General features: G+C 37.8%; 6 protein-coding genes across 9 annotated transcripts; 3 read left to right on the top strand and 3 right to left on the bottom strand.

Moving 5' to 3' along the window:
• The first annotated feature begins 15,259 nt into the window (after window positions 1-15,259).
• On the top strand, window positions 15,260-15,625 carry LOC122044247 (non-specific lipid-transfer protein 1-like). The gene has a single exon (XM_042604768.1). It carries the CDS (start codon window positions 15,260-15,262, stop codon window positions 15,623-15,625), a length of 366 nt encoding a protein of 121 aa, XP_042460702.1.
• A 1,130-nt stretch (window positions 15,626-16,755) lies between these two features.
• LOC121988566 ((S)-2-hydroxy-acid oxidase GLO1-like) lies at window positions 16,756-19,526 on the top strand. 2 transcript variants are annotated; one of them, XM_042542055.1, is made up of 12 exons: window positions 16,756-16,915; window positions 17,003-17,156; window positions 17,587-17,711; window positions 17,816-17,862; window positions 17,943-18,020; window positions 18,109-18,233; window positions 18,307-18,373; window positions 18,453-18,515; window positions 18,592-18,661; window positions 18,748-18,848; window positions 18,921-19,025; window positions 19,113-19,526. In XM_042542055.1, exons 2-12 carry the CDS (start codon window positions 17,014-17,016, stop codon window positions 19,296-19,298), a joined length of 1,110 nt encoding a protein of 369 aa, XP_042397989.1. In that variant the 5' UTR covers window positions 16,756-16,915; window positions 17,003-17,013; the 3' UTR covers window positions 19,299-19,526. The 2 variants fall into 2 exon arrangements, with proteins under 2 accessions (XP_042397989.1, XP_042397998.1); XM_042542064.1 differs by lacking the exon at window positions 16,756-16,915 and having other exon boundaries at window positions 17,066-17,160.
• Window positions 19,527-20,179: 653 nt separating this feature from the next.
• On the bottom strand, window positions 20,180-24,766 carry LOC121988561. Its single transcript, XM_042542040.1, has 3 exons — window positions 24,257-24,766; window positions 20,824-20,931; window positions 20,180-20,732 (listed from the first exon to the last, which is right to left on the bottom strand). Exons 1-3 carry the CDS (start codon window positions 24,551-24,553, stop codon window positions 20,421-20,423), a joined length of 717 nt encoding a protein of 238 aa, XP_042397974.1. The 5' UTR covers window positions 24,554-24,766; the 3' UTR covers window positions 20,180-20,420.
• Window positions 24,767-25,125: 359 nt separating this feature from the next.
• On the top strand, window positions 25,126-25,978 carry LOC122016965 (RING-H2 finger protein ATL70-like). The gene has a single exon (XM_042574443.1). The coding sequence runs from the start codon at window positions 25,226-25,228 to the stop codon at window positions 25,700-25,702; it is 477 nt and encodes a 158-aa protein (XP_042430377.1). The 5' UTR covers window positions 25,126-25,225; the 3' UTR covers window positions 25,703-25,978.
• A 2,838-nt stretch (window positions 25,979-28,816) lies between these two features.
• On the bottom strand, window positions 28,817-31,450 carry LOC122016877 (protein YABBY 2-like). Its single transcript, XM_042574339.1, has 6 exons — window positions 31,113-31,450; window positions 30,054-30,161; window positions 29,827-29,941; window positions 29,554-29,602; window positions 29,231-29,306; window positions 28,817-29,075 (listed from the first exon to the last, which is right to left on the bottom strand). The coding sequence occupies exons 1-6, from the start codon at window positions 31,179-31,181 to the stop codon at window positions 28,959-28,961; spliced, it is 534 nt and encodes a 177-aa protein (XP_042430273.1). The 5' UTR covers window positions 31,182-31,450; the 3' UTR covers window positions 28,817-28,958.
• Window positions 31,451-47,746: 16,296 nt separating this feature from the next.
• LOC121988540 (protein FAR1-RELATED SEQUENCE 5-like) lies at window positions 47,747-59,272 on the bottom strand. Of its 3 annotated transcripts, XM_042542028.1 has the most exons (5): window positions 58,846-59,272; window positions 58,660-58,757; window positions 49,243-51,072; window positions 48,977-49,164; window positions 47,747-48,176 (listed from the first exon to the last, which is right to left on the bottom strand). In XM_042542028.1, exons 3-5 carry the CDS (start codon window positions 51,056-51,058, stop codon window positions 48,129-48,131), a joined length of 2,052 nt encoding a protein of 683 aa, XP_042397962.1. In that variant the 5' UTR covers window positions 51,059-51,072; window positions 58,660-58,757; window positions 58,846-59,272; the 3' UTR covers window positions 47,747-48,128. The 3 variants fall into 3 exon arrangements, with proteins under 3 accessions (XP_042397962.1, XP_042397956.1, XP_042397947.1); XM_042542022.1 differs by having other exon boundaries at window positions 48,977-51,072; window positions 58,840-59,272; XM_042542013.1 differs by having other exon boundaries at window positions 48,977-51,072.
• Between the last annotated feature and the right edge of the window lie 12,150 nt (window positions 59,273-71,422).

Raw genomic sequence — 71,422 nt, 5'->3', positions numbered from 1 at the left:
CTGAGCTTTCTTTTTATCTTCTAAACTCCATCTTTTTGGATCGAGTGGTACTTTGGTTGCTTCATCTACAAGCGCGCGATACCCTCATCAGATGGTGAACCATTGCTCGATGTCCATCTTCAAATAAACTTCCATCCTTTTCTTCCAGTATGAAAAGTCATTTCCATTGAAGAGAATAGGACGAACAGTGTTGAATCCCTCAAGTTGGGCCATTTGATTTGCTGAAAAAGAAAAATAGAAGAAGGTACCAAGACTTAGTCTTGGATTAGTAGTGCTTGAAAAAAAAATATCGACGACTCGAGTGGTGTTGCACTAATTTTGAGTAAAAATCAAATGAGAAAGAATTATTTGAATAGGTAAATTTTACCAATTCAAATAAGCTACGAAAAATAGAAATTCGAAAAAATCCTTCCCCCGGCTTGATTGGTGGTTGCACCAATTCAGAGCAGAACTTGCTCTGATACCACTTGTTGGATCAAGACGCACATGAGTGTTGGGTGCTACTTGAAATACCGTTCTGTTTCCCCTGTACAAAAAAATTTGTACAAGCACAGAACTTTTCCTAACAACCCATGTGCTCTTCAGAAGTTAAACTTGGATTGGAAATGAAACTTAACTTTTTTACTCCAAGTTCAATCTTCAAAGTTAAACCTGGATTGAAAACGAAACTTAACATTTTTACTCCAAGTTCAACCCTTGTGTTATTCTGAAGTTAAACCATATTACAGAATTTGATTAAATATTTATTTCAAGGATCGGTTTCCAGGTCGTAGGCGAGGCACTAGGCCTTCTTGGTTATGAGATCATCAACCACTTTCTAGACAAAGCCTTTCAAAGAAATTGAATATTTAAACTTCTCACAGTAATCTTAGGTTTAACTACAGAGACATCAATCAAAGCACAAGATCGAAACATAAATTAAAACACAAAAATGAATATTTCAGGATCCATACAAAGAAAACAAAACTAGTTGTACTGCAGAATAAATAACTAGTCGTACCTTTCTTCGTAGATAAAAACCTCTTGATCTTCTACCGTATTCCTCTCCTCTTCTTGGACGTCGTGTGGGCGACGATCTACCAAGATAAAAATACCCGAACCCTTTTTGTTTCCAAGACGCCTACCACCAAAGGATGCAAAGAAAAGAACGCCTTCTTCTTCTCCTCTAAACCGCCGACCACCAAGGTACTTCGTCTCTTCGTTTTCTTTTCCTCCAAGCTCCGGCCACCAAGAGAAGATGGGGCGCTGGCCCTAGAGGGAAGAAAAGGGAAGAAGAAAAGAAGTGTGGCGCCGACCCTAGAGGAAAGAAAACAAAGAATGGGGCGTCGGCCTTAAGGGAAAGGAGAGGGTTTTTAGTTGTGGAGAGAAACTTATCAATTCTCAATTGAATTGTTGATTGTTGTGGCACATCCTCCTCTCCTTTTATAACCCTTTGCCCCAGATAAAAAAGGAAAAAAAGTAATAGATTTTTGTTTAGAAAAAATCTCTAGAAAAGAATAATTTCTAAGAAAAAATCAACATAATTCTTTTTAGAAAAATCTCTAGGAAAGAATTAACATAATTCTTTTTAGAAAAATTTCTTAAGAAAGAATTAATATAATTCTTTTTAGAAAATTTCTAAGAAAGAATCAACGTAATTCTTTTTAGAAAAATCTCTAATTCTATTGAGAAAAAATCTCCCTTTTTTTTCTTTTCCTTTCCTTTTCTTTTCTTTTCCTTTTGGTTTGGCCGACCCCTTGCTTGGGCACCAAGCAAGGCTTGGCCGACCCCTTTCTTGGGTAGGAAGCAAGGCTTGGCCGGCCCCTTGCTTGGGCACCAAGCAAGGATGTGGCCGGCCCCTTTCTTGGGTAGGAAGCAAAACCAAAACGGGTGAATGCGATGCTTTATAGAAGCTACAATAGGGGCCGAGAGAAGGAATTGGTTTTGGCCTCCTGATAGACTTGAGCTTCCTATATTCGACCCGAACACTCAACTCAAGTTCATCAATAATAACTCATACCACTAAAGAGTTATTATTAAACTACCGCACCAATCTCATATTACAATATGGGCTCCTTCTTATCATGAGTGTGTTAATCTCCCTGTGTTTAAGATATCGTATGTTCGTTAATTAAATGAGTTACTGACAACTCACTTAATTAACATCTAGCTCCAAGAGTAGTACCACTCAACCTTATTATCATGTCAGACTAAGTCCACCTACAAGGTTTACATAATAATCTTTATGAGCTCCTCAAGGGGACATCATTAACCTAAATTACTAGGACACAGTTTCCTTTTATAATCAACAACACACCATATAAATAATATTATTTCCCAACTTATCGGGCCTATTGATTTAACTGAATAAATCTCACCCTTTGATAAATTAAAGAAATAAATACTAAGTATATGTGTTTGTTATTATATCGAGATTAAGAGTACGCACATCCATAATAACAGAGATTTTGTTCTTTTATGCAGTCAGTATAAAAAGAAGCAACCTCAAATAGTCCTACTCAATACACACATAGTGTACTAGTGTAATTTTATAGTTAAGATAAACTAATACCAAATCACACTATAATCATTCCAATGGTTTGTCCCAATCTATCTTGGTTGTGAGCTACTATTTATAATTTATAAGGAACTGATAACATTATCTTCTGTGTGACACTACACACCATGTTATCTACAATATAAATTAAATAGACAACTGCATTTAACTGAATGCAGACATTTAATCAATGTGATTCTCATTTCAAAATAAATGTTCATACAAAAAAGCTAGGCTTTTAGTATACATCCTAACAATGAGAGGAGGGGAGGGGATGAATCACGTGATTTTCAAAAACTTGTCTTTCTCGTTTTAAAAACAAGAGTATGCAGCGGAAAAAGAAATAGACAGAAATAGAAAAAGACACAAACATAAGGATTTACTTGGTTCGGAGGCTTCGGTGACTTTTACTCCAAGACCTAGGTCCCGCGGCCTTTTGATGGGTAATCCACTAAATACCTCTTCCAGAACCACCGGAAGAAGTGATCGGATACAAGAAATTGGGGCAGTGTAACAGCCTACACTTCCCTTTTAGAACAATAATAAAAATTACAACACTTAATAAAATATTACCAACAATTTGAGAGCGCTTGTATGTTGTTATCAATCTACCAGAGATGATCGGATGACTTAGAAGGGTGGCTTGGTGGCAGACAGACTTCTATGAAGTAGCAGTAGGAAGCCGGAGCAGTGGAAACTTCAAACGGATGCCTAGAGGATCGTAGAAGTGATGATGCTTGAAGCTTGGTCGAGACACCCTTATAAAGGGCGTGGAAGGCGCCTTCCATAGCCTTGAAGGCGCCTCCAACCTGTAAAGTTTGATACCAAACTTGTTGCTCCTTATCTGTGATGAAGTTTGAATTTTATTCTATGGAAGACGTCTTCCATGGCACTAAAGGTGCCTTCTATGAACAGTGCGGAAGACGCCTTCCATAGCATGAAGGCGCCTCGGGCACTGTTCACCTGAGGCCTTTTGTGCTTCTTTTGTCCTATAAAAAGTGTTAGTCCAATAACTTGTAAGACAATGTTAGTACAGTAATAATAAGGAGTAGTAAGTAGACCCTGTCTCCCCGAGATCAGTAGGCGTTAGGCCTAAATTGAACCAACGCCTACTGTCCCTTCGAATAGGGGCGCGCCCTCACTTAGTCACTCTCCTCTAGTGACTTATCTCTACTTACCAGGTGTAGAGTTACCTTCTAGAATCACACATTTGGATTTTAAGAATTGAACATCCCGACTTATCAGAATCGCACATCCGGTCTTCTCCAATCGAGAATTGCACGTCCCGACCCTTATCAGAATCCCACATCTAGACTTTAACCTGTCGGGAATCGAACATCCCAACTTATCAAAATCACACATCTGGTCTTCATCCAATCACGAATCAAATATCTTGACTGGGTTTAGTCAACCCTGCACACTTGGTAACAAAGTTAGATCGCAACACGTCTAACTTTAACCTATTTATCATTCATCAAAACTCAAGTTTGACCATTAATGTTGACTACAACAACACGAATCATATTTTTATTTGAAAATCATTTCTGTTGTTTGGATGTACGTGGTCTCGCCCTCTCTCGCCTACCCTACCTTCTTCCTTCTCTTATGAACAGGAAACCATCATAAGTCTCCTCTAGTTACGAAACCTCCTCCTGAAGTTTGATGGGATTGCAAAAGAGTAATTGGAGTGGGATACTATCGTAAGGGTTTCAAGAGGCAACTTCAAAGGACAAGAACGTTCAAGAACAACATTGTTGAAGAATATCACCGTCGAGGGAAAAATTTCAAGCAAAAGTTAAATTGGTAGAAGAAGATAGATATAGATTTAGCTATGCATGTATCAATTTGCTAGTGTAAAAATGGTGTGTAGTGTAATTAAAAAAATAGTGTAGACTTTTGTAGTAAGAGATAATTACAAAAATCATGTTTACGGTGTTAATGGATGTCTGGCGAAGAATTATGGAACAACATCTGCAATATGGTGTCCTTCATTACTTAATCGATTTGTGAGGTGCTCCACTGTAATGCTAGATTTCAGCTAGACTTTGCTAATACACATTCAGCTAATATGGTAGGTTTTAGCGCGTTAGGCCTGATATGTAATCATATTAGGTCCACTTTGTTCATTGATCAAAATTTTATTTTGATACAATATCTACCTTCTCCTCGCTTAACCCTTCGTAATGATTTGGAGTTTACATAAATTCAAATACACTAGGTCAATCAGTGGATTTTGATCAAACACACTTGTGGACCTAGACATGTTTGATTGTACCCATTTGAAGTCTTGTAAATTTCTGGTGTTGCAAAGACTCAAATGGTGCTATCTAGTGATTATTTAATGCTCTCTAGTGGTACTCCAACATTATGATAAATTTCAGCATGAATGTGAGTCTGATATGATCTCATATCAGACCCAACGTGTGCCTGATATGATTCTATATCAGGCCTAACATGACCTCATATGAGGTAAACTTTAATCCTTGGTTACAACTTTAGTTTTACACCATATCTATCTTTTCCTCGCTTAAGAAAGCGGTTGTGATTTTGGAAAAATATAAAAATTGTAGGTTCATCAACGGGATTATGTCAAAACCACTGATAAATTATAAAAATCTAGTATGTACACCATATTTATCATTACTTGCCCTTTGAATTACAATACCATTTGATTATGTAGTTGTAATTTTGCTAAATTAGTTTGTAATTTATATTTCAAGGATGATCATATTTCTAAAAAAATTCTCTCTGAGATATGAAATACACTTGATGCAAATTATGTCGTGAGATATGGAGCTAATATAGTAGATTTATCTAGAACTAATATTTCATCGTCTTCTGAGTATAGTGGTGTGCGAAATACAAATAAAAATACAAGAAATTTAACATTTGATCTAAATAAAGAAGCAAATATCCTAGAAGATGAGGTTCTGAATCCTTCCACAACACTTGTTGAATACTTTGAGCCTACTTGGAGTGAGGAGGAAGAGCATTAAATTTAAATTGCAGAGGAATTATAATGTAATATAGTACAAGAATGCTTAACTAATGATATACAGATTGAATAGTATAAATTTCCCTCAGAGCAATACAGTGGCTTAGAGGAAGAGTTCCCAATAGCTGAGGATCCATATATTTTGAATTCTTGTTTGCTACAAAGGCCAATTGGAGAGGGCAACAAATGAGTGATTTTTTTGTTGGACATTTTTTTTCATCTCAACAAGAGTTCAAGAATGCACTTGTGAAAACATGTCATGGTTAAATATATGAGATATAACCAGATGACACCAGGAGAAATAGAGTTAAAGCAGTTTTCTTCAATCAACCATGTACATGGAAAGTAGTTGGTCGGGGGAATGTAGAGTTCACTATTACGAAATATATACAGGAACATGTGTAGGTGTCATTTTTTAAAGAGCTAAACTAGTCATACTATCACATATGACATCGTCGTTTAGCACCTTTCTCTGAGAGAGATTTTAAATTGATTCAAGTAAATGATCCCACATAAAGTAAATCGTAAGTATTTGTATATATTCTATCATCTTTATCTAAAAATAGATTCTTACAAGTTAAATATTATTTTCTTATAGGTTAGATTATGTTTTTTTTTATGATGTGCCATGCAGAGAGTTTGATGTTTCCGAGATTAATAGACTTTATACAAGATGAAATGAAAGCTTATAGATTTAGGGTTGGATATAAAATAATGACTAACAAAAACTGGAATGGGAAAGTGTGATTGTTGTATATAGACTATAAAAGATCAACTTTAAATTATAAAATGTATATTTGTAATTAAAAATAAGTGTAATATGGTGTTCTTATAATTATATACTATTTGTTTAATGCAGTTTATGTTGTATCAAATTTTAATTGAACGGTTGCAACGACACAAAAGGTGTTATTCATGACTTATTTGAACATTCTAGAGGGACTCTAACGTTAGGATAAATTTCAGCAAGAATGTGAGTCTGATATGAGATCATACGAGGCCCACATTGGGCCTGATATGATGCCCTATCAGGCCCAATGTGGATATGATATTGGATGTTATCAAGCCCAACGTGGGCCTGATATGATTCACATCAGGCTTAATGTGGAGCTGATACGTTGGGACCTTGACCGCTTTGTTGATTGATCGCAACCAATGTTTTGATCTTGATATTTAAAACTTCACATCATATCTCAGTTATGTAAACTAAAAACTTGGTAGCAATTGCAAAATTTTTTACAAATTCATATAGGTTGGGTGCAATAGTGAGGATTCAAGTCAATAGGGTGTGCTTATAAATTTAAAAAATACTTGAAATTAGGGTTTAAACTCTAACAAAGTTATGAGGAAAAATAATTGATTGTTGTTGTTTTTGTAAATTAAAATTCGAGAGAGTATGTTGTTCATTGAAATCCATCAGGTGCACTATTCCGTGCCCATTGGAATGCCACAAGAACTTCATCATTAATAGTTAAAACTAAGTTTTGATATCATATCTAGCTTCTCCTTTCTCAAACCTTCCTAGTGAATATGAATTTGAAGAAATTCAAATATCCTAGGTCCATTAGTGGATTTCAATCAAAATCTACTGATGAACCTAGATAGGTCTGATTGCACCCATTTAAAGTCGTGTGAGTTTCTGGTGTTATAAGGACTCCAATAGTGCATCTATTACTTATTTAAAACCCTCTAGAGATGCTTGAATGTTATAATAAATTCAACATGAATGTGGGCCTAGCTTGTACACTTCAAATCCACTGTTGGACCTAGCCTATTTGAATTTCTAAATTAATTGACAATCCCTAACAAGTTTTTAGTTTACAGAATAGAGATATAGTCTCGAGTTTTAGATTGTTGGGTCACTTCGGGAGTTAGAGGGGGGTGTTGCTCCATTCTCTTGGATGAGTTGTTGCAATGAAAAATACTTAAGCAAACCCTAACGCCAAAGATTTACTTGATATCCACCTCAATAAGAGGTGACTAATCCAAGGATCCGACCCTCACTCACATATCCACTTTAAAACACTCATTCTTGAAAACACTCCGGAGGCAGAGAAGCCTCATACAAACTTACATATGTTGGAATCCCAAGGTTGTTTTGATGTGATCAAATAAGTTAAGTTAGATCCTGTTTGGTTTAACCCTTGTGTCTAAGTGTGCAGGAGCTTAGGAGCACAGGAAGTCAAGCGGAAGATGCGGCTAGTGAGAAGGACGGCATGGGGAGAAAGTCGACGGGCTCAGTGCGTCCGAGGGACGAGGTGCGACGGAAGAGTACATCGGTGGACGAGAAGAACATACGCGACGTTCGAGGGACGAAAAATTGAGGAGGAAGGCTGCTCGAGGAGAAGGTCGGAACGTGGGTTCGAGTGAGCCCTATTCCGGATGGGTGAGATCACCCAAGCAAGTGGAGCCAGAGCAGAAGACTCGGACCGAGGCGAGCTGAACCGGAGCAGAGGGCCCGAACCGAAAAAGTCAATGTTGTTGACTTTCTTGGTCCAGGCACCCGGACCTGGATGTTATCCAGATCGCGGTCAAACGCGATCTATGTGAGAAGGGATAAAGTTTTATCCCCTCTCAGGCGTCCCGACCAAGGCTATAAATATAGCCTTGGTCCAAGAAGCTCAACAAGACAAGCAATTCTGATTACAACACTTGTATGCTTTCATTGTTAGTTTATCTTCTTTTTTTTTTTGTGCTTGAATGTTGTAAGAGGTTTCTCCACCTGAAAGGAGATATCTATTGCGCTTCATTCTCCTTGGATTAACAACCTCCCCGGTTGTAACCAAGTAAACTCCTGTGCCTCTTCTTTTAGTTTATTGCTCTTATTTATTTATGCAAGTGTTAGTTTAAGAAGTCCGAGAAGGGTTTGCTTTTGTTTTTATGTAGGGAAATTCACCCCTCCCATCTTGTCGGCCTCTAAAGGGACCAACAACATACACAGTAGATACAAGAAGAGAAAGATACAAGCTGATACAAATGAAATCTTACAAGATTTATAATGAAGAAACCCTAACTTGCTCTCTTCTTGCTTGTAGACCCCTCTTGAACCTTGGAAGTGTGGCAACACTTGTCTCCAAGAAACTTCCAAGAACTGGTGTGAAGATCTGTGCTCAGTGAAGAGAGTGAAAGAGAAGAGATGCGGTGAACAGTGCACGCGAACCCCTTTTCTACATGCATAACAGCTATATTTTCAACCTTAATCGACTATCCCAGTCGATTAAGCCTTGCTAAATCTATTAGCTAGATCGATTTAGCAACATTCTATTCGATTACGAGAAATAGCTTAAGTGATTAACCTGATCGCTTGAGCTTCAAACATAAATATTCTGTTCGAAGCAAAAGCGGGCGTAAACCATTGCTCTAATCGCTTACGTTGTGTCTAATTGATTGACTTAATCGATTAAACACCTCTGTATAGTCACGTCAAACCAACTCTTAAGCGATTATGAAAAATGCTTAATTTCTTAAGCTAAGTGTAATCGATTACCCTAATCAATTACTGAACTCTAACCTCTAAAACTAAGTCTAGGGTTCCTTGCCCAACATCTGATCAACCGTGACCTATTGGGACTCCTCATTGCCTAACATCTGGTCGCCCTTGACCTACTGGGACTTCTTCACCAAGTGTCCGGTTAATTCTTTGACCCACTTGGATTTTTCTTCTCGTGTCAAGTGTCCGGTCAACCTTAACCCACTTGGACTTACCATCTTATGCTAAGTGTTCCATCAATTCTTTGACCCACTTGAATTTTCCTAACTATCTAACTTTATTCATCAGGTCTTTTCACCTGGATTCACTCACCAGGATTTCCTTCTGCCTGATTTTACTCACTAGGACTTTCACCTACCTAGCTTCACTCACTAGGATTTTCAACTGTCTGGCTTCACTCACCAGGACTTTCATACCAAGTGTCTGGTCAACACTGACACACTTGGATTTTCAACTTTTACCAACCTTCTCGTTGGACATGTCTTTACCTAACCTCCAGTTATGACTTCCCAATCAAATATCTAGTCAATCTTGACCTACTTGACTCTTCTTCACATCAAACTAGTCAAACCTTGACCAGTGGGAATTGCATCAATAATCTTCCCAAATGGACAATTGCACCTACAATATCCATATATTGTCAAACATCAAAACTTAAACATCACGACTCAAGTTTGAGTCAACTCAAGCTTAGTCAAACTGGTCAACCTTGACCTAGAAAAATTACACCAATATAGATACCATGATCAAAACCTTGGCAGTGATCAATAGACAAAGCAGCCAAGGTCCCAAATTATCAGCCCATGTTGGATCTGATATTATCCCATATCAGGCCCACATGCATGCTGAAATTTATCATAATGTGGAAGCACCTTTAGAAAGCTTTAAATAAGTAATGGATAACATCGTTGAAGTCCTTACAACACCAACAACTCACAAGATTTGAAATGGGTGCAATCGGACCTATCTAGGTCCATAAGTGAGTTTTGACTGAAATGCACTGATGGACCTAGGGTATTTGGATTTCTTCAAATTCACGTTCACTGGGAGGTTTGAGAAAGGAGAAGGAAGATATGGTGTCAAAACTTAGTTCTAACCACTATAAATGAAGTTCTTATGACGTGCCAGTTGGCATGGAATATGTGAACCTGATTTGCATTCAATGAACAACAAACCCTATCAAATTTTAAGTTACGGGGATAACAACCATTTTTTTAACTCATAACTTAGTTACTGTGGAGTTCCTAAATTACAAGCCTAATTTAAATTTCCAAATAGACTTTGTAGACTTGAAACCTAGTGTTGGACCTAACCTATTTGGATTTTTGAAAAATCCCAACCATTACCAAATTTTTAGTTTTCAAAGCAGAGATATGGTGTGAAGTATTAGTTATGTCTCTTTTGACTGATCAACACCACCGTGGCAATTTGGATATTGTGATGTTTATTTCACTACGCAATAGTATTGTTATTCCTATGACAATTTAGTATACACTTTTCACATCATACATATCACTATATTAAACAATAAATACTACATACAAAGATATAAAACTAACAACACTACATAATTGTACATTTACATTCCCTATCTAACTATTTTGCTTACAACACTATGGATAATTAATCTGATATTTTTCAGAACCTGCCCCTCAAAATTGATACAATTACATCAATTCTATTTTTTTTCATGTCTCCTTGTTTAAAGTCTATCTTGAGATCGTATAGAAGATATCGAATGTATTGCATCACAAAGAAGCCAGAGTCAACGTTGTAAATAACATTAGCAATTTAATATTTGATATTTTATCTCAATATTTTCTATTCACACTGTTTGATCTTGACTTACCTGGATTCTTGTTGTAGATATTCTATTGTGAGAGATACTCATTGGTCGAAGGGATTTCAAAATTTGGATCAATAGTAGCAAGGTGCTCATGACTATATTGTTTTAAATCTGATACTTGTAAGATTGAATCGAAAATTAAAATTTTACATCAACTAGCATTTATACTACATTACTAACATACACATAAATATTAGATGTACATCGTTGCTTCAAATTCATATTTGGATTTACTTCCACTTGCAAGAGAATTGTAATGATTGAACGTCATAGTTTTGGTGTCCGCCATCAACAAGTGGAAGTATACATTATCACTGGACAAATGTATAAAAATATATCTAAACTCTTCATCTTCTGTATCCGTCTTTATCATTTGTTGTAAGGCAAACTTACTTGAGGATTTTATTGATGACTACAAATATGCAAAGTTATACATATTTAACCAAATAATAAAATTTATTCAAATATTATATATTCTCAAATTATTTAGATTCCTTACTGTGAAGAAGATTAAACAATATAGACTTCTTGTATGACCTACTAGACGAGGATGCCCCCCTAAATAGAATTTTACTATACGTGTCAATTATCTCCCCTTTTGTAAAAATCTCTCCATTCACACCAGATAAGAAGGAATGCACATTTAAACCAAAGGGTGGTTCCTCCTAAACTAATTCACTTGTAAACCTGCAAAGTAAATCAATGACTATAAATTATGAAATTAAATTAGAGAACCATAAAATTATCTAAATTAGATAATCATATAATTATCTTGACTTATCACTTAATTAAATCAACTATGTATTTAACATTCTTTATGTTCTTTAATTATTTTAACAAATAGGCTACATCTTCGTCTTATTTTTTCTTCTTTGAAGTCTTAAATTACTTCTTCACAAACTATGCCCATAAACACAAAACACATTTAATTAATGAATTAAATCAAACAAAATACTATTTTATATGTAAATACAGACTTATAGTAATGACTTGTTTCCTCATTTTGTTAAGTTGGGCAATCCTAGCTACATCATTTTCTGCCTCTTCTTCAGAATTGCCTTCTATTATTGTGATGATGCCTCTTTCTTCTTCCATATCATCCACATCAATTTTTCCTTTCCCCTTCTCCACAATATCAGGTTATTTTACAAATTTTTTACCCTTTACTTCTGCTAAAATGTTTTCCATAGGCTCGTACATTTGTATATTTCTCCGCTTCCTCTTAGGTAAAATCTGGAGCCACAATGGACAATCAATTGGAGTATCCCTATAATCATAGCGACTTCTATCATGTCCTCTCCTACTCCTTATTCCAAAAGTTACTGGTTCACATTGAAGATGACTATAGGATCGCTTAATTGAGATTGCATGCCTTTATTTTCTATTATTTCGAGTAATTCTTTCAGTCTATCATTCAAATGCGTATTCTCTATTGTTAGTTTCTTGATTCAGTTTGCTTGGATAATGTAGTTACAACATTCCTTATTACTTTGGCTTCCTGTTTTATTGCCCTCAAATTGTGACGTCTCCATTGGACGTGGAATGTCATCAACGAAATCAAGGTTCTCAACCAATGATTTTTCATATTGGGTAAGGATTATGTCAATCATAACCTGTCAAATTATAAAAACACATATTAAAAAAAGTATATTAACCTAACTTAAGTGACAATATTCAATATTTACCTATTCAGATGAGACTCGGTCGAACAAACTCATCACCTTACTAATATGTGAAGGAATATTTCTCCACTTATTTATTCGTGCTCCTTCAATTTTGTATGATTTTTGGATTGGAGTATGCTCCAAAAATCATGTCTGATTCATCATCACAAGTGCTTGATATTCATACATGTCCACAAAATATTATCAAATCTAACATAAAAAATAAACTCACTACCAAAACACCAGTAAAGCTCTTTAGGTAAGGGAGATTGGTGTTGGAATGTATTGTCTAAGTTGATGAAAATATGTCCCCCAATCTTAGGTAATTGTGGAGTTATAAATTTATGGATGACTTCAACCCAGTTGAATTTGAATTTAACAAGATTCTCAAAATCATCTACTATATCTATAAGACATAAAAGGACCTTATATGTACTAGAAGAAAATAATATATATATATATATATATAGAGAGAGAGAGAGAGAGAGAGAGAGAGAGAATTTACAAAATAATAAACCACCATCATCTTATTCGATGTGATTGACATAAAATTTAAGCAACTTCTCAATTTTTGATCTGGTAGCTTCTTTTTTATTTGAGAAGTAAGTTAGAAAGAGGTCATCCGATGCTTTAGTTGAATTGATCGGAACTGAAGCACCTCAATCTGCAATACCAAAAAACAAAGAAACGTCTCTTCTTGTGAAGGCAACCAGTACACCTAAAAAATTTAAATGATTAGTTGACTTCTACGAATAGATAAATAAGTATTAGGCCCATGTTGGGCCGGTATGATCACATTTCAGGCCTACATTGAGCCAAATATGGGATCGTGTTAGGCCAATATTATGCCTGATATGTGATCATATCAAGCCCACGTTGGGCCTGATATGAGATCATATCAGGCCCTTATTTGCCATTGTACCCCACTACCAAGGTCATTAGTTGACTAAAATATTAACCTTTTCAAAGTATTTTATTTTACTATACAACTAATTCATGATTAAAATTCACAATTATAAGTTGTACTTGAGAATCTAAAGGATTGAGAAGTTGAATCCCAATTTTGAAATATATTGGCTAATATACCACGAATATGCTGCATATCTTGTATGTCCAAGAAAATACTAAAGGGTGACTGTTTGATTATCGGTATATGCCGATCATGTAAAATAACAAATCCATGATGTCTTCCTTTCTTTATGGATGCTTGAAAAAAAACTTTTAAAGTAACCTAAGACACTGTTCCAATACAATTTATGTTCAACATCAATTGAACCCTACAATTTAAAAGTATTAACCAAACTAGTTGAGCTTTTCAAAATCAGAGAGTTTCTAAGATGATACCTTTGCAGATAATTAAACAGTAGAGGATGATACACCCGACTCACTTTCTTGCGTCATTATGAAAGGAGATTATTATTGAAACCCCTAAAACCTTCACTGTAGAGTTGCGATCAGTCTGGATTTTGGTCGAAAATGCTTGATGTCACTTGAGGGGCACACGAAAACACTTACATAGGGTTTCAGTGGGGGACAATTTTGCCACTAAAATAGAGCTGCAATTGGAGAGTTACAAAGAGCGACGAGGCATGCACAAACTAAGAGAGGGAGGGAGAAAAATATTGACTCCATATACCATCCAAACCATCACTATTATTTTTAAATCAAAATTATTTAAAATATGATTCGGATGCCTAGAAAATGACGACTGAGAAGAGGAGGTTGACGGGAGGAGTAAAATGGAAATTCTATATCATTTTACTATGCCTTTAGGTAAATACAGAAGTATGATACACCTTTTAGTAATTTTTAGTTGGTGTTTGGTTGGTGGGTTTGGGAATGAGGGAATGAAATGATAGTAAAAGATAGTATTTGGATTGTGGATTTGAGAATGATGATTTAGGAATGATTCCCATATTTATGAGAATCATTCAAACTCATATAACTAGGTGGATTTAATTTCCATTCTCATTCTTATTATACCTTATTATTAAATTCATACCTATAGTCATTCCAATAATTTAATTATATATATATATATATATTATAATATAATATTACTGCAATAAATGTTTTTTTATTAATTTTTCAGTTATTTAAGAATTGAGTTTTAGTTTGATAATTTTTTTAATGATAAATTTAATTAGCTTCATTGATTAATATTGGAGTCATCGATTCGACCTGATAAAATTTTCCTACCGGTTATTAGACTAAATTGAGAAGTACTCACGGTGGATGGTCAAGAAGCCTAGCATCTTTAGTTGTGCGCTCTATTTGGAAGAATTTTTTTTTATAAATTTGTTATAACTGGGGATCGAATTGTAGGTGTTTGGGTGATAATCTGGATATCTTGTCATTGCACCATAGTTCTTGATTAAATTGGGAATGCTGATGAAGTTTAATGAAACTAATTATAATTTAAACCATTAAGATATTCCTTTAATTTCTCAACTACTTTTCGTTATCACGTTGTTGAAGTGACAACAAGCTCTAAGGGTGCTAAAAGGGGAAATTTTGCCAACAGTCCCTAATCATAATTTAAACCATAAAAACACAAACCCTCTTCCACTATGACAAAAAGCTCTTCTGATAAAACGTTACAAACCTGAAACTGCAACGAGGAACGCAAGATCGCCAAACTTTATAATGCTATATATAAATTGAGCATGCAGAAAACCAAAATCAACAAAGCAACTCGATCGAATTGTAGCTAGTCACAACGCTAACCATGAGGGAGCGGTTTCATGCTGCAGTACTTCTCCTGCTCCTGCTGGCCGTTGCTCCCCTGATAATGCCTCTGCCTGACCCAGCCTTAATCCTGATGACCTGCGGAGAGGTGGCGATGTCCCTGGCGCCATGCCTGCCTTACTTGCTCGGCTATGAGATCCAGCCGGCGGCCGTCTGCTGCGGAGGCGTCCGCGTGCTCAGCAACTTGGCGCTCACAGCGGGCGACCGCCGTGCCGTCTGCAACTGCCTGAAGCAGGCGGCGGCGTACGTGCAGAGCCTCAAGGAAGCCAACATTGCTGCGCTGCCCGCTTCATGCGCCACCCCTATGCCCTTCCCTTCCAGCTCGCACGCTGACTGCAACCTGTAGTACATATTACACATGCATGCTGTTAATTAGCCTCTGCTTCTATCGATCTATTAATTGTTCTGATCTGATTGATGCAGGATATCTTAACATGGACTACTGGACGATCTAGTGAATAATAATTAAGCACGTCATGCATGCATGGGGATTGAATACCTTGCCATTATCATGTATCTAACCTAGTTACATAATGGTGTGCTGTTGCTTAATTGTGGTTTGTGTACCACTGTTGGTGAGATAATGGAGTGAAGTTTGTGTATGAATTCGTCTTCTATCATTCTTGCGATAGATTCATGTGCTAGACGACTCTGATGGACCATGATCCTAGACTAACTGACTTGGCTCATAGTTAGTAGCAACACAATCAATCGAACCAACAAATTGACAAAACCAACTTGCCTTGCCTACCTGGATTAGCCTTGACACACTCGATCCACCTTGCTCGCCCATTTTGATGACTTGATCGAAGTGACCGACTTCATTGTCATGGTTAGACCAACCGGCATGTTAGGCTCGTCTACCCTAGCTAGGCAGCTCACCCCTCTTGAATCAATTGGCTTACTTATAGTTTGCTTGTACGGATCAGATTGATTGGCCCAATTGGACCATCTAACTTGCTTGCCACATTTGGACTGCCCAATTTGTTCAATTTATCTAGCTCAATTGAATCATCCAACTCGATCAGACCATTTAAGTTTAACTGAATTGCTAGACTCGACTCAGATCAAATTCAGAGCCGGCCCCGGGAGGGTCAAGGTGCCGTCGTCGCATTTAAATTTAACCTAACTTCTTTCAATAGATTAATTCAATTTGACTTATAATTTGCTCACCCCTACGTTAAACTGAAATAATGGTAGAAAAAGAGAAGATTATCCTTATCAAAATATGGAGAATATTTGTGGATCGAATTCTGTGGTTTTTATTAGTTCTCTTTTTTTCTTACTCCCCTTCGATATGGCAGTGCCGATGGTTTCCTAATTCTATGGATAAGAAGAAAAAAATATATGTATGTAAAAAGGTTTGGGATGTAGAACTGCAAGCCAACGGTTGTGGATGAGAAAGCAGTGTTGGAGATGCACTTCTTCATGGCCACCTCCAAAAGCTAATCCAAAACCCACCCCTGAAATGCCCATCCCACCCCCCTTCCTCATCGTTTGTCTTTTGTAGCCCTAGCTTGTTCTAACTCCTGCAAACCAACAAAGGAATCACCATCTCACATCCCCAGCCCATATATTTACTGTCCTCCACTCCACACCCTCCGTAGTTTCATTTCTCCTGGTATCAGCGAGCAAGGTTAGTTTCTCTCTTCTTTCTTTCTTTCTTTCTTTCTTGCAGAAATTTGTATTGAGTTATTTATTGTCTCTCTTTTCTTTTCTGTAGGCTGTAAAACCATGAGCATGGAGGTCACCAACGTGATGGAGTATGAAGCCATTGCCAAGCAGAAGCTGCCCAAGATGGTGTTTGATTACTATGCCTCGGGCGCAGAAGACCAATGGACCCTGCAGGAGAACAGAGAAGCTTTCTGGAGGATATTGTAAGGAATACCTTTTATGTTTTGCTAGCTTTTGTATCAATCTGTTTTACTGGTTATAGGAGAAAATTAACCAGGTCTAATAACAGTTTGTTGGCATCTAAGGTTGAGTTTAAGTCCTTGACCTTGTTTGACATTATATATGTTAAACTTAGATTGCACAACCAGTTGTCAAAAAATCTTCCTGAAAAGAAAAATACTCAACTTTTTTTTTAAAGCAATCATTATCTAAGGTCTCTTCTTTGTGTTTATTTAGATTAATATGGATTTAATCTATGCAATCATAATCTATCAATAATAAGCATGATTCAGCTGAATGATTTGACCTTCATTATCTGGTCTTCCTTTATCAAGACACTTAATGGAATCATGATCTACTTGGTGTTCTTGGAGATTCTATCTTATGTTGCGTGATGTTTGATTCGTAAAACAGATTTCGCCCACGCATTCTCATCGACGTCTCAAAGATCGATATGACCACCACTGTATTAGGATTTAAGCTATCGATGCCGATTATGATTGCTCCCACTGCCTTTCAGAAGATGGCCCATCCTGATGGTATGATGTCAATTTGAGGATCATTGATGAAATCCATATGAATTTCTAAACTGATTAACCATATCAGATTCTAAGTTTATGTTACTGCTTTCGCAACATTACAGGAGAATATGCAACAGCAAGAGCAGCATCAGCCGCAGGCACCATAATGGTTTGTTCTTTTCCTTTGTACGTTTTGTTAGCTACGATTGAAGTATCATAAACTTAGTCACTTTAAGGTTTCTTTTACAGACACTCTCATCTTGGGCTACTTCCAGTGTGGAAGAGGTTGCCTCAACAGGGCCGGGAATTCGATTCTTTCAGCTCTATGTAAGCTAACTTCTTGACCTGATGAGTAACTTCAGTTCCTGTAAGTTTTCATGATCTCAGCTTATCTCATTCCTCTATTACTTGTCAGGTCTACAAAGACAGAAATGTAGTTGCACAACTCGTGAGAAGAGCAGAAAGAGCTGGGTTCAAGGCCATAGCCCTCACTGTTGATACTCCAAGACTTGGCCGGAGGGAAGCCGACATCAAGAACAGGTACAGTGGGTTCTTATGCAGTTTACAAGTAAAAAAGGAAAAGGTCAATCTTAATGTAATACTTCAATTACAGATTCGTCCTGCCACCATTTTTGAGCTTAAAAAACTTTGAGGGTTTGGACCTTGGGAAGATGGATCAGGTGAGCCTTGTAACCGATATTCTTGGAAGAGTTGATACACCTATTTTCTTGATTAAAAATGTCTCTGGTTGAATTGTAGGCTAATGAATCTGGGCTTGCCTCATATGTTGCTGGCCAAATTGACAGAACACTGAGCTGGAAGGTATGCATGCTAATTCATCTCATGATGCTTCAGAGACCAATCACTACTGATACTGATCCTTTTGAACTATTTATAGGACGTGAAGTGGTTGCAGACAATCACTACTATGCCAATCCTAGTGAAAGGGGTTCTCACTGCAGAGGACAGTAAGCATTCTGATCCTTGAACCTGAATGTTTCCTTTAAGTCGAATATTAGACAGACATTTTCGACCTTTCACTCCCAACATGCAGCGAGGCTGGCCATTCAGTCTGGTGCAGCTGGTATTATTGTATCCAACCATGGAGCTCGCCAGCTCGACTACGTTCCAGCTACCATCAGTGCTTTGGAAGAGGTATCTGCTAAAACATTCATTCCTGAAGCAGAGTTTGGGATATTACTGACAAAGCAATGGTGCCAAATTCAGGTTGTGAAAGCTGCACAGGGCCGCGTTCCAGTCTTTCTGGACGGCGGAGTGCGCCGGGGAACCGATGTCTTCAAGGCTTTAGCTTTGGGGGCTTCTGGAATATTTGTAAGTAGAAAATGGATGGCCTTCGTTCTTCGAGTCCAGTATGAACTCCTTGATGATATATTTTTTCCTCTCTCGACTGGTAACTAGATTGGAAGGCCAGTGGTGTTTTCTTTGGCTGCTGAAGGCGAGGCTGGCGTGAGGAAGGTTCTGCAGATGCTTCGCGATGAATTCGAGCTCACAATGGCATTGAGTGGCTGCACCTCGCTCAAGGAAATCACACGCAACCACATTGTGACTGAAGCAGACCGTGGCCGTCCCTTTCCGAGGCTATGAATGATTCGGAAGACGGACTCGTCTCTCCATAAAGCCAAGACTACAAATGAACTTAGCTAGCACCTTTGAAATGGTCTGAAGAACGAGTGTGAAGAAACTATCTCTATCCCCCACGCGGGAAAAGTTCTTCATTAAGCTATGTTTTAAGTTTTAACTCGACAGTGGAATATGTTCAGATGGAAATTATATATTCGACATGATCTGCAGAATAATATATATATATACATACACGTGTGTATTGACTTAAACGGTTCATATAGCAAATAGGAGATGACCATTCATCAAAGGGAGCTTGGAACACCATCTTGTGTCGAGATCAAGAAGACCTACCAAAGTTTGTCCATCACAATTTCATCAAGGTGTTAGTTCGACGATACTCCAAGTGATCAAATTTGATTAGGTTGTTTTGATGTCTTTAGTAAAGAGTTTAAGATAAGTTTGGCATATCAAGTGTAAAGAACTTGGAATAGTGCACAAATGAGCTTGTGAGCCTTAATGACTCGACATAGTTGAGTTAATTTGTTGGATGGCTCAATGCAGTTGAGCTAGTTGGGTGTTGGTTCAATAGATTAAAGGCATTGCACAAAAGAATGATGGCATGTAGAGCAAGTTTGAAGAGTTTGGTGTACGCTAAGGGGGGCTTGAAAGACAAGAGAAAGATAACATGTGAAAGAAGTTTGGAGAGCTTGGTATAAATGAGGTACTGAAGATTGGAAATAAGATGTACTTAGGGTTGTCCAAAATAAAGGATAAGGGTAAAGGAAGATGCATGAAGCAAGCTTAACACATTCGATCAATAATTGGACATAAAGAGAACTCGAGAAAAACAAAGAGCATTGATAAAATTGGCCAATTTGTATACAAAATATCAATATCAGCTGTGGATGAGCAAGTAAAAGCACACGTACGACTAAAATCTGAGAATCACAATTACACAAGAGAAAAGGATAAATGCACTCCTCAGTCAACAAGAAACTAAACAATCGACCACGGGCTCTGAACATGAAGTAGCAATAAAACAAATCCGATGGACAGACACAGTCACTAATCAAAACCCACGCAATAGAACAAGCTTGCAGAATAGTAGAGTCCAGGAGCCAACTATTCACATCAGAAGAGACCTTAGAAGAATTTGTTATACTGGCTGGTGAGAGAATCCCTGAGGTTCGAGTACAATCCGAAGAGAGAGTACTGCTTCAGATTGGACACCTCGTACCATGAATTGAGAACGGCTTGGTGCTTATCAGTACCTGAAAAGGCCAGTTGTATACCTATGCTGCAGTCGACAGCACCCTGGGGTTTGCAGCTAGATGTCTTGATTGCACAAACTTGATTGTTGAGGCAAACAAAAGCTGACTTTGCGTTCGAACAAGAATTGCAACCATCTCGCTTCCAGTACAGGTTCTGGAGTCTGCCCTTCTTGAATTCAAGAACCTACACAGATGAGAAAGAGAGAGAGCGAGAGAGAGCATCACGGGTAGGTGTGATAGATATTCTTCATGGCTTGACACAAGTGGAATCATACCAGAGTAAAGCTGGTTACTGCATAAGTGCTGTTACCAATAAAAATGGGAATGGAACGAGCTGCATATTTCCGGCCGGCAAATGCAACCATGAATCCCCCATTGGCAACCTGTAATGCGTAAATTTCATGGATGATGATCCCCTCTTAATCTTATGAAGGAATTTTTCTAGATAAATCAAGAGGATTCATATTTCTCTAGCTTATTTTTTCCTATTTAATGCCAACATATAATATCAAGGTTCACTGGAAAGCATCAGATATATATTACAACGTGCAATAGGAAAAGAGAGAGTTACATCTAGCAATAATGTCCTTGAGACTAAAGAAGCGTCCTTGGATGCTTAAAATGCAATAAATATCATAAATGAAAATTGGAAACATGGATAATATGTCAAATATCCATTATTTTACAAATGGGAATGTTGACTTCCTGATTCGAAGAATATCTAGTCAATTAGCACAGCTATAGATATCGAGGGAGTGTATCATCTATGTTGGATACTTAGCTTGTAGGTCAAATGGATTTTAACTTGGTGGAAAAACAAAAATACAGCTTATCCTCCACGAGATATTGCACTCTGATTCTGACCCCTAAAAGAGATTTTTTCCAATTTAACCACCTGAATTTACCTCTGTTAGCACTTAATCTCTTCTTTCATCTTCATAAATTCCTCCCTATCCTTTTTTCCATCTCCTTCTCGATCTGCATGAATTTCTCCCATCTTTCACTTCATATCCATATCAATGAACTTTTCTGATCTTCCTCCTCTTTTCTTCCTTCTTCTTCTTCCTCTACTACTACATCCTCTTCATGAACTCCTTTTCCATTTTCCTCCTCTTCACCTTTCTTCTTATTAGTCCATAATGTATTTTTCTGCAATTGGCGCTAGGGTTTCACTTCTGTGAAGTCTGATCTAGTGACATAAGCATTCGTTTCTATGTGCCTTAGAAAATCATGGGAAGAGGGACAGTGACAGTTCCCAGGGCTTCTGCTTCCCTCATCCTCCTTGTTGGCAGGGTTGGGTAACAAGGAGGAGGGAGAGAGCAAGGCTTGGGCAGGATAAGAGAGGAAGATAGCCAGATTAAACTTGATTGAGAAATACTATAACTTTGCACCGTGCTTCAATGCAAACACAATTCAATAACTAGGGTGGATAAGAAAGAGGCTAAATAGTCACGGTTTCAACCCCAGAGAGCAAATTGACAAAAAAAAAAAATAGGGCATCAGTGCTTTACTTATAAAAGTGACACCATTGAGCATTCACAATGGAAATTGAATAACTTGAAGATAGAGTGATGGATGATAGTTATTTATGTGAGGTAATTACTCCTCCCAACTTAGGAGCAAAGAATGAGCTCAACCAACTATGCTACAGATTTGCTACATCATTGGATCGAATTACTTCAAGTAGTAATCGGGACTTTAGATCTACCCTAGCATTTCAGCTCAGAACCTATGCTCCATTTAGTGAGCAAAACATTATTTTTTTGTTGAAAGAAAACATCCAATTTCAGTGTATCCACTTACATGATAGACAAAGCAGCTACATATTAATTTTTCCTGACAAGGATTCCTAAAACTCAAAGAAGCGTATAAACAAGACAATTCCAAAAAAAAACATCAAAGATAAACTTGAAATAGCATCTATCATCAATTTCTTATCAACACATACCATAAACAAGAACAAGCCAGGTTAATTCCTACTATAATTATTAACTTGTAATCACATACATTTTCAATAATTAAGACAATTCTAGAAGACTCAGATAAGGTTCTATCAATGCAAAAGTACTTAGTAGTCACAAAGAATATAACAAAAAACTTTAAAAAGTAACACAGATTATCCATTAGCGAGTGAAGTACACAATGGTCTAGTTTCTCCATGACCTCACCTAGGGTTGTAATGGGTAATGCGCCTCAATTTTGAATGGGAAATGCTCTTGACCATTATTTCAAAACTGACCACTCATGAGTACACTAGGGTCTAGTTTCGCCATGACCTCACCTAGGATTGTAATGGTAATGCACCTTGATTTAGAATGAGAAGGCAACGCCTTGACCATTATTTTGACTCGCTCAAAATTGACTACACTCATGAAAAATATATATAAAAATATTTAATGCCACTTGTTTTTCATCATCATCATTTATCCCAAGTCTTAAATAGGGTTGCTACATGAATCTTATCCCTCCATTTCCATTCAGCATTACTATATATGACTATATCCCTAGTAATATTTAAATTAGTATTGCTCTACCTCTTCTATCTATCACTCTAATACAATCTATTGTTTATCTTCAAATATATTCATATCATTTCAACCCAACACCATGCCCAAGGGGAAAATAAAATGATGCATCAACCTTGCCTTGTGCACCTGGGTCAGCCTTGAGACACCTTTTAACAACACTAGACTTGACATTGACCAATGGCCTCAATCTTTGGGGTTATGACAATTCCATAAGATGGTGTGGAATCAGGCATGCTCGTTCTACACTTAACACCTCAGCCTAGACTAGTGTCAACACTGAACATCACACCCAGGGTAAATAATTTACACCTAGTTTGCATTGGGCACCTAGGTGAGACTCAGGGCGGCTTTAACAAAAGCAGACACGGTCACATGGAACCGACCAGTGGTGTCTCCATCTGGTGGAATATGAACACCACTTTGAAGGAAGTGGGAATTATCTACACAAGGCAATGAGTCTTTAGTGAGTATTACTAAAGAAACAGGATGGAAACAGCTAAATAAACAGGATGGAAACAAGATGAACACAACTGTAAATCTCTGTATGATTTTCAATTTTTTGGTAGATTATCTTTCTTTTCTGTTATATCTAATCACCCACTAATCTTTTTCACTCTATTTACTTCTCTTTTAGATTTAGATTTACAAGAGATGTGCAAGAAAATTATGTTTATAGTTAATTGATGGAGATCTAACAAATGGTTACTCCTCTCTTGTCTCTAGTCCTTTTCTATTATACTCAAAAGACTTTTGATCTTCTAACATTACTGTCTTTTCTGATCACAAATTCACAATTTTAACAACTTGCTATTGTCATTCATCAGTAATACAGTCACCAGAGACCCTGCATATAATTTATACTTATATTTGTCATTCATCTAAGAGCTTCAGGTCTTCCTCATTATCCTGCAATTTATTTTACTTATAAGACTTGGTCAACTATGGAAAGATCAAAAAACATGTGAAATTTGTCAAAGATTCCTTCATAAATAATTGAAAAAATCAAAGGGAGTACCTCCAGTTTCTTTTGCTTCGTATTCCAAACAAAATTTTCCCACTACTGATCAAGTTAACCAACAAAGATCACAAATAAACCCTAGATTCATATCCAGACACTTAAACATGAAAAATGCAGCCAATCGGACAGGAAAAGAGAGATGCGCAACGGATCCGGGCATACCGACGGGCTATTGCTGGTGTTGATAGTCAAGATGGAGATCTCGTCGACCTTGGGGCGGAACACCGCGATCTGAGCATTACCGGAGGAAAGGGAGAGGCGACTGTCGCAGGGCGACAACTGGGCGCCGTTGGAGTAGAACGACTCGCGATTGTCTAAGGCGAGGCCGAAGGTGAACCCATCCCGCCGCTGGATCTTGGAATCGGCGCAGGGGGTGAAGACGTGATTCTCGTTACCAGCCGCCGCCACTGTCGCCAGAAACGCCACCACGACCGCCGCCGCCGCTACGACAGCTCTCATTCCGCCGTCGATTTCTTTTCCTCGCTCACAGGAACAACGGATCGCGTCGTCGGCGGTGGACTGGCCGAGCTTGACGACGGCTGGGTAGTCAGATGGGAGAAAATTTGCATGCGAATAATTTGGACGGTCAAGATCGAGGGGGACAGAGATCAAGGGCGTCAGTGAGAGAGTGGTCGTGTGCTAGCGTTCCGTCTCATGAAGCTGGATCTTTAGAGGTCACGGCAACAAAACTTATGCGGCTTTCCAAAAAAAAAAAGCACGTGCATGGCTCAAGGGCAGGTCACAAAATAATTTTGTTGAGTTTGATAATTCAATTAGTTATTTTTAACAAATAAAGTATTTATAGAGAGAAAGTATTTTTTTTATACAATATATATGTGGTTATTCCCCCAGGCCCCAAGAGATTGTTCCTCTAGATTCTTTTTCTAGTATGACAATCTACCAACTCAGCTATCCGACAGGCGACGTTAATTTATTTTTTTTTGAAATATAGATCGTTGATGATTGTGAAAAAAAAATATTCCTTTGACTTTATTGAACATTGACCATGAACATTGCTTCTAAAGATCAACTTCTCCAATAGGCGACAGTTCGATTAATTGAGCGAGCTCCATCTTCGTCGTGTCCATAGTTGACTTCACTTCACAAGAGTCCTCAAATGCTTTTGATCTCATGAACTCCACGGACGCCGCCGCCGCCGCGCTCGCCCCGGCCGCTGGCACCGTAAGCGCCTACGGTGGCGATGGGATCCGGTACGCCCTCGGCGTGTCGGTCAGCGTGCTCCTCGTCATCGTCACCATCACCGTCGCGTTCAGGTATTGCACCAGAGCCGGCACCGGTGGATCCGGTCAACAGGCGGCCACGGACGTTGAGGCGGCGGCGGGGCTTGACGAGGCGACGCTGATGAGCTACCCGAAGGCGGTGTACTCGGTGGGCGGCGCGGCCTCGAGCTGCTCCATATGCTTGTCGGATTTCAAGGAGGGGGAGGTGCTCAGAGAGCTGCCGGAGTGCGGGCACTCGTTCCACCTGCAGTGCGTCGACCCGTGGCTGAGGTCGCGCCCGACGTGTCCGCTCTGCCGCACGTCGCCGCTGCCGAGCCCCATGCCGATGCCGCTCGCTGAGGCCATTCCACTAGCAAGGCAGCTATGAGATGAGATGCAAATATCTATATAAATTGAGACGAACAGGGGAGGAAGAAAGATCCAGAATTTGAGATCTTGAGCAGATGAAGGGAATCATACAGCAGTTGTGAAGTTATTCAACTTTGATTTCTCAGCTTTATTAACTAATTCTACATACTTCGATTGTAAATGCTCGCCGTGTCCTGTAAAAACTTAGATAATCTGAGCTCTGAAGAACCAAGATTAATGCATCATTTTTAGTTTTTTGCAAGGCCTTCAAGACCTTTGGAATCATAACGATCTCAGTGGTCACCGTTCTGTGAATTGAATAGGCAAATCCAGAGATTCTTGGATCCACTGGAACAGCTCTGTTCATTAGGCAGCCTTGGCCTGCTGTTGACTTCACAGAGACTGTTGACATTAGACAGGGATGTTGGGTCACTTTTGCTCTGTGAGTAAACTTCTATAGGATAACCTTTTTGACTTTAAATATATTGACTATTCCAAATTCGATGTGTCCATTTAGAGTCCATTAAACTCTCTCCTTTGAGAAATATAAGAGCCCATTTATATGAAACCTCCCCTAACCCTATGTTTGGGAGGAGGTGAGTAAAGGGGAAGGAAAGGTAAACATGCATAAAAAAAAATTTTACACTTGTTTGGGAGAGAGTGAGCCATGAAGGGAAAGGGGAGAGAAGGGTAAAGCTTCCCCTTGCATGCTCGGGAATCAGCGAAATTCCTTACACCCCAAATTGGGGTGTAAGGAAGGGTAAGGAAAAATTATTCCAATTTTATCCTTATTTATATTTTCACATGCAGATTTAATAAAAAAATAAGAGGATATTTTTGTAAATTTATATATTTAACCTTCATTTCCATCCCTTTCCTCTCAAATGAACGTTCCCTCCCTTCCAAACAAGGGTAAGATAAATATATTACTTTCCCTTCCTTCCCCTCCCTTCCCCTTCCATCCCTTTCCATTAATGAATCTTGCCTCACCCCATCCAAACAGAGGCTTACAAGCATCAAACCTTGGTTTACTAAACTCAAAACTATATTATAACAAGCAATTCGTTCTTATTCTTCTCTTCTTCCAAACAAAGACATGGAGATGTATCTAGGAGTCCTTTAAGTCACAAATTAATAAGATGAAACTGAATGAGATAAGATTAGAAAGTTCTTCTTCTTATCAAATAAAAGAAGAGCAAATGAATCAATATTATCCAAATGATAATTTTAATTATAAATCTCAGAATTTTATTTTATTTTCCCATTTCTTCAATAATTGCTGCCTGCACTCTCCGGTTTCTCTTTCTCTTTTCTCATATCGGTGCTGGCGCTGTGAGTCCTGCAAACCCTGTGGGAAGTGACGTTTCAGATTTACGTCGAGGGTCGTGTCCAACCATGAAACGTCACTCACCTATCTCGTTGTCTTTTCACCAGCAGGCATGGCATGCATTCATTTATCATCAAAACGTAAAATCCGTTTTCAATTATTGAATTTACTGAAATCAAATTAAACCCTGCCATGTTGGAACAAAAGCAAACAAAAACAAGAACGCATCCTGGTCGAGGAGAAGAGGTTAAGGATACATAGATAAGTCGGTTGAGAAGAAACAAGAGAAAATAGTGGGTGATTCAGTGTTCTACAACAGGGGAATTAATGTGTCAGTGGGCATTGTAAGAAGACCAGGTGGGGAGAGCAGTCAGGCAGGCGGCAGGAGGCTGCAAACACTGCCATGAAATCCAATGCGGATTGAGAGGAGATGTAGGCCTATAATTAAAGTGGGACATGGAGCCCGATGTTTGTGGCGCTGCAGAAGCCACCCACCCCGCGTGCATCCTCCTCCTCCTACACAGTAACACTATCGCATATCCTTCTTCCTTTTTTTCCTTCCTTCCTTCCTTCCTTAATTCACCCCTCGAAGCACACGCGCCCTCGCATGTAAACACTCCCGTGGTTCCACGCGCAGTACCTTTTGTCCTTCAGCTCTTGTAATTGGTTTCACAAATATGTACAACTTTTATCATAATTAATGGTAAGAACTTGGAAGGCAAGAAAGAAGCGAAGAGAGAGAGAGAGAGAGAGAGAGAGAGGGAGTCCTGTTTGGTTTGGAGGGAAGTGAATGCCAGTGACCTTTGCACATTCTGAATCACTGTTGATAACGACCCTTCACTGCTATCCAACAACCTCTCTCTCCCTGTATGTCTGAGTGTCTTTACTAGCTATGTGATCTCCTTGGAAAACGTCAATTGCATTGAAATATTACTACGCGGGAAGAGTTGAAATAATGTATCTTTCATTTTTCTAACCATTTTCGAGTGAAATTTTGCCTTCTGATTAACTTCTAATCTCGTACATATGCGCTTTATTGCAGTAGTGTTTTTTTTTAAAAAAAAAAAATCTTATCCTCAATACTCTATGGTTTCAGCAATTGAATTTTCTCAGGAAAAAAAAAATCTGTGCTTTTTGTTATTTTCCCTAACTCTCTGATTACAAGTCTGCTTCAGGATTTATTTATTTTTCTTTCAGAAATACACAGACCTCTTTTGGGATGGATTTAGAAAGTGATTGGTATGCCAACTAAATGTGGAAGCAAATGAATTATAAGCTGCACATATTTTCTTAACGAGAAGGCTTGAGTTCTTATAAGGATATAGTATTATCCTTATGAGATGCGCAGTTGACTAGTATAATGGGATAAAGGGGCAATTTTGATGGACGCATGTACTCGGGGAAAAAAATTTCTTCTCAATTAGTGATAAACCCATAATTTATCTCCCTTCATATAACCTTCTTTAATAAAAAATAGTTTAAGGCATTTTTGATGAAAAAAGGTGTATTAAAAAATATGTATTAAAATTTGATAACATGATTTAATAATAGATCCATCAAGGTTTTATGATAATATATCCTAATTATTAACCCTAAACCTTAAATACTAAACCAAGAATTATAGATATATAAAATATATGCTTTACTTTTTCCGCTATGATCTAGTAAATTCTAAGCACTTATATGATTAAATAGTTAACCAAGTTTATATTCCAAGTAAATGCCTTAAATCTTATAAAAAAAAATTCAAGCAAATAAAAATATCAATTTATGAAATATAATTAATGTGAAGCAGACACACTGAAATGAAATGAAATGACATGCACTCAAATAAATATCAGTTATTTCTAACAATAGTAGGAAGTCATATTGCATTATCAAAGTTCAATATGGAATTACATCCAGTAATATGATCATATGATCAATTATATATAATATATATATATTCTTAATAGAAGCCAGGGCCTTTTCCTCCCCTTGGTGCTCCTATGCCTTCATCAAGCTTCACTTGCTTGTTGCTACCATCAAGGCTCAGCCCAAAATGAATGTGAGGGAAGTGTGCCCACTAATTTTCATTTAAAAAAATTAATCATCAAGGAAACATACCAACATATTAATTACTTTGTATGCTAAGGCAATCTAATGAATCATGAAGGGAAACATAAAATAATATGTGGATAAATTAGTATAATTAGCATGTGTAATTATATATATACTCACATTCTTTGCTGCAGCACTGAAAGCTTCCTTATGACTGATATCAGGATTGCTGGCTTTGATCCTGTGTATCTCCTCCCTTGCATATATACAATTGATATACAACCATAATTACAATCTAAATTATGAAATAAGCATAAGTGTTAAATTGCTTCAATCTTTTTTAACTTTAAGAAAAATAACCAGAAGATATATATTGCAGTTAAAGCAACAAAACATGAAACATTTCTGAATTTAGATTAGATTTCATTTATGCAATTTATTACTATTATTCCTTCTAAAAAAAAAGATTAAATCAATGGTCATTCCTATTATTGCATTCTCACCTGATAAACCTGTTGTATGCAGATGGAACACGTTGCCTCTTCTCTGGAGCTAATAACAAAGAAAAAAAAATATATTAAAAAACTAATTGACTGAGCATTAATCACTTGAATATATAGGGATGAAAGACCGAGACATGCTGTTCTACTGTTTAATTGATAATTTTATATTTAGATTAACGTAATATGCTGATTTACTGTTTAATTGATAATTAATCCTTTATATATAACTCCAAAATTGTTTAATTAGGATTAGGGAATAATGAAGGTGCTTACCATGTAAGGCCACAAATTGCTGATCATCCTGGATCGAGTACATCAAGGAATTCCTAGTATACTTTGAGGAGGAGCCAAGATCCAACCTATCACTTTGGGATCCAAAGTTATAGTTCTGCACAGCATCGAAGAAGTTATCAAACTGATATTGCGAGACATATATTTTTCATGAACAGGTTTAACTTGGAAATCATTTGCCAAGAACTAGTGAACCAATATAAATTGACCTGGAAAGAAAAGGCTTGAGGTGAAGCTCCCAAGTTGACAGACAGCAGATTAGAACAATGGCCACATCTCACGGTCACAATGTTGAACACGTTTCCAGGAACACTAACCTGAATCAGTAATAGCAAACAAATTAAAGAGATGTAGTTAGGTCAAAAGCTTGCAAATTAATACGAGTGATTCCACTGCCCATGCGATCTCAGTTTTGATTACCATGTAGCTAATTAAAGCACCAGTAGGAAGAATGAGGAAGAAGAAGAGGAGTGGTAACAAGAGTACTGCCCTATGGATAAAATAAGTCACCTAATTTGCATGTACCATTGTTTCAAAGAATTTTTTGGGGATTTCTTTTGTCAATGTTTGTCTTTGGTAGCTCCATTAGAATTTTCTCACAGAGAAGTGTATAGTATAGTGAGCTAGATAGGCTGGCCTCTCTGAAACAGCAGAAAGAGGAGAAAATGAAAAAGAAAAAAAAAATAAAGGAAAAGAAAGTTGCTTCTGCAAGTAGCCACTTTATTCATACAGCTGACACTTCTCTGAATAAGTGAAAGCAAGTAAAGAAACCACCATCTTCACTGACAAAGTTATTTATAGGAAAATAGTATTATGATTCCGGCTTCCATAAAATTTTAGAAGCTAATTTGATGAAAATGATCCAAAACCCTAGACTAGATATGTTTCTGGTTGATCAATCAACACATAGCCATTTGAGAATATATTTGCTGAACAGATTCTCAGATCAACATAATTTTTAGAGCAGAAGGTCTTCAAAAGTTGATATATTTTGTTTTAGGGTTTCTGCAGAATGAAGTATGTATGTATGATCTAACTGGACAATTTCAACAAAAATTAGAACAGCAAACTTGTGGAGGATCCTTTTTTTAATGCAACTGGTGATCTACATCCACACTATTGCCTTAGCTAGTAGCTCTAGATCCAATACATAACCTAGCTTGCTACTGATTGCAATTGCAAGTGACTAACCATGAGTACTAGTCTTCTCATATGGAAAATTAAATACTAGAGAGAGAGAGAGAGAGAGAGAGAGAGAGAGAGAGTACCGCTAGGGTTGTGTTGCAGAAGTTGCAGTGGATGTAGCAAACCTGCTCATGTATGATCTGGGCTGACATTTTTAATCTCGAGATGAAGCTGTCTGCATATGCCAAAGGATATATTTGGGGAAGATGATGAAACTGATGCAAATTTATATATGCTGAGAGATGTATGTATGAAGTGAGGGCTCTCTCTCTTTTTTGTTGCTGTTGTTGTTAGATACTGTTTACTTAACACTAATGCTTTGGGATTATAGGATATTGGAGAGGCAAAAAGGATGATGGCTGGGGCTTGGCCTGTGGTGGTGGTGGTGGTGGTGCTGGTGGAAAAGATTATGATTGAATGAATGAGTGGGTGGCAGTCTCTGTCCCCTCATTAATAATCCTTCACAACCCCACATGTTTTGCCTAACTCCTTGCTCCCATTTTGTTGTTGCATTGCCCCCCAAATCCTTCTGTTAGCTAAGCAACAAAAGAGCACAGTACAGCACTATTCACTAGCCAGCAGCACATCTGTACAGTATGTCTAACATGGTGCCCATTGTTCGATTGAATCGACTCTAAATATACTGATGAATGAAAGACAAGATGAACTCTCAGCTAAATATATATGCAGATATTACTCTCTTTTTTAATTTTCTTCTGAAAAATGAAGCAATGTGTCATATTCTGATGACTGATCAAAGGTATCACATTCAAGTACTGCTTGTCTCTGCATGCATCATATATGCTATTTACTTGCGTGATTCAGAAACATGACGAATCCATTATTGTGGATCCAAGTTAAAATTTATGGATCAAACTTAATAAATTGGGTTGTGTTCCATATGTCCTGTGTGAACTGCCATATTAAACTGTATTGGGTCTACTAGCTAAGCGTCATAGCAAATCATTATGAGACAGCACATCATGATGATAGATGTAATTTTCTAGTGATAATAATTATCAATGATATCTTTGAATCATATTTATTTGATTGAAGGATTGTTATGTGTGTAATTCGCTTTGCTGTGTTTCATCTGATAAGAGTGTCCTTATTTTCAGAATACCAAATTTATAATATTGACTTGACAGGTATGAGCCATTAGCCTTTATACATAGAAAAATGGTCAATTTTATAATACTAGAGACAGATTAATTTCCATCTTCAATAGAAATTTGTTATTATAAGAATTTAGATTATTTTAAAAAATAAAATTAAAAATATGTGAATCTAAATTTTAAATTTGATTTCTCGAATTTAAATTTATAAATATTTCATAAAATTAATTACAAAGGTTAAAATTCATATATAGCCTGGATAAGAATTTACAAAAAAAAAATCAAGTTTTTTATTTTTTTAAATATATATATATATATATATATATATATATATATATATATATATATATATATATAAACAAAGAGGAGCTCAAGTCATGATACAAATTTCTTTTCACTGATTATATATGCTCATCATTTTTTTCTTTGGTAGTTAAGAAGAGCATAGAGAGTGATAGTTGTTTTCATAATTAACACAAGCAAGAATTTAATTTTTATAATTCGTTATAGGATCTGATATATAGGATAAGTTTTAAAATTAATATAATTTTCAATAGATAAGAAAATCAATTTATTAACCGCTTAGAAAACTCAACTATATATTCACTTAAACAAGTTTACAAATCCTCTCTTATTATAAGCTCATAATTTACTATATAAATCTAAATCAGTAGACTACAACTCATGCACTAAACAGTAGGCCCGATATATATAATTTACCAAACAAATGAATGATGGGATTAATTAAGGACACTACCGATAAAACAAAAAATAATTGCTAATATATAGGAGACGTCCTTGACAACACCATATGAACAAAATCCAGCCACTCCGTGAAGTGATAGGAACACAGCGAGTGCAACTCACCACAAAAGAATTGCTTCTCATCGTTGCCAAACATGTGAGATATGACTGCAACTGTGGTCCCTTAATTTGGCTTTGCTACATTTACACTACACAGAAAGAAGAAGAAGATGTTAATTTGGACCAGTCGTCGTCTTTAATTAGCTGATCGATCGAGTATATATATGATATAATTAATTACTGCGATGTTGTTGCTCGATTGGGGTGCTGTGCAATTGCATGGAAGAGCTAGCACTCCGTTCTGAGTAAACGGCTTCAGACAGATGGGACAAGAGGGAGCAGGAGAAAGATGTCGTCTCTTTGAACGAGTACTGGCTCTTTTCATGGGACGAGACTAGACGATATATATCAGGATTGCAATCTTTGCAAATTGTTTGACTTAGGAAAAAAAGAAAAGAAAAGGAGTTGATCAGGATCATTATATTAATTATTATCATTTCTATAGCGAAAAAAAGGAGTGCTCATGCATGACCTGTCTCTCTCTCTGAAACTGTTAAGTTAGATGGAAAATCACAAGGGGAAAAAGGAAATTAATACTCATACAAAAAAACATATAAAGTTAGATCAGTTACGTACGTACGACTACGATTGGATGTTACTTCCCCTTCTATCAAAGTAAAGCTATGGTGTGCCCCTTGGTGTAGCTGCAGGGGTGCTCATGTAGTCACCTGTTGAGAAAAGAATCGTTGAAGAAGAAAATCGAAGAGAAAGAAGAATTGAGAGAGGAGAGAAGATGACAATAAATTATTGTGGTTCGTCGTTATACTTACTCCACAAATGGGCAAGAAGTTTCTGTTGAAAATGCGAATAAAATAAAGAAATGGAGGAGAAGAAATTCTATTATACATATGTTTTAAAACCGCATTAAGAGTCTTTTGGTTTTAATGTTGATTTAGATTATGATACATGTATTGATGTTGTGAATATATATATGGGAGATACTAGCTCTCTCTCATGCGTGGATGTGTAAGAGTGCAAATCCAAAACCCGGATTTGTACTGAATCAAGTCGACTTGTGTGCGAGCATGACCTGCGTGCGTCAAATGCTGGTCAGACCGGTCAAGAAAAATTTTGCCCAAGTGAATGAACTAATATTTTATCACCTGAATCTCTTTTTGTTACATGCGCAAGAATGTAACGGAAACATTAAATTCATTAATGGCGATTATATAACATCTCAACAATAATGATTGACATTAAATCTATTTATAATGACGACTCTGTAATGTCTCAGCAACATTGAACACCCTGCTAATTCAATTTAAGCAGCTCAAAACAATGCAAATTCACATTCAACTCCTTTCTTAGCTTCAAAACCAACTCAACAGAATTTTCAACAAGCACCTACTTCAGTTCCAGATTTAACTCAGAATAGTTCTATTCCATTTCAACCAGCTTCTTCAAGTTTAGTCCCAACTACATATCAAATTTTGGGAAGAAATCTGGATTAGCAAGGTGCCGAGACTACCATTCCATTACTTTTTCCTCAAAGAAGAGTTCAGTCTAGGAAGAATATGGAAGAAGAGAAGACTAGAGAGTTCATGAGGGAGTTAATAGATTAGTGGTGGAAGAAGAGAATAGTAATGATGTCATCTACCTAACTTGAAGGGGAGTTCAACCAACATTTTCCCTTATGGTGTTATTGAAATTCAGGAGGTTGTTATTGGTCAAATATTTAAAGTGAATGGCCACAGACTCAAAAATTTCATGAGAGAGTTAATGGATTAGTGGTGGAAGAAGTGAACAATAATGATGTCATCTATCCAACTTGAAGTTGAGTTTGTTCCATTTCACACTTGTCATTTGTAGATATCCATTTCTTTATTCTGTTGCATGAATAATTGCTTTGTTTACATTAGCAATCTTTTTCCTTTCATAAATAGTGAATTTGGGTTTTGAAAATAAATTCTTCATTGTAAATATTATTTCTTTATGCTTGATCATTTCATTTTCACAAAGAAAGTTTTTTGTTTTAGGAATAAAATATACCACATTCTTTATATCATTTTAGATATGTTGAAAGTGGGTTAAATTTGATTATTAAGCTTGGAATGTATTGTCATGAATGGATTTTTGGATTGCATGACGTTACTACTTAGTGATGGATTCTAGATTGATGAATTGAGATAATAATTTTCATACCTAGTGAGGATTAAGTCTTATTTGTGTGATGCACTTGTGTGATTGTCACTTTAGAACTTGCTTTGATTCTTTCAAAATCACACTACCATAGGTTGAATCATTCTTATGAAGGTTAATCTAATTTTCTATTCTTTTACACATTTCTTGTTAATTTTCTTGTCAATCATCTTATCATTTAATTTTTCTCATTGAATATTTTGGATATATATACTTTAGATGTTATATGATGATGTTTTTGGTTGGGACGGACAAAAGTTAAAGTTTAATTTTTCTCATTTCTTGTTCGTGCAGTTCTAGTTCACAGAATAATTCATCTAGTTTTAACTTTGACAAGTTACTCGAAATCTTATAGGCATCCACGATGGATGCTCATAATGCATTTTGAGAAAATGTGTTTAAGGCATACCTTATCAGATCCCGATTTTATAATTGGTGGTCGATTGTGTGGAGTCCATTGAGGATGTCCTTTATGTTGGACCGTGAAGAATCGATAGGATGGGGGTGAATATCATAACCGAAAGAGTTTAACGCAGCGGAAAATATAAGCAAAAGGAAATAAGGCTAACACAGGTTCTTTTTACTTGGTTCGGAGCCTGTGTCGACTCCTACTCCAAGGCTCGCACTCGTCGAGTGCTTTCGTTGGGCAATTCACTAGCAATTTGAATATAGATTACAAATTAAGTACAAAATTGCTAATAAAAAAAATTACCGACAATAAGAAGAATTAGAATAGAAAAGGAAAGCTTGTCAGAGATCACAGCGTCGCAGCAGCACGAGGAAGCAGATTGTCAATTCTGAGTTGTTTTTGAAGCTCCACCCCTGACCCTTCTTTTATATGATGCTCGGGGTGCCTAGAACCTTCAGGGCACCTCGACCATGACATAGTAAGCCCAACCAGCGAGCTCCACGTGTCGACGTCTCGTCATGGGATAAAACTTGCCTCCGGGCGTCCGGACTACCTTTCTCCAAAAACTCCTTCTCCTGCAAGATAAGATTAGTCCGAGCCAAATATATAATGTATATCCTGCAAAACAAAGTATTAGCACAGTTTATAATTTTAACATAAAAAGTATGACTTAGATTCTGTCTTTCCGAGACCGGAATCTAGTCACGATCTCAACTTAGATTTCCAAAATCGATCTAAGTTGGATCGACGCCTAAGTTTCTTTCCCGGGAACGCGTCCTCACAGTTACTCCCCTCCAGTGACTTACTTTTACTTACCTGCCAGACGTCCAGTCAGCCCTTCGACCCGTCTGGACTTCGTGCCAACTATCTGGTCAGCCCGTCGACCTAGCTGGACTTCGTGCCAAATGTCCGGTCAGCCCTTCGACCCATTTGGACTTCGTGTCAGCTATCCGGTCGGCCCGTTGACTTAGCTGGACTTCGTGTCAGACATCCGGTCAGCCCGTCGACCTGTCTGGACTTCGCCTGCACACTCGATCAGAGTGTTAGACAACGACAAACCTAAATTAACCTAATTTGTCATTCATCAAAACCTGAGTTAGACCGTTAGTGCTAACACACCAACACTTAATCCTCGCGTACAGCTGACTGGTGGTAGTCTCACCTTCCTGCATTTTGACATTAAATAATTTATTTAAAAATAAATCTCTCTTTGTTACCTTGGCATCGCTGGTTTCCTCGTTCAGTTCTATTAGCTTGTCCCAAAGTTCCTTTGCATTTTCATATGGGCCGACGCGGTTCAACTCTTCTTTTGTTAGCCCGCACTGAATTGTATTGAGAGCTTTGAAGTCGATTTGCACTTTTTTCTTAATTTTCGGATTCTAATGTTCCGGGTCCATTGGGATTCCAGCGTTATCGACTGGAGCCTTGTAACCTCTGGTGATGCTGAACCACTAGTCGAAGTCGGTCTTCAGGTGCACCTCCATTCGCTTCTTCCAGTAAGGGAAGTCATCATCGTTGAATAGGGGAGGACGAACGGTGATGTACCCTTCAAGTTGTGTCATTTCACAGTTGTAGAAAGAAAAACTAAAAGAGGTACTAAGACTTGGTCTTGGATTAGCAGTGTTTGAGAAAAAAATGTAGAAAAATTTGAGCGGTGTTACACCAATCTCAAATTAAAATCGAAAAATTATCTGAACAGGTAAAGTTTTATCAATTCAAATAGAGTGCAAAAAAAAATAAATCTAAAAACGATTCCCCCGGCTTGATTGATGGTTGCACAAGTTCAAAGTAGAACCTACTCTAATACCACTTGTTGGATCGATTACTCACGTGAGAGGGGGATGAGCCACGTAGTTTTCAAAAATTATCTTTTTAACATTTTTTTAAAATAGAGTGCGAATGCAGCGGAAAAGAAAAACATGAAAAGCTGACACGAGAGGAACACAAGCGGTTTATTTGGTTCAAAGCCTTCGGTGACTCCTACTCCAAGACCCAGGTCCCGCAGACTTATCGATGGGTAATTCACTATGAACCTCTACTGGTACCTCTGGAAGAGGGAATCAAAGTACAAGGAAAGTTAGAACAAGTGCAACACCCTACACTTGTCCTTTTTGCAGTATTTAATTACACAAAAAAAATTTACCGGCACTTTGGGGATCGAAGTTGGAGCGCTCATGTTGATGTTAGTTGTCGGCCGCAATCGAAATTCCTAGGATCAATCGTCGGGCTCAACAGCTTTATAGTAGAGTCGTAGCAGGAGCCCGGAGCAATCGGAACCTCAAAAGGACGTGTAGTAGCTCGTATGGTAGAGTTTGTGGGTTGCTTGGTCGAGCCTGCCTTATATAGGCTGTGGAAGGCACCTCCGATGAGGCAAGTTTGATCCCGAACAGCTCGACACTTATCCACTGCGACATCAACATTTATCCTGTGGAAGGCGTCTTCCATAGCCATGGAAGGGGCCTTCCATGAATAGTACGAAGGCACCTTCACTGCTTGAAGGCGTCTTCGGACACTGTTCATTCGAAGGCAATTTTCTTTCCTGCAAAACAATGTTAGTCCTGCAAAATAAGTTTTAGGACAATTTAATAATAATGCAAAGTATTAATTAGTTCCTGTCCTCCCATGACCAAGAATTAGTTAAGGTCTCAACTTAGGAATCTCAAATGGACCTAAACTGAACCGACGTCTACTGTCCCTCCAACCAGGACATGCCCTCACTTGGTCACTCTCCTCCAGTGACTTACTTTAACTTACCAGTTTGCCAAACATTTGGTCAGCCCGTCGATCTGTCTGGACTTCGTGCCAGCTATCCGGTCGGCCCGTTGACCTAGCTGGACTTCGTACCAACTATCCGGTCGACCCGTCAACCTAGCTGGATTTCGCACCAGCTATCCGGTCGACCCATCGACCTAGTTAGATTTTCTGCACACTCAATCAAGTGGTTAAATTACAACAGAACCTAACTTAACTTATTTGTCATTCATCAAAATCCGAGGTACACCATTAGTGCGAACCGTACCAACATTTTTTAGGCTTGGAAATGAAAGATTTGAAAAAACACGGGAGAGAACTGTTGGAAGGCGCCTTGTTGTAAACGAATTCGCGAACAGAGACGCCCCTCTGTTCGCTGGAAAAAGTTCGCTTGAAGGCGCCTTCAACCTGATCGAAGGCACCTTCCACATGCTGCGGAAGGCGCCTTTAACTGACCAAAGGCGTCTTTGGTCAGTTAAGGCGGAACTTTTCCCGCCCTTCTGAGGGCGCCTCCAATCGTCTCGGAGGCGCCTTCAGTTAGTGATTTTTTTTAAGTTTAATTTTAAGTTTTTAATTTTACTTTTAAGTTTAATTTTAAGTTTTTAATTTTAATTTTAAGTTTAATTTTAAGGTTTTTATGTTTAATTTTAAGTTTAAATTTAAGTTTTTAAGATTAATTTTAAGGTATTTAAGTTTAATTTTAAGTTTAATTTTAAGGTTTTTAAGTTTAATTTTAAGTGTTTAAGTTTAATTTTAAGTGTTTAAGTTTAATTTTAAAGTTTTTAAGTTTAAATTTAAGGTTTTTAAATTTAATTTTAAGGTTTTTAAGTTTAATTTTAAGTTTAAATTTAAGGTTTTTAAGTTTAATTTTAAGTTTAACAACAACAACAACCAAGTCGTATCCCACTATGTGGGGTCGGCTGTATGAATCATTTTACGTCATTGAGCTCTATCTCCTACTATATCATCATCTATATTTAAATAAACTTTATCTTGTTTTATTGTTGCAAAACAAGTCTTTTTTTTGCCTTCCTTTACCTCGTTTGATATGCATGTTTATCATAGTTTCATATCGCCTAACTGGAGCATTTATTGGTCGTCTGAGTACATATTCGTACTATCTTAAACGTGTCTCTCAGAGTTTTTTCTCAATAGATGCAACTCTGACTTTCTCTCTAATGCTCTCATTTCTTATTTTGTTCATCCTCGTATGTCCACACATCCACCTTAACATCCTCATCTTTGCAGCTCTCATTTTCTGCTCATATGCTCAAGTCATAGCCCAACATTTAGTTCTATATAATATAGTAGGTCTAACTGTCATTTTATAGAACTTACCTTTAAGTTTAAGAGGTACTTTACGATCACATAAAACACTCAACGCTCCCCTCTATTTCAACCATCTTACTTGTATTCTATGTAAGGCATCTCTCTCAATCCCTCTATCGTTTTACAAAAATGATCCTAAATATTTAAATATCTCGGTTCAGGCAACTCGTCCTCTCCTATCTTAACAATTATCTCATTACTTCTATTATTGCTAAACTTAAATTCCATATATTCTGTCTTTAATCTACTCAGTTTAAAATCTTTCCCTTCTAGTGTTTTTCGCCAAGATTCTAGTTTAGCATTTACTCCTTCACGTGTTTGATCTACCAAAAATAATATCATCTGCAAATAACATACACCACAATACTGTGTCTTGAATGTACGCAGTGAGTTCGTCCATAATTAGTGTAAAAAGATAGAGACTTAGAGTTGATCCTTGATGTAACCCTATCTTTATTGGAAATGCTTCAGTTACTCCGCCTGAAGTCTTTACTCTTACACATCCTTAATTAGTTCAATATATGTTACGCTAACACTTCTCTTTTCTAGAATTCTCCATATAATTTCTCTTGGGACTCTATTATAAGTTTTTTCTAAGTTAATGAATATCATGTATAGATCTTGTTTTTGCTCTCGATATTTTTCAATTAATTGTCTAAGAAGACATATAGCTTCTATTGTCGACCTTCCAGGCATGAACCCAAATTGATTTTCGGTCACTGTGGTCTCCTTCCTTAATCTTTTTCCTAGTACTTTTTCCCAAAGTTTCATAGTATGACTCATTAGTTTAATACCCCTATAGTTTGCACAATTTTGTGTGTCTCCCTTATTCTTATATAAGGGAACTAGAGTACTTATCCTCCATTAATCAAGCATTTTTTTTCGCTTTCAATATCATATTAAATAATTTTATAAGTCATTCAATACCTTGCTTCCCTAGGCACTTCCATACCTCTATTGGAATATCATCTGATCCAATGACTTTTTCATTGTGCATCTCATTTAAAGTTTGTTCTACTTCTGAAGTTTGAATTCTACAATAAAAATTAAAATTTCTATGCTCATTTAACCAACTTAAATTACCTAAGTTAAGTTAGTCACCTACTTAAATTTTAAGTTTAAATTTAATTTTAAGTTTAAATTTTAAGTTTTAAATTTAAGTTTAAATTTAATCTTTAGTCATCTCACTTTCAATCAGGGTATCGTATAGTTTTGTGAGATGAGTTAGATTAAATTTTAGGGTTGAGTTTAACTTTATGTTAGATTCAAGTTTAGTTTTGGGTTCAATAAACATTCTTTGGATAAACTTATGAGCTATGGTGAGTCACCTGGATATCATTAGAGTAACCATGCTTTTGAAATTTTCCAAATAGTCATATCCACTGAATTTAATATAAAAACTTTGGTCTAACCAGCTAGGATTGGTAAGGAATAACTTCAGTTAGTTCCACTAAGCCAAATGCACCAGGTCGAAGTCATATCTTTCTAGACATGCATAGACAAAGATTCCCTAACTTACTATCATCCAAAACTTCTCCAATGTCGTTGATTAAGTTAAACTTTTATCCCTTTTTGAACTAATCCTAATTACCCATCTGGGTAAGTTTATTGATTTTGGAGGTGCCAACTAATTTGGAGTCTCCCCTAGTTATAATAAACTTGATGATAATTTAAATGAGCCTTGTGATTATTTGATTTAATTTTATTTGAGTTTACATTGTTTGATTTTATTTTATTATTTAGTTTGGAAGGTTTACTTTGGTTTGGTTTTGAATTAATAGGTTTAGTTAGATTTGATTTTAAATAATGAATTTTATTTTTAGGTACATAAAAATGATTGACTCCTACTTGAGTCGTTAAGCACGCTTTCGGAACTCATGCTTTAGTTAGTTTCTTATTTTGACTTATTAGTGATATAAATGTTTTGTTAGACGAGCTGGACTTGTATCCGAGTCTGGATTTATTGTACACAACTCTTTGTGATCCAAGTATCATATCAAGGCACTTAGATCTAGTTGTAAATTTTTCTAGTAGTTCTTTTAGTTCAAGTATTTCTCCTTTCAATTTGGAATTATCCTCCTCAAGTTTCGCAACATGAGTCGGGATTTCAGGTTGAATTCGCTTAACTATTGAGTTTGAATTTAGTTGATCGTTAAGTATTTTATTATGCAGATTTAGTTCATTTATTTTATTTTCAGACATAGTTAATTTTTTATCTAAGCATACAATGATTTTAAAAACTTTCTTGCTAAGATCTGACTGTACCTCATCGGAACCTTCAGAAATGAGTGCAAACTCGTGGCTTGATTCAGGTTCAGACTCATCTTCTGATTCATTTTCCGAGTCTGGTTCATAAGCCATCAGTGCGAGGTAGTTGGTGTGCTTTGGTTTGTCACCGTCTGATTTTTCCGTGAATGATTCGTCCCAAGTTTCTTTGAGGGTCTTTCTTTTTGAGATTTGGGCATTCAGTCTTGTAATGCCCCTTCTTGTTACATCCAAAGCATGCGACGTTCATCTTGTTATTGCTGGAGTTGACCTTCTACAGGTCCCTTTTGGTAAAATTCTTCTTTCTCCTGGTGAACATTTTTCTTACCAGGTTCACCAAGTATTCTTCATCATTTGAGTCTTAGTCAGACTCAACTTCAAGTTCTAGTTTAATTCTGGACTTTTTCTTTTGATGTTCCTGCAATAAAGGCAACATCTTTCTTGGGTTTAGCGTTAGTCTGTTCGTGTAGTTACAGTTCACAAAAAAGTTCATCTAACTTTAATTTGGATAAATTCCTCGAAATCTATAGGCATCCACGATGGATGCCCACAGTGCATTTCGAGGAAATGTGTTTAGAGTGTACCTTATAAGATCACGGTTCTCCATCTAATGGCCGATTGTTTGAAGTCCATTGAGAGTGTTCTTTATCCTCACATGTATCTGCCTGGCAGTCTCACCTTCCTGTATTTTTATATTAAATAATTTATTTAACTATAGATCTCTTTTCATTACCTTTGCGTCGTTAGTTCCCTCGTGTAGTTCTATGAGTTTGTCCTATAGCTTTTTAGCATTTTCGTGTGCGTCGACGCGGTTCAGCTCCTCCTTTGTTAACCCGCATTGGATTGTGTTGAGGGCCTTAAAGTTAATCTGGACCTTCTTCTTCATTTTCGGATTCCAATTTTTTAGGTCCATTAGAATTTCAACGTTGTTAATTGGCACCTTGTACCCTTTGGTGACGTTGAACCATTGATTGAAATCAGTTTTCAGCTACACCTTCATCCTCTTCTTCCAGTATGAGAAATCGTCCCCGTTGAAAAATGGGGGGCGAACGATATTGTACCCTTCGTTTTGGGCCATTTAAAGTTGTAGATAGAAAACTAAAGAAAGGTACCAAGATTTGGTCTTGGATTAACAGAGTTTGAGAAGAAGAATAAGAAATTTTGAAGAACTCGAGTGGTGTTGCACCAACTTCGAGTTACAAATCGAATGAGAAATCGTTATTTGAAAGGTAAGTTCTTCCAATTCAAATTAAATATGAAAAATTAAAATTCAAAAAGAAAATAAAATAATTCCTCTTGGCTTGATTGGTGGTTGCACCAATTCATAGCAGAACTTGACTCTGATACAACTTGTTGGATCAAGTCGCACATGAGGAGGGGGGGAGGGGTTGAATCAAGTGGTTTTGAAAATCTCGTTCTTTTCATTTTTCAAATCAAAGTATGAACGCATCAGAATAAGAGAATAGATAAATGGAAAACAATACGAACACAAGCGGTTTATTTGGTTCGAAGTCTTCGACGACTCCTACTCTAAGACCCAAGTCTTGTGGACTTATCGATGGGTAATCCACTAAAAAACCCCTTCTGGTACCTCTGGAAGAGGAGATTAAGTACAAAAAGATCATAAAAGTGTAACAGACTACACTTTATGTTTGCATAAATTAAGTACAGAAACAATGACTTTGCTACCAACACTTAGGGATCGAAGTGAGAGCGCACAAGTATCGGTGTCGATCTACTGGCTGCGATCGGAAGTCCTCGGAGCAGTTGTTGGGCACAGCAGCTTCACAACAAAGTCGCAACAAGATGTCGGAGCAGTCGGAATCTCAAATAGATGCGTAATAGCTCGTATAGTAGTTGTTGGTTGATGCTTGGTCGAGACTGCCTTATAAAGGGCATAGAAGGCACCTTCCATAGACATTGAAGGCGCCTTCAACGTAGTAAATCTGATCCCGACTTTGCTATGCCTTATCTACGATGGGGTCTAAAATTTATCCCTTAGAAGGCACCTTCAAGCCATTGAAGGCACCTTCCATGAACAATGCGAAGGTGCCTTCAGGTACTCCTCATCCGAAGGCTTTTTGCTCTTTTTTCCCTACAAGTTGTGTTAGTTCAAATCTAAAACATCTAACCTACAAAACAAAAGTAGCACAGTGATAACAAGAAGTAGTAATTAACTCCTGTCCTCCCAAGATCAGGAACCAGTCAATGTCTCATATTAGGGAACCAAAATGGACCTAACCTGAACCGACGTTTACTGTCCCTCAACCGAGACGCGTCCTCACTTAGTCACTCTCCTCCAGTGACTTACCTTTACTTACCAATTTGTTGTTGATTGACTAGCATCTTGACCCACCGGGTCTTCATGCAGTTGTCCAATCCGCAAATCCAACTGGACTTCTACAAGTTGTCCAGTCCTGCAGACCCAACCAGTCTTCCTGCCAGATATCCAGCCAGCCTGTTAACCTATCTGGACTTCGCACCAACTATCCAGTCCAGCGGACTTAGCTAGATTTCTACCTGATGTTCGATCCTTCAGACCATCAATTCCTGCATACTTGGTAAAGTAATCATATCACAAAAACACCTAACTTAACTCACTTGTCATTCATTAAAATTTGATTTAGACTGCTAGTATAAACTGCACCAACATCAAAACCTGAGTGAGATTTAGCTATAGAATTAAGTATGAAATTGCCAACCTTCATAAGGTTGATGGTCTATCAAATATTTCTATCTTCATAAGATTAGATTGGTTTTCTTCCTAATAAATCAGACTTCTAGCTACTGAATATATAGGTGACCAATCGACATTGAGATGGTATTAGAGCTGGAGCTCTTGTTTTTGAATTCTACTAGATATGTGTCTCTAGTTATGTTGCTCATGTGAAGGGGAATGCTAGTAATACAAAACTGGTCCCTTTTCTATAACTCAAGCTTTTAGATAAGTGGTCATTTAGTCAACTTTAAAATGTACATCTCAAGTTATTTTTTGGATTGGTTCCATATTTTTCATCGCTCTGTTTGCAACGACTCTCAAATCTTCTTTGTCTTTCGAGTTTGGACAGATTCTTGTTGAAGGCTTGGAATTTTGTTAGCCTCACTGAAAATTAATAATTAAAGAAATTATCATAAACTTACCACCACAAATGGCTCTTACAGACTTAGAGTAGACTGCAAAATGTCAAAGGTTGACTTTTTCTACAATTTGCTATAAACAATAAATCTGTGTTCAAAACATTCCATCTTTATTTTGACCATGAATGTGCAACATATATAGACTCTCTTTGTTATTGTTTTGGCTTCTTAGACCAAAACAATAAAAATAGTAGCGTAATTTTAGCGGCTAATCCAAACGAGCATTACAAACTCCATAAGTCAACAATGGCATACAAAAATGAGAGCCCGTTAAAATTAGTATAAACTTCAGTTACAAATCCACAGTCAGTCATAGTTGACCAAGGACTTTGACTTTTGATCTATAGAAGGATATATTTTTTACTTGCTACACAACACCACCGAAATATAAATTCCTCTGTTTTGGATAACATGATTAAACAGTAAACGATATGCCTTCCTCCAGAAGAGAGCTCCAAGGGCCAAGACCTCCACCATTGACGGTGAACAAGGCTTCACGGAGAGGAAAGAAGCCGGCCACCGGTGGCACCGGCAGCTGCAGTGGTCGAGATCCAGTCGTCATCGTCTATGTGGACTCGCCGAAAGTGATCCACACCAGGCCGCAGGATTTCATGAGCCTGGTGCAGCGCTTGACTGGAAAATCATCATCATCTTCGTCATCTCACGTCACCCACTGTGGCTCCAATCGCAGCGCTCATGGAAAAAGATCATCGTCTCCGGCGATGATCGAGGTCGACGGAGAAAGAGGAGAAGGCGTAGGAGGGGACTCGTTGCTGCTTACGCTTGGCTCTTCTCCAATCTTTTGTCCAAGTGTGTTTGACTCTTCTCCTGATTACACGTCCTTTAAGGTTCCTCGTAAATTAATAGAGGGATCAAAAATGGAAAATGAGCAGATAACTAATTAAGTGCTATTTTTTATATATATAATAATGAACATGTATCGTTATCATTTACGTTGAACAGAGTATATATATATCATCCTTTTGTATACAATTTATCTACAATTTTGGCATTAGTTGATGTGAAGGAATTAATTCTAATTAAAAGCGAGTCTAGATAATCAAATTGATTGAGATACATAATAATTTAACTTAGAACGGGATGATCAAAGAAACAGGATTAATATAATTCTCCAAGGCATGCAGAACAAGAAAGAAGGGATGATCAGGCGCGCAGGATGCGGCGAAGCACACATGGCTGCGAACTACGAGCTATAAGAAGGGACGTACCACTTGGAGGTGGAGAACCACCATGATGAGGAGATCTGCGAGATGGTGCTGGTGGAGAGCCCCTTGAAAAATGGGATAGGATCCTCTGGTCCAGAATTTCTAGACCAACTTTGAACCCTTAGATATTTATTGGTGGGGTGAGCTGGACCTCACCTGTTTAAGAGGGTAGGGTCTAGCTCACTCCATCAATATATTTGTAGGGTCTACCCTGGTCCAAGAAATTATGGACCAAAGGATCTGAATTCTGAAAGACGACTGCGACGAGATCAGCCAAGGGAGGGACCGTGCACGAATCCTCATCTCCGGCCGCAGCGGCCTCGTCACCCCGTGTGCTACGCCAGCGTCCTCGGCTTCCTCAAGAGCAAGAAGCTGCCACACTGCGGCGTCCTCCTCCAACAGTACGCTCTCGGCGACGACGATCATTATTGATTGATTAATCGAGCAATGGAGAAACCAATTATTATTGAGTTTATGCTCAATTAATTAATTAAATAATGGGGAGAAGCTTTATTTCTAAAAAGAAATCGCCATCGCTGATTGAGATATCTATATTTCACTGATGGAGAATTTACTAAAAATAAGTTTTCATAATTGAGAATTTTTTATTTAAAAAAAGACCCCTATAATTACAGAAAAAGATAACTCCTATCTCCTGGATATTGAGATCTAATCCTTAGGATAAAATAAAAAATTTTTAAAAAAAAACCTCCTATAATGATATTATCAAGAAAATACATTTCGTCCCAAAATATCCTTGTTATACAACATAAATTGTTTTTTAAAAAAATAGTTTATAATTAGAATTTTATCCAAATAAAATTTTAAATGTGTAAAAATATTAATATTTTATTTATAATATTCAGATGCTCCTTGTTAACATCTTTTATTTTAAGAGGGTATGGTTGTAAATCAATTACTTTAAAAATTAATTTTAATATTAATTAATTTATTAAATAATTATAATAAAAAATAATTACACTCAGCCCTCACTCTATTAAATTAGAAGCATGAATATAAAATTCATAAAAATCAAAATTTTTAACTCCAATAAAACAACTTGCATCTCAAAAACCAACACAATATAAACTAATTTATAAACTAGTCATGTCTAAAAGTTTACAACAGTTAAAAATTTTATTTTTAAAACTATGTTATAATTAGCAAATAATTAAAATATTAACTTTAAACAAAAATTTTAAGGGCCACACAAATTGAATACAAACTAAGTCATGGAATAATTTGAGATTGATGAGCTATTTTGATTATAAAAAATTATTAAACTTACAATAATTAAAATCTTCAAGTTAAAAACTTATAAAAATACACAAGCTTACTACAAAATCATATTATATAAGATGTTAGGGTTTTGGAAATTGTGATGATATTTATAAGTAACCATCACAATCAACATCTAAGATGATATTTACTTGGTTTCGTGGCAATAATCATCTGCCACAGAGGATATTCCATTTATGGCATCTTTTATAAGCTAAATTTGTTATTTATAAATGAATTCTCAACAGACACATACACAGTCCATTTAGTACAAACTAACTTTGCATCATGTCCTGATATGTAAATCTAGAATAGCAGAGAGTGGGAGGAGAAAACAAATAATTAATATATATGTACATCATTTTGATGATCTGGCCTTTAATGATATCTTACTTGGATATCGCCATGTTTCCAACCTTCCCTTCAAAAGTACCAAACATCGCAAGACAAACTTTGGCAAACCAACTAGACCAGAACATGATCAGAACCTCTTTGGCAATCTGCTGAAAGCTCAAGGGTCTGTGATGATGGATAAATCAAACAGTGCTATGCATAAAATTACAAATACACCAGAAAGAAATCCTTTTATGGTGACCCCCAGTGGCCAAGTAGCTGTCCGATTAAGTTTGTGACCTGAAGAATTTGATAAAACTTATAGTGTATCAACAGCAATCTCATACATTTCAATGTTGATCTGGCAGGGAGCCAAATCTATCAATGGCACCTAAAATATACGAAAGCTTGAAGGACAAAGGGATGATTTAGTGTACCTTATCAACACTTGTGTCTTAGAGAAACACGATATCAAATAATTTTTAAATGGTCATTACAATTCATGTTTTAAAATAACCTATTGGATTTTATAACAATTGCTTGGAGCATAAATCACTTCAAAACAATTCTTCATCTACCGTAGTAGGAATCCCTGCCTCCTAGACTTTAGACTTCTCACACAATGTAAAGAAAATTGAAGACTGAGCCTTGAATGCGTGAGTCAATGAGAAGTATAAATCTAACCATACAAAGGGCATTGCCGAACATTCTTGTTCTTTTAGTACCAGATCATGGATTGTTTAACAAAGTCTGTTAAAACCCATGAATCTTTATTTATTTTTTCATTTTTTAGCCACACCATCCATAATGTATGAAAAGTCAAGACAAGAAGGTCCACTGACTTCAAATTTAATCAATTGATTTTGATTAGCAAGGTACTAACTGTCTAGTAATCAACGAATTAAAGCACCTACTATTTGACAAAGGTCACAAATTATGGGGCAACAGGCAATCACCTGTTGCAAAGTAAAATACAAAATGTTGACAGATCATTTCTTTCCTGGTTAGGTATGTGCAAAGACATTCAAAATTAGATGTGAATTCTTCGCCTAAGAATAACTGAAATTAAGCTGAAATTGAAAAGGTAAAGCTCTGCATACCTTTCTTTCAGGATCTTGCAAAGACTGATCATTGATCGCATCATCTATAGTAATTTCTTCATTAATGTTGATTCCATCTGTCTGTGAACCTCTTGAAGCATTTTTCTCAAAAGCAATCATATTGTCATAGGCTTTCTTTAAAACATCTTTGGCAGCTTTATACATCTTTGCAGAAATAGCCCCTTTCTCTGCACATCTAATGGCATCTCGACAAAGATCATTGTATCGTGAAGTAATGGATTCTTGGGAAGGATTAAGAAGCTCACCATTGAGTTCATACATTGCGGAGCCAACTTTTGCATTTCTAGTCCAACGCTGCAAGAAATACTCTTTAGGCAGAACTCGAACATCAATCATCAAGGACACCCCCAAAATATGGCGGCATAAAATGCCAGAAAACTCAAAGTTTTTGCAACTACAAGCTGCTGCCATTTTGCTAGTATTATATGAGACAATGAATGTCTCCAGAGAATCCTCATCACCTGTTACAGTGAATTTGCAATTTACTCCATCTTTTATTTTGTAAACGTTGTAACCTAAAGATTCCACAAACTCCTCTTGGAATTTATTGAATACTGCTCTTGTGTAGATAGCTGATGCTTGTTTCTCTATTGGCGAGGCAGTCTTCAGGTTTGGCTTAGTGCATAGAGTATTGTAGTCTTCTTGCACTTCTTCTTCAAATCGCCTCGCCATAATCAATTCAAACTGAGTGAGAAATACTTTTAATGAGGTCTTTGTATTGAAGTACTTTTTATAGAAATCATTCATAGTTTCTAGCTTCTGAAAGGGAGACATTTCTCCAAAAAATGTATCCTTTAAGTACAATGGGATCCACTTTTGTCGGATATTATATAGTGTCTGAAGCCATGAATTTTTCCGAAGATCGTATCTGTCTATGATTGATGCCCATCTAGCTTCAAAAGTTTCAACAGTTTCAGTCTTGATGACACATTCTTCCAGTTCCCCTCTCAAAGAAGTATGTGTGGAATACAGATGAGCTAACTTCTGCTTGCTTCTACTTAAAATGAGCCACTTGCAAAATCGATGGCAGGTACTAGGGAATACCTTTGCAATTGCCGCTGCCATGGCCCTATTCTGATCAGTAACCAATGACAAAGGAGGGCGGCCACCCATTGCAGCTAACCAAGTTTCGAATAGCCAAATAAATGCAAATTCAGACTCATCTATAAGCAAGGCACATCCTAAGATAACAGGCTGCAAGTGATGGTTGATTCCAGAGAATGCAACAAAGGGCATCATGTACTTATTCTTTTTGTATGTTGTATCAAATGATACAGTATCACCAAAATAGTTGTATGCAGTTCTAGCTTTGGAGTCCACCCAGAAAGCATTAGTCACACAGCTATTGTTGTCAACTTGGATAGAATAAAAGAATGCTGGGTTCTCAGCTTGCATTCTCTTGAAGTAATCTAGAAGACTCTGAGCATCACCTCCTTCACCAAAGGCATTTTGTCGAAGTAGAGTCGCAGTATCAGATGAAACTATATTTGTTTTCTCAGATGTATCAATAAAACCTCTTGCACGAAGATAGCCCACTCGACTACATGTTCCAAGGTGATGATTGTGAGCCTTCTCAAGCTTTGAGACTACCCATCGATCAGAGTTGCGTACCACCTCCATCATTGCCTTGCAACCTTCCCTCATTGACATTCTCTCACGTTTTCTCATCCCTTCACTTGAAGGTTTCTTCCGGTATATGCCTTCTTTAGAACACACAAATCTCTTCATAATAAGGACCTCCTCAACACCCTTAGAACGTCGGGACCTGCCCACTCGGAAAGGGAAACCTAATCGACGAGCATAGTCATTGTAGAATGACTTTGCAGCCTCATCAGATTCAAACTCCATACCTAATATGGGTTCTTTACTATCCTCTGTAGTAACAGAAGCCAAATCTTTATCTGGTTGAATAATGATTCCAACAGGAATATTTGAGGGATCTTCAGAATGAGCTGCAAGGGATGAATTATCATCATCACAGGGGCGGGCAGCAGCATCCAGGGACATCAGACATTCAACATAATCCTCTATCAATTCGTCTCCTTCACTTCTGCTTTCCATGAATGTGTATACAACTGCATAAATTCAACAGTTATAGTATCAAGATTATCAGTGTGTTTTACTTTCTCAGGCAAATTCTAATCTTGCCTTGAAGTTTAAGAAAGACTTGATTTTGGCCATGTTGTTCTAAGTATATTTGACACAAGTTATAAAATGTGTATTGATTTTGCCCAACAGTCCAAAACTGGTGACAATCTCTAACTTCATTCAACAAAGCATTTCATTTGTCTCTCATACTACCCGCGATGTAGGAAGTGATGTACGTTGTTCACTTTCCTGTTTGCTCAACCAGCATAGATTATGTGATACTGAAAATAGCAATAGGGAAGATCTACCTTATTTGTGGTGGTTCTGGATTTGTTAGAGAAGATAGTTATGATATATGGTTGGAGATTTGATGCACTTAGCCTTCCATAATCATGTGAGGTGGGGCGCATTTTGGTGTGCCAAGTCTCCCTTGGCCAATGAAGGACGATCAGTCTGCAAAAAATTTTCACCTTGTGGCTCAAGTGAGACAGCTGACTATTCCAATAGAAAATTTGGATGGCACTTGGAAACTGGCTGTTCGGAGCCAGAAGGGCAACACTGGTACACACTTAGGCCTCTAGGAGCCAGTTTGATGCATATGTGATTATCAAATTGAAACATTTAAAATTCAAGGTCAAATTGAGTTTTGTTTTTGAAATTCCTAGTGCCAAAATGGAATTATCCCTATTTTGTTTATGCTATATTTGAGACGTGTATAAAATTCCTAATTTGAATGTGCATTTTATATGTATATGATATGGATCCTAAACTCAATTAATGAAGTCCATAAGCATAAGAGAAATTGTGATTGGATCACAATTAGTAGGTATCTCTCCGTGTATAATTATATATGTATTGAAATATTCCCTAGTTGATGAATTGATAAAATTGGACATCATCAATTCGGTAAGACTAGCATATATTATGCTGCTTGTTTTAACCAAACAGTCGGCCCTCACTGGCTAGAAACATTAGGATGTTGAGAGTTAATATATGGATGTTGGTAAGGGTAACTAGTTCATTGGAAGTGACCTTCTATGAGACTTCATGTGGTTCTCTACATGTCAATAAAGATCTCAGTACAGCTCGAGTTAAGTTTCCTTAGACTTGAAGTATTCAAGTCATCTTAGTCATGGAGACATACTTTTGTATTTTAGCAAACAACTCCTAGGAGGTGTAAGTCTGGGATGATTGGATATAAGTCGATATGCCCGAAGGTATTTGAATAGCCCACGAAGGATTCATCACTCCTTTTATAAAGAGACGTATACCCTATAGCCTCTTGTCAGGATTATTATTCGGAAGTCTTTGGTTAAAGCACTACACGTCAAGAGGATGATCTTCTTGAACGCGTGTTTGAGTAATTTGAATCCGCAAGACAAGGAACTACTACTTGGACTAGGTGTAATGTAGTCGGGGGGGGGTATGACACATAGACCATATCCTAAACTAAGTGGGTATAAGATGAGTGAAAGGACCAAGACGCACTAATAACCGTAGCTGTTAAAGGGTTCAAAATCATTATGGGATCAACTATGATTTTTCAGTTAAATGAAGATCATGATGTACTACTAAGTGTCATTTGATCCATAATTAATGGTTAATTATGGACGACCAACATAAACTGAGAACCTATTGGGTCACATGCACTATAAGTATATCCGAAAGATTTAAAATAAATTTGAGAATTGAATTCTCAGATTAAGAGAGACTAAATCTGGTAGGACCAAATAAGGCACAAATATGAAAGATATTTGTTGGAATGGCGATGGTGGGGCATACCTCTTGTAGGCAAGGTTGGATCCCTTTTGGTTTAGTTATGAAACAAAATTGGTTTGGTTAAATAATGAACCAAAAGTGGTTTAGTTTGGAACCAAGAGTGGTTTAGTTTTGAACCAAGTTGATTTGGTTTTAAACCAAGCTCAATGATAGCGGATTGGGTTGCTATTGGTTTTGGATTTGGGAGATGACTTGCTCCCAAAGTCATTGTGAAGAGGTATATATATACTTCTCCATGAAGAGAAGAAATCAATTAATTATTCATGGGGGAAAAACCTAATAGTGATTAGGATTTCTCTCCCTCTCTTGCCGCAAAATACTCTGCCTCTTTGTACAGCTGCCTCCCATCCCAGCTAGCACAGTCTACTGCCACCGGAGCCTAGGCATCTGCTGCCACCGGAGTCCAGGCATATACTATCGGCCTCTCTCCTAGCTGCTTGCCCCTTGCCGCCGGCCATCCAGCAGTCGACATAAGGGGCGTTGGACAACAAGCAAAACTTGTTGTTTTTGCTTGCCACTAGCCCTTCCTCTCGGCCGCTGGCTTCATAGCCACTAGACAAAAATCTTGCTGCCGACAGCAACCTCTAAGGATGCCGCAGCAACAAAAGGTAGTTGGACAACCACCTTTTGCCGCCGAACAACAGCCTCTCTGGCTGCTCATTCCCTTCGCTTTGTGCTGTCAAGTTGCCCTCGCCGTCGACCACAAAGTCGAGCGATGTTTTTTCTCTCAGATTGTGCCATCTCTTCGTTTGGCTAGTACCAAATCGGAGACGAAAATTCATGGCTTACAAAGCCGTCTCGAAGATATTTCGGCATGGATATTGATAGAGGCAAAGTTGGTTAAGTTTGCTAGTTGATGTCGTTTCCTCTACACGTCAGTATAATTTCATTATAAAATTTTGTTCCATGGCTATGTCTGTGCATGTGTGTATTCTGTATGTGTGTGATACGTGTATTATAATAATTTAGGAAATTATTACACTTCCGTTGCTTGTTTTCGAAACAAAAATTTAAAATGTGCATAGAAACACCCAACACTTGTTACACTGAATCTATCACTTATTAGTCAATAACTTCTATGTGATGAAAAGCAAGAATTTATTTTCCTTCAGTAAAACAAAATGATGCCCTAAATCAGAAGCATCATTTATCAACAAGTAAAGAAAAGAAATAAGAAAGATATTGGCATAGCTAAAAATAAGCACACTATTGTTGTCAAGGTTCTAAAATTCGCTAGGCGCTAGTCGGGCTCCAGACTAGCGCCTAGCACCTAGGCCGCTTAGGTGGGAACTAGACGCCGCTAGGTGGATTCCACGGTATTAACAAATCACATTTTATAACTCCAACACAATAACATCAAATTTAAAATGAGTTCAAAATTACACAACTAATAACATATCACAAATTTATTCTACTTCTCTATAATTTTCAACAACTCGTTTTTCATCGGACACAAACTCAATATCATCATTGTGATCCTCTTCTTCTTCTTCGGATGCAAATCATCCTCGCTTTAGAGCTTCTTCGGGTTGTTTGATGAAATGGTGTTCCCAAAGGATGAGGCTTTGGCCAACCTTCAATTCAATTGCTTCCAAGTCGCTAAGAAAGATCAGACAACCAATTTTTCTTCAAATCGATTCCTCCAGCCTTTTAACTCTCTAATTTTTCAGAAATGTGGGCTTCCTCATTCGCTCTAATTTCTCCCGCTCTAATTATTCAGTACGATGAAGATGAAGTTTGGTGCTAGTCGTTAGGGCAAGCCAACAACTCGATTTTCTTGTTGGACCAAAGTTTAGAGCTTATAAAACTTAAGCCCAACACACAAAAAAAAATCACATTTTAATTTTTTTAATTGGGCTTTAAATTTAAAAGTCCAAACTAAAAAAAAATCATGAAACCCCTGCACTATTTCCGTAGTACCTAGATGATTTGACCGATTAGTCGGCAACTAGGGTCGCCTAATCCCGCCTAGGCGTCAAGGCCACCTAGGTTGGCCAACTAGCATGTTTTCGGAGCGGCTGGTTGGCGCCTAGCGCCTATGCGGCCGCATAGGCCGATTTTTAAAACATTGATTGTTGTGATTAGGGGAATTATTGCTTATGGAATCCCTAGGTAGCACCCTCTATATTTATATATGTATTATGAAAAAAAGAGCAGTCCGGTGTACGAAACTCCAGCCAATGCGAGATCGCGTAGAAGGGTCTATTGTACGCAGTTGTACCCTGCTTTGCAAGAGGTTATTTTAGCGACTCGAACTCGTGACCTCTAGGTCGCATGGTAGCAACTTTACCGTTGCATCAAGACTCCCCTTCATTTATAGATGTATTCTGAAGAATAAAAAGAAATTAAAAGTTGATCCTTTACACATTACATATTTACTGATGGGTCCTTTGCACATAGTACTCCCCCTCAAACTAGTTCAAATATACATTATTACAAATATATTTGACTCTATCCCCTCCTAACAATTTGGTCAACAAATCTATTAACTCATTGTTAATGATCTCATTAAATTGAGCTTTCTCACTGATGAAGTGGCAATCAAACTCTACATACTTAGTCTCGGCATGGAAAATGAGATTTGAGGCTATATGCTTCATAGATTAATTATCACACTAAAGTTTTTTTGATCTAACAAGGGCATATCCTATCTCTGCTATCATATGCTTAAATGAGTTAGCACCTTGCTGTGTTCATGGCTCTATATTGTAGTTTTTATTCTAGGTACTCCCTACTACTCACAAATAATAAGTGTTGCAAAGATAATTTACTTTCCAAACCAACCTTTTGTACTACTCTGGATCAGCTATTGACTCTCCTATCCTGGATGGATCTGACACTAGGATCCATAGGAGTATTTACAGGCTTAGATAGTTTAGTCCTGGAATGTCTACCTCCTCAAGCATATTCACTACATATTTGTTAGATATATATATCTTCTTCTATACAAGTAGCCTTTATACCAATGAAGCATTTAAAATTACCTAAGTCTTTAGTCTGGAAGTTTTTATAGAGGTAATGAAGTCATCACTAGTAATGACAAAATCAGGCAATAAGCAGAATGAGTCTTCCATACTATAAAATGAAATAGAACGCAAAGTAATCTGTAGTGCTCCTAGACACGCCATACTATAGAAGAGCTAAGCTAAATTTTACAATTAAGGCTTTCCTTGAATCATACAAACGATTTCTTTAGCTTACACGCCATTCCCAGCTAGGGGATACTAGCAGTTTAAAGTGCTCTAAAGACTCATGGGAGAAGAGAATATATAATATCCTATGAGAAGAAGATAGTGAAAGAAATTCACCTTTAAAGAATAGAGGATGGCATGTGTTTGATGAAATAACATGCAATGAAAATAACCACCCCTTAAAGAAAAGGGACGTGTAAATATAGGCCGTCTTAACAAGATGTCAATTATTTCTTTTTGCTACACCATTGAGCTAAAGTGCATGAGGACAAGAAGACTGATAAGCAATACTATGACTTAATAGAAATGACTAAAAAGAACAAGTCAAATATTCTCTAACGTTGTCCTAGGACACTTGATGAAGATGCCAAATTGGTTTTCGATTTCTGTGTAGGAGAAAAAAATAGGAAAGAATTCAGAATCATCTTTCATTAGAAAACACTAAGACATTCGAGAATAGCCATCAATAAAATTGGCAGGACACCTGACACCAAAGATAGAGCTAATTCAACTTGGACCCAACACATTCAAATGAACTGAAGCAAAGGGTGCAAAAATATACTTATAAACACTGCTAAGGAAGGGGATCAAGTAAGTTTACCTAAGTGACAAGATTCACATTTAAGGGTTTGAAAGAGTAGATAGATTGGGGAGTAACTAAAACAAAGGAAGACTCATGCCCAATGTCAATAGTATAACAGTCATTGAATCCTATATAGAAACAGGGTCAATGGTAATAGAATAATTCAATGATCTAATAAGTTGACTAATGGGCAATAGGTCCAATGGAAACTTGAGGATATAAATCAAAGAAAAATATAACAAAGGGAAGTGAAAATATCTCCAATGCCTTAAACCAATGAGTGACACTCATTGCCTATCATAATATTTGTAGGCCATATTGGTGATGTGAGATTAGAGAAAGAATATATGTTAGCACCTAGCAGAGATATGTTCAAAACACCTGAGTCTAAAATCTGTAAGGGCAACCCAAAGATACTCAATACACAAGCTGTAGAGATACCATAGGAAGATAAGAAGCTGAGATGAAGCACTAACAGTAGCCTAGAGCCAAACAAATCTAGTGATATGAATCCAAGCTTCATCATTGCATCTAATTAGAAGCATTCATATCATTCCTATCTACTTTATTTGGTCATCCTCACATCAACTTATGGTTCTTCTCCCATAAAAATTATGATCATTTCCACAAATGTATATAACCCAAAGCTAAACACCCAATTAACTTTCAGCAAAAGGAACAAAAACAAATGAACAAACAACTTAAAGGATATGTTGTGCTCTTTGATATCCCTATATATTCGATTGGGATCAATCTTGAAGTACTTTATTGCAAACCATACTCCAAATGTAGCTAGAAGACAATTTTCTACGGAAAAATATTATGGAATAAATTCTAGAATTTAAAATCCAAGTTTAAACTTACAAATTCTAAGAAAATGAAAGGACTACAATTAGTAGTCATTAACCCCCATCACACAATTTTTTTCTACCTATCAGTGAACCATATGCAAACTCTACCATATATTCATCCTAGGATTACTCTGGTTGAGTGATCTGGCTTTCTGTAGAAGCAGATCTGGAATGTTCTTTTTTCGTTAACAATATGTAGCTGTTTAAGAACAGTAGTACGATAGACAGAGAGGAATGTTCCATAACTACCCTAGTAGTTATTAGGTAGCCAATGTCAGCCTATCTGTGTTCATATACTATGTATATTAATATAGTACACCGATTCTATTTGATCTTACCAATATTAATAAATTTAAATCAAACTGCAAGTTAAACATGGGCAAGTCAAATTGCATATCCATATGCATGTAAAGGGAATATTCTAATAGCTTAAACTCTTGGAAGCAATTACTGAATCAAATCTTACCAATATATAAAATACTTCAGTTCTATAGACCACCATGGACCATGAAATTGTTCAGATAGATAATATTGCATACATAACATGTAAGCATGATTTACAAAACTCTTCCTAGAACAATTATCTAATAGTAGTTTCCTGATAAAAAATCTAGCAAGAACATCAAAGCTACCAATCCATGTATGGTTTATAGTTGTTTCAATGTTACAATAGCAGTTCAAAATTTTCAAAGAATTACATATGCATAAAGAGCAGCATTAAATATCACAGATTAGCTACTAATCAATCGTATCAAGAAAGTTCCCTCATTTTAACTGCATAGAGCTTTTAACACTTCTAGAGATTAAAATTATGGTCTTATTTATACAGGAAGAACTATTTCTAAGTTGGCATCATGTTTGTTTAAATTTTTTATCAGCTTCCTCGAGATTAATAATTTAAATTAGCAATGTTTTTAATATGAAAAAATATTTCAAAGCTTCACGTTTAGAACAGCATAATGATTACTAAAAGTTAGAGAAGGTTAGTCTTGTCTTTGCAATCGTTCTACAATTTTCCTTCATAACAAGTGGAATGAGAATACTCTTGGATATGGAGGTAACTCATTTATCCTCTCATTTTAATTGTACAATGTCTCATTGGCTTTTCAGTTCCTTCTGCCAACAATTTTTAGAGGGAAACATCAAAGAAAAGGAAAATGAACAACTCACCAGGCTATGTCCCAAACAAAGGCTTCAAATGATTCTCAATCATTCCCTTGCTCCTATCTCCTAGGCGCACGGCATTAGAACCAAGCGGCTCCAGCCATCTACCAACCAAATTCCAGTTCAAAGTCAAATTTTTAAGAGAACCAAACCAAAAAAGAGAAACTAATACAACAGTTACTGAACTATTACAGAGGATTCTTGAACGACAGATAACGAAGAGGCTATCTATACACAGGAATGCGTCCCACTAAATCTGGGCGCAGCGAGGCTGCTTCCAAAGCAATACTCTTCTTAGTACAGTATCAACGATTTGCATGATTTAGCCGCGTGCATGGCATCCAGTCACAGCTCAACGACAGGTGCCTAGGTTACCCTACTTTTATATCTCCGGCGGCCGGCTCTGGCGGTAGATTATGCCCCGGGCAGCGCCAACAATAGCCGTGGGAGAGCAAGTTGCTAAAGATGCAAGCGTAAGATATAGAGAGAAGGTATTGAATGGATCAGACTTATGTTAAAGTTCAAGGAAAAACCACCGGCGACGGCGGTGGCGGTGAACGGATGTGAGCGGTGGCGTGCCCTAGATCGAGATGGGGAAGGGGCGGAGAAAAGTACCGGGTGTTCGTAATACCTGGCGTTGTTTATTTACTAAAATCTCCTTCTTTTCTTTATTTTAATATTTAATTATATATTATAAGTTTAATCGTTGGATTTTTTTTTTAAAGTTGGTATTATGCATCCGATTAATTAATTTTAGAAGCATCCATTTTGTCTTATACAAATTTTCATCTTTAATTCAAATAAATCATAAAGTATTTAAATGGACCATCTATTAATTTAGCATTTTAGATAATCATTCATAATATATATATATATAATAAAATTATTATTACTATAAACTCCTATCATTTATACTTATTTTATTTTCATTTAAGTAGAAAAAGATGATTATGATTAGTCTCTCTTATGGTTGGTTTCAAATTATATAGAAATTAATAAATTATAAAGTTGGTTTATAGTCTAGTTATCCATAAGTAATCAAGAGACTCATTTATGTATTTTCGAATCGTATTAACATATACTTTGTATTTCAATAATATTATATTATAATTTAAGCTCTTGTTTTTGTAAATTTTGGTGAAAAATATTCTGAATCATTTGAAGAATAATATTTTTTTTTAATAAAACACAATTATACACTTTTCTAATATAAAAATTTGCAAATTATATATCTGTAATTTTTTAATTAACATATAATTTTATATTTTTCAAATCTAATGAGATTTCAATTGATTCTTTTCAATAATATTTTAATAGCTCCGGAGAAATCGAAATAAATAATAAAGAGTATATCTGAACTTCTTATAATTTCAGAAATCAATATAATATGAAAATGGGTACAATCAGAGCTTTCTAAATCAATTAGTGGAACTCGACCTAAATAAGCTAAAATCCTAAGTTAAGCCTCATAGGAATTCATATTAGGCTCACGTCTAGTCAACACTCACTGATTAATCTAGAGAGCTTCGATTGCACCCATTTTAGATTCTATAAATTTTTAAAATTACAAGAAATTCAAATATGTTATCCATTATTTATTTTAACTTCTCTAGATGTATTAAAATATTATTGAAAGAATCGGTTGAAATTCCATATTAGGCTTGATATGAGTTCATATCAAGCTCATGTTAGACCTTATATAAACTCATATCAAGCCAAATGTGGGATTTCAGTCGATTTATATCGAAATCCACTAATTGACCTAAAGATCTCCGTTTATACTCATTTTAGGTCCTGTGAATTTTTGAGGTTACAAGATGTCCAAATATACCATCTATTATTTATTTTGACTTTTCCGGAGGTGTTAAAATATTATTGAAAGAATCATCTGAAATCCTATGTTGAGACAAATATGAGCTCATATCAGGTCCAACGTGGGTCTGATATGAGTTCATATCAGGCCTAATGTGAGATTTCAATCGATTTCGATCAAAATCTACTAATTGACCTAGAGAGCTCTGATTGTTCCCATTTCAGGTCCTGTAGCTTTTTGAGGTTGTAAGGAGTCCAAATATATCCTCCATTGTTTATTTCAACTTCTTTGGAGGTGTTAAAATACTATTAAAAGAATCGGCTGAAATCCCACGTTAGACCTAATATGACAGATTTCAGCTGATTCTTTCAATAATATTTTAACATCTCTAGAGAAATCGAAAAAAATAATCGAGGACATATTTGAACTCCTTGTAACCTCAGAAATCCATAGCACCTGAAATGAAAACAATCAGAACTCTCTAGGTTAATTAGTGGATTTCGACTAAAATCAGCTCAAATTCCATGTTGGGCCTAATATGAACGTGTGCCTGATATGAATTCATATAAGTCCCAATGTGGGATTTCAATCATTTTTTTCAATAACATTTTAACACTTTCAGATACTTCGAAATAAACAATGGATAACATATTTGAACTTTGCAACCTCAGAAATTTATAGGATATAAAATATATGCAATTCATTGATTGACCTAGAGAGTTACGATTACATCCATTTCTGGATCTTTAGCATCATCCATAACAACATTAACTATAGGTTTTGTCACTTCCTCAATTTCTCCATTTTCAGAAGGATTAGAGATATCTTCTATTGGCAAATGAATTGTTTGGTCTTTGGTGACATCTTTTGATGTCAAATCATGATCATTAACAAATTTCTTCTTCTTCATCATCATAAATTGACTCATTAATCTCTTTAATTTTGCTTTCTAAGTCTTCATCATATGGTCTATAATCAGTTTCTTGATATAATTTAATAAAAGGTTATGAATTACTTTGCTGGATAGAACATGAATCTAGAATGAATAAAAGATCATCATCAAACACTTCATCCACTCTATAATATTCATAAACTGGATCATTAACCGCCTAGGTCTCGTCTCCCATGTATTCCTCAATCAACAAACTCTCACGAATGATTAAAGTCTCGGGACCATCACCACCATAAAGTACCGCATTAACTTCTTTTTCTAAATCATCTTCAAACCCATTAAGGTCATTTTGGGCGTCGAAGCTATCATTCTCTACAGTAAAATCTAATAATTATTGGAATGAAGTTTGAGTGTAACCAAAGGGAAGAAAGTGATCTTTCATCTTTTTCTTCATCTTCTCCCAATCTCTAATCTTGGCTTTGCCCTGTCAGTCTTGTGAGCACCGTGAGTGCTCCCACCACACTGATACTTGACTCTTGAGTCTAATGGCAATTAATTTGACTTTCATCCGATATGGAACTTACTTATAGTCGAAGATCCGCTCCACTTTGTTGATCAAATCAATAAAATTATTTGTCGATGACATATAAAAAAATTCAAGTAAATCAACTCGAAATTCGAGGTCTCTATGTATGATCGAAAGAGTGTGATAGAGGAGGGATATTGCGCTTTTAAAAAATTTTCTTTTAATCGTATAAATCAAAGTCATGCAACGAAAAGTAAAGAACAGGTTCGGTTACTTGGTTCAGAGCCTAGGTCGACTCCTACTCCAAGGCTCGCGATCCTTCATCGTACCGTTGGGCAATCCACTAAAACTCTTTTCTCCGAAAACCTCAGAGAGAAGCAGATCGTACAATGAAATGAGTAAAATAGTAACAACCTACTATCTTACTTTAGATTAAGTACAAAACAAGCTAAATAAATATACCGATTACTTAGAAATGTTAGGGTCGAAATGTAGCTAGATGGGAGGGGGGGTGAATAGCTCATCGCACACTCGTTGCTTGCTTCGCCAATAATGATGTGTAGCGGAATACTCTCAAAGCAAGTTCCAATGCTAACAACGTAGATTTACTTGGTATCCACCTCAAGATGAGGTGACTAATCCAAGGATCCACACACGACGCACTTCTCCACTAAGAAAATAGCTCATTCTCGATCGCAACCAAAGGCGAAGAACCCTCGTACAAGCTCACACACAAATACAAGAAGAGAGAAACAAGAAGCTAATCCATAAGAAATCTTACAAGATTACATAACGAAACGTTAGCTTCATCTTCTTCTTGCTTGAGTACACCTCTTGAGATGCTTGGGAATGAAACAACACTCCTCTCTAAGCTTCTAAGGACTGGTGCGTGCCACTGAGCTCGATGGAGAAGAATTAGTGAAGATTCAGGAGCAGAACTGCTGAAGAAAACGCTCGCAACGACTTTATTCAGCGCCAACGGTCGGATCACAATCGATTGAATTACTTCCAATCAATTGGGGAGGCTTTGGATCAATCGGTTAATCGATCCAGAGCGCCTCTGTGCTCTCAGAAAGCGCCTGAATCGATTGCCCGATCGATTCAGCCTTTATCGCGCGATTTCCAGCTTCCCAATCGATCGGATGATCGATTGAAGGTTTCAATCGATCAACTGATCGATTCAGAAGCTCACTGTTCACTCAGAAACTCTCCCAATCGATTGACCAATCGATTGGGGAAGTTTTGATCGATTACCCAATCGAACCAGACAATTTCTGCATGAAATCGTGTCAATCAATCGATTAACTAATCGATTGAACCCCCCAAATCGATTGTCCAATCGATTGGCAAGCTGAAAAATGTGTAGAGCTTGAAATAAGCTTCGTTTCGCATCTGAGATCACCTCATTCCGATATCCGAGTCAAAATTTATAGCCTTCAGAAGTTTACTACGTCCGAACTTTTTAGTTCCATGCCAACTCCCTATTGGACTTACGACCGCTAAGTGTTCGATCAACTTTTGACCCATCTGGACCTTTTCTCCTCGTGCCAAGTGTTCGGTCAACCTTGACCCACTTGGACTTACCATCTCGTGCCAAGTGTCCGGTTCTCCACGACCCACTTCGACTTCCTTCCACCAGATGTCCGATCACCCTTGACCCATCTGGATTTCCTCTTGCCAAGTATCCGGTTAATCATTTAACCTACTTGGACTTTCAAACACTAGGTATCCGGTCAACCTTGACCCGCCTGGATTTATACGTGTCTGTCTTCACTCACCAGGACTTCCCTTCTGCCTAACTTCACTCACTAGGACTTCCCATCTGCCTGGCTTCACTCACCAGGACTTTCACCTAGCTTCACTCACTAGGTCTTTAACCTGCCTAGCTTCACTCACCAAGACTTTAACAACTGCCTAACCTCCAGTTAGGACTTTCCCAGTCAAGTATCCGATCAACCCTTTAACCTACTTGACTCTTCTTCACTTCTAACTGGTCAACCTTGACCAGAGGGGAATTGTACCAACAATCTCTCCAAATGAACGATTGCATCTGCAATCTCCATGTATTGTCAGTCTCCATGTATTGTCAAATATCGAAACCCAAACATCAAAACTCAAGCTTGAACCTTCTCAATCATAGTCAATCAAGTCAACCTTAACATAGGGAATATTGTGTTAGGATCGTTCGTACTCGGCTAGAGAGGGGGGGTGTGAATAGCCGACCCCAAATCGTCGTTTCTTTCTACAAAACGTGTTAGCGCAGCGGAAAATACAAAGAAACGAAAGAGAAGAAAACCAAACCTTAACACAAGGATGTAACGAGGTTCGGAGATTAGGGCTCCTACTCCTCGGCGTGTCCGTAAGGTGGACGAGTCCAGTCAATCCGTCGGTGGATGAGTCCCCGGAGAACCGGCTAATACAATATACTCCTTGTGGGTGGAGAAACCTCGCCACAAACGTTTGTAACAGCAAACAAAGAGTACAAGAACAGTAAGAAAAGCAATACAATATGAATACAATAGTACTCTACCAATTGCTTGCTTTCTTGTCGACTGGAGGTGAAGCAGCAACTTCACAACCCAAACGCAGCAGCTTGTCGACGACTGGAAGCTCACGCGAAGCTTCGGAGGTGAGTTCAATCAAAGCTCAGTTGAAGCAGAAGCTTTAGCAGAAGAACAGAAGTTCAAGGAAAAGAGAAGAAGTCCCAGTGCCCCTTTATACCTGCGAAGAAGACGGCGAAGAAACTAGTCGTTGCGTCAGCGGCTAGAACCGATCGATGTCCGCAGACCGATCGGAAGAGATGGATCGTCATCGAGTGCGGACCGATCGAGTCTTTCCGATCGGTCCCGGACCGATCCCAGCTCTCCCAGCTCTCTTACAGAGATCGAAGAGCCCGATGCGTATCAGATTATCCCGATCGGTCCCTGGACCGATCGGAAGCCCTGATCACTCCATCGCTGATCGGTCTGTGGACCGATCAGGAACTCCACAGTATGCTACTGAGTGGAATCTGATCGGTCACCAGACCGATCAGGAAACACTGAGTATCACTGGATCGGTCTGCAGACCGATCCAACTCCTAGGTTTAGAGTGCCCTCTCTAACCTAGTTCGGAGAACGAGCTACCGAGCCCTCTCCGACTCCATATGCCAAGCTTCACTCACTTGGACTTCTCAACACCAGATGTCCGATCACCCTTGATCTATCTGGATTTTCCCTTGCCCGGCTTCACTCACCAGGACTTTCCACCTGGCTTCACTCACCAGGATTTCCACACTGCCTAACATCCCAGTTAGGACTTTCCACCTGGCTTCACTCACCAGGATTTCCACACTGCCTAACATCCCAGTTAGGACTTTCTCACTGCCTGGCTTCACTTACCAGGACTTTCCAACTGCCTAACATCCCAGTTAGGACTTTCCCACTGCCTGGCTTCACTCACCAGGACTTTCCAACTGCCTAACATCCCAGTTAGGACTTTCCCACTGCCTGGCTTCACTCACCAGGACTTTCCAACTGCCTAACATCCCAGTTAGGACTTTCCCTCGTGCCAAGCTCCCTGCTTGGACTTTTTTCGTGCCAAGCTCCCTGCTTGGACTTCTCCAGTGCCAAGTCTCCATACTTGGACTTTTCGCGTGCCAAGCTCTCTGCTTGGACTTTTCCAGTGCCAAGTCTCCATACTTGGACTTTTCAGGTCAACTAGGTCAACCTTGACCTAGGGTTGCACCAATAATCTCCCAACCATCTATTCTTGTCTCACATCAAGAATAGAACTCTCTCACAAGTGTCAAACATCAACATGCAACTCAACTAGGTGAACCTTGACCTAAGGTTGCACCGACAATCTTCCCAAGTCAAACATCAAAATACAACTCGAGTCAAGTCACCTCGAGTCGGGTCAACCAGGTCAACCTTGACCTAAGGTTGCACCAACAATCTCCCCCTTTTTGATGTTTGACAAAATCCATAATCAAGTTAGGTTAAACCGATAACCTAACTTAGGTTTTCCAACCATCTTCCAATGTCCAATGTTCTTTCCTTGAACATTCTCTGGACATTCTCCCCTTAGGTTAACCCGATAACCTAACTTGGGTTCTCCAATAATTCTCCCCCTATTTGACACACATCAAAAAGAATTCCAATGTTCTTCCTCGAACATTCCTTGACATTCTTCCCCTAGTTTAGGTTAACCCGATAACCTAACTTGGGTTCTCCAATAATTCTCCAATGAACACTCTCCCCTTTTTGACACACATCAAAAAGAAAAAGAAGGGTATCAAGGTCAAGAGTTTCTTCCTAATGAAAGTCTCATACTTTTCATTGAAACTCTTAATTTCCCCCTTGATACTAAACTCAACAATCAACTTAGTGATAATCCCATATCACTAATCCTCAAAAATCTTAAGGAGTAAAAACTCCCCCTAAAAGTCAACTCCCCCTTGACAATTAGGTAAAACTCCTCCTAAAGGTCAACTTCCCCTTAACCATTGCACCAACAATGTCTTTGTGAGTTCCAAACCTTTAGAAATCCACAAAACCCAACTTCTAGCTGAACTTTCAGACAACGTCATGCACGCGGCCAGAAGCTTCCTCTTCACCGTCAGTCCATCTGGACCGGTCCGACCGCCGACGTCTCGTCCTCCTCCGTCCCCGAGCTTGCCATTTCCGATCCGCTCCCAGTTCGGGGCCTACCGATCAAGGCTCTAAACACAGATTTCTGATTTTCCTCTTCCGAAATTCAGAAACCCTTTAAAAATTCCAGAAAATTTCAAAAATTATAAAACCTTGAGGATACATTCCTCATATCATACACTATCAAGGAAAAATAGTTTTCTATGAAAATAGTTTCCATTTTTCAATCTTGATACAAAGTTCAAAAACTTTGAAATAATTCAAGTTTAACTCAACTTTGTATCACAATGTTCAATGATGAATGCTATCACTAAGAAAGCTTCATCAAGGTTTTTCAAATCAATTTTAAAATGCTTTTAAAATCATTTGAATTTAGGACCATAATCTTAGGGCTAGATGTACATGACTTGTACACAAGCTTTCCCTATGATCCTTAATTTCTTGAATTAGGGTCATCTAGGTACAAGGACTATGCACCTTGATCCTAACTCATGATCCTAATATCTCACACACATCTAAGGTGTATCAAACCATATTCAAGTCAATTTGATGTGAGATATGGATTAAGGTCAACTTAGGCTAAGTTCTCATGCATTTTCTAAACACCAATTTGATCTCAATATCAAATTATATGTTTGTCCTTAAATCAATTTCATTGATTATAATGCAAGAGATGATGACATGGCATATAATGATATCATAAGTAAAAACATGTGCCAATGTCATGATGTCATGGCATAAAGTTTGAAAACTTAAATAAAGCATGACATATAAACTAGCCTACGCATTATCATGACATTTCAAATGATAATAAAACTAAACATGATGTCATGACATGTGAGGGCAAACAATCATGACAAGATTTAGCATAAATAAATATACCTAGATTACCTATCTAAGTATCCTTAACCACTTTGCTAACCTAAAATTTAACCCTTGATTGCCCTAAAATGCCAAAATCCTAATTTTGACACTTCTTGAACTCTAGATTAATTCATGCCACTTAAAGATCAAATTTATCCTCAAAACTTGGCATGTTTCATTTTTCCTCGAGAGTTCTCTAGATTTTCTCAAATTGTGCCAATTAAAATCATTCTTTTCCATAATGGCACATTTTACTCTTCCAAGGAGTAAATGATAATTCCATTTCATTTTCAAAGGTTCACAAAACCTTGAAAATGCTCCTTGAGTGTCAATTTCCTCAAAGTTGGGTTAACTACCCTTCTTATTGGAGTTGACACTCTCTAACCCATTTATGGGGTAGAGAAGATGCTCCTAGGAACCCAATACCTATTTGAGCTCATTGGGTTCACTAAATATTCACTAGGGATAACTTCCCTAGCAACCCTCCTAATGACCCTCTTAGGCTTTGAAGCCTTGGTCATTTGGGACTCATCAAGATCAACTCTAGGGGTGACTCCCCTTGTGACCTTGGTGGTGGTCTTCCTAGCCCTAGGTTTTGTTCCATAATCGAATGGAACATTGTGGTAAGTGGGCTTGACCACTTGGGACTTAGATTTATGACCCAAACCTTTCTTGTCCTGGGACTTTTGACCCTTAGGCCCTAGAGTTGACTTCTCTAAATTTTTAAGGGCCTTTTCTAGGGTATCAAGCCTTGACCTCAAGACTTGATTCTCCTTTTCTATTACCTCAAGTTTTGATTTGTCATTCTTTCTTGAGGTGTTCCTAGGCATGTGTCTAGTTGATTTAGGGTTTCTACCTAGGTTTTCCTTAACCTTAGAAGTGTTAATCCTAGGGTTAGCATTCCTAGTAGCATCCCTATCTAGGTTGACATGTTTAGCACCTAAGCACATGTATTGATTTCTAGTGTTAACATGCTTATCATTATTGACTAATGCAATAAAATTACTAGCATGTATCCTACTAGAATTGCACGAATGAGCCTTAAAAGATACCTTAGGGTTTGCCTTAGCTCCCCCTATCGATGTGCATCCCTTGTCCTTGTGAGGTTTCCTCCCCTTCGGACATTGGCTCCTATAGTGTCCCCGTTGCTTGCATTGAAAGCACACCACGTGCTTCTTGCCTTTGCGTATTGGGATGCCGGCTTCCTTGACCTTTGGTGCCGGTGGAGTCTTTCTAACCCTCTTTGGACACTTGCTCTTGTAGTGCCCAAATTCCCTACACTCGAAGCACATTATGTGTAATTTGCTAGAAATTAAAATGCTTGAGTTACCTAGGGTTGAGGATGGATGAACGCTCTCATCTTCATCCCTTCCGGAGGTAGAAGCTTCTTCTTCTTGCTCCGACCTTGAAGAGGAACTCTCCTCCTCTTCTTCTTTAGATGTTGAGTGGCCCTCAACTTCTAAATCTTCTCCTCCATGATGTGAGCTACTTGGCTCATTAGCTCCTCTTCATGGCTTGAATTTGAGCTTCCCTCATGGAACTTGGCCAAGTTATCCCACAACTCCTTGGCATCGTTATATCCACCTATCCTACACAAAACATCATTAGGCAAAGAAAATTCAATGATTTTCGTTACCTCATCATTGATGGTTGATTGGTGGATTTGCTCCTTCGTCCACCTCTTCTTCTTGAGAGGTTTTCCTTCTTCATCCTCCGGAGGAGTGAAACCTACTTGCACACACCTCCAATTCTCAAGATTAGTCATAAGAAAATATTTCATTCTTACCTTCCAAAACGCGAAGTCGCGATCGTAGAAGGGTGGAATCGTGATGTCCTCTCCGAGTTGATCCATCTCTAGCTTGTGCTCCCTCGGGTGTTAATCCGGCGAAGAGCGACCTCGCTCTGATACCACTTGTTAGGATCGTTCGTACTCGGCTAGAGAGGGGGGGTGTGAATAGCCGACCCCAAATCGTCGTTTCTTTCTACAAAACGTGTTAGCGCAGCGGAAAATACAAAGAAACAAAAGAGAAGAAAACCAAACCTTAACACAAGGATGTAACGAGGTTCGGAGATTAGGGCTCCTACTCCTCGGCGTGTCCGTAAGGTGGACGAGTCCAGTCAATCCGTCGGTGGATGAGTCCCCGGAGAACCGGCTAATACAATATACTCCTTGTGGGTGGAGAAACCTCGCCACAAACGTTTGCAACAGCAAACAAAGAGTACAAGAACAGTAAGAAAAGCAATACAATATGAATACAATAGCACTCTACCAATTGCTTGCTTTCTTGTCGACTGGAGGTGAAGCAGCAACTTCACAACCCAAACGCAGCAGCTTGTCGACGACTGGAAGCTCACGCGAAGCTTCGGAGGCGAGCTCAATCAAAGCTCAGTTGAAGCAGAAGCTTTAGCAGCAGAAGAACAGAAATCGGGTAATCAGACACTGATCGGTCCACAGACCGATCAGGAAAGCTGGATCGGTCTGTCGACCGATCCAGAACGAAGCCAAACTCTCTGTTTGGTATCTGATCGGTCCAGTGACCGATCAGCGCATGAAGAAAGCCCCCTGATCGGTCCGGGCACCGATCAGGATATCCCTGATCGGTCCCTGACCGATCAGGTGTCGCCGATTCACTCGGGTGAATCTGATCGTTCAGGATTTCTCCTGATCGAACAGCCGTCCGATCGGGAATGATCGATCCCTGGCCGATCAGGAACTCCACAATATGCTACTGAGTGGAATCTGATCGGTCACCGGACCGATCAGGAAACACTGAGTATCACTGGATTGGTCTGCAGACCGATCCAACTCCTAGGTTTAGAGTGCCCTCTCTAACCTAGTTCGGAGAACGAGCTACCGAGCCCTCTCCGACTCCATATGCCAAGCTTCACTCACTTGACTTCTCAACACCGGATGTCCGATCACCCTTGATCTATCTCGATTTCCTTGCCCGGCTTCACTCACTGGACTTTCCACCGCTTCACTCACCGTGATTTCCACACCGCATAACATCCAGTTAGGACTTTCTCACCGTGCTTCACTTACTGGACTTTCCAATCGCCTAACATCCCAGTTGGACTTTCCCACTCACTCACCAGGACTTTCCAACTGCCTAACATCCCAGTTAGGACTTTCCCACTGCCTGGCTTCACTCACCAGGACTTTCCAACTGCCTAACATCCCAGTTAGGACTTTCCCTCGTGCCAAGCTCCCTGCTTGGACTTTTCCCGTGCCAAGCTCCCTGCTTGGACTTCTCCAGTGCCAAGTTTCCATACTTGGACTTTTCACGTGCCAAGCTCTCTGCTTGGACTTTTCCAGTGCCAAGTCTCCATACTTGGACTTTTCAGGTCAACTAGGTCAACCTTGACCTAGGGTTGCACCAATAATCTCCCAACCATCTATTCTTGTCTCACATCAAGAATAGAACTCTCTCACAAGTGTCAAACATCAACATGCAACTCAACTAGGTCAACCTTGACCTAAGGTTGCACCGACAATCTTCCCAAGTCAAACATCAAAATACAACTCGAGTCAAGTCACCTCGAGTCGGGTCAACCAGGTCAACCTTGACCTAAGGTTGCACCAACATATTGCACCAACAATCTTCCCATTTTTGATATTTGACAATACCTTTAAGTTAAGCTAATCCTATAGTCTTAACTTTCTTCATGTCAATGTATGAATGAGGGTTCCCTTCATTCTCCCCCTTTCCTAGAGGGCAAACTCCCTCTTTAGGTAATGAAGGTCTAACTTAAACCACACATTCTCCCTCTATTGGCGCACATCAAAAAGAACTCTCCCCCTAAGCATTAACCAATGCTCACCCTTGAACATTAATCAATCCAACAATGAGGCTCCTATACCTTTCACTGTATTAAATACTCACCCTAGAGCATTATTCCACATTATGAAGCTCATCCTAGAGCATCCATAACCCCACAATGAAGATATTCACTCTCCATTATTTTGCAACGCTCAACCTTGAGCATTGTTTTTCTAAACGAAGGTTTAACCACCTTCAATGGTTTTGGAAAATAAGTTCCAT

Source organism: Zingiber officinale, chromosome 1B, assembly GCF_018446385.1.
Source record: "Zingiber officinale cultivar Zhangliang chromosome 1B, Zo_v1.1, whole genome shotgun sequence".
In the NCBI taxonomy this organism is placed as follows: domain Eukaryota; kingdom Viridiplantae; phylum Streptophyta; class Magnoliopsida; order Zingiberales; family Zingiberaceae; genus Zingiber; species Zingiber officinale.
Note: the sequence above shows the minus strand (reverse complement) of the source record. Positions and strands in the feature narration are given on the sequence as shown.

Bases quoted from the DNA above. Each gene is read 5' to 3' on its own strand.
- LOC121988566 (XM_042542055.1), top strand. From the start codon at position 17,014: ATGAGCATGGAGGTCACCAACGTGATGGAGTATGAAGCCATTGCCAAG. The intron at 18,234-18,306 runs GTACAGTGGGTT...CTTCAATTACAG, and splicing joins GAAGCCGACATCAAGAACAG to ATTCGTCCTGCCACCATTTT. The intron at 18,374-18,452 runs GTGAGCCTTGTA...GTTGAATTGTAG, and splicing joins ACCTTGGGAAGATGGATCAG to GCTAATGAATCTGGGCTTGC.
- LOC122016965 (XM_042574443.1), top strand. From the start codon at position 25,226: ATGAACTCCACGGACGCCGCCGCCGCCGCGCTCGCCCCGGCCGCTGGC.
- LOC121988540 (XM_042542022.1), bottom strand. From the start codon at position 51,058: ATGGAAAGCAGAAGTGAAGGAGACGAATTGATAGAGGATTATGTTGAA. The intron at 48,177-48,976 runs GTATGCAGAGCT...CAAATTCTTCAG, and splicing joins TGCAAGATCCTGAAAGAAAG to GTCACAAACTTAATCGGACA.
- LOC121988561 (XM_042542040.1), bottom strand. From the start codon at position 24,553: ATGAGAGCTGTCGTAGCGGCGGCGGCGGTCGTGGTGGCGTTTCTGGCG. The intron at 20,932-24,256 runs GTATGCCCGGAT...TACGCATTACAG, and splicing joins ACACCAGCAATAGCCCGTCG to GTTGCCAATGGGGGATTCAT. The intron at 20,733-20,823 runs GTATGATTCCAC...TCATCTGTGTAG, and splicing joins CAGTAACCAGCTTTACTCTG to GTTCTTGAATTCAAGAAGGG.
- LOC122016877 (XM_042574339.1), bottom strand. From the start codon at position 31,181: ATGTCAGCCCAGATCATACATGAGCAGGTTTGCTACATCCACTGCAAC. The intron at 29,307-29,553 runs GTGAGAATGCAA...TATATATGCAAG, and splicing joins GCATACAACAGGTTTATCAG to GGAGGAGATACACAGGATCA. The intron at 29,076-29,230 runs GTGAGTATATAT...AATGAAAATTAG, and splicing joins TCAGTGCTGCAGCAAAGAAT to TGGGCACACTTCCCTCACAT.
- LOC122044247 (XM_042604768.1), top strand. From the start codon at position 15,260: ATGAGGGAGCGGTTTCATGCTGCAGTACTTCTCCTGCTCCTGCTGGCC.